Raw genomic sequence first — 72,089 nt, forward strand, 5'->3', positions numbered from 1 at the left:
CCCGGAAGCAGAGCGATAGGGGGGAAAGCGTACAGACGAAGCCTCGGCCAGGTCTGTACCATAGCGTCCAGTCCCAGAGGAGCTGGATGAACTAGAGAGAACCAGAGGGGACATTGTGACGTCTCCTGAGTTGCAAAAAGGTCTACTTGAGCCCTGCCAAACACTCTCCATATCTGATCTACCACCCGTGGGTGAAGTCTCCATTCCCCGGGCCTCGGCCCCTGCCTCGACAGTATGTCTGCTCCCATATTTAACTTCCCAGGAATATATACTGCTCTTAATGAGAGGAGTTTGTTCTGGGACCACACCAGGATCTGGTGCGCCAGCTTGTACAAAGGGCGCGAACGCAGACCGCCCTGATGGTTGATGTAAGAGACCACTGATGTGTTGTCGGTGCGCACCAACACATGGTGACCTCTCAGGTCTGGGAGGAAGTGCTTCAGTGCACGATAAAATGCTAGCATTTCTAGACAATTGATATGCCACGTTGGATGGCGATCGCTCCACAGACCATGGGCAGGGTGGCCACTCATGACCGCACCCCAGCCAGTGAGGGACGCGTCCGTCGCTAGTGTCACACGGCGACAAGGAGCTCCCAGCACCGGGCCCTGATTCAAGAACCAAGGTTTCTTCCACATGTCTAAGACCTTGATAGTGCGAAGTGGATTGCCCCTCGGGGAAAATCCCTTGGTCTTGAGCCACCACTGTAGGGGTCTCATGTACAGCAGGCCAAGAGGTATCACGTTGGACGCAGCTGCCATCAGACCCAACAATCTCTGAAATTGTTTGACAGTGAGTGACTGGCCTTCTCTGACTCTCTTGACTGAGATGAGGATCGACTCGATACGAGCAGGGGACAATCGTGCCTGCATCGCGGTCGAATCCCATACTACGCCTAGATAGGTGGTTCTCTGAACCGGAGAAAGTACACTCTTCTTGGCGTTCAGTCTTAAACCCAGCTCCCTCATATGTGCAAGAACGACATCTCGATGTCGAACCGCAATCTGCTCTGACTGAGCTAAAATCAACCAATCGTCGATATAATTGAGAATGCGGATGCCCTGCATGCGCAGGGGGGCCAGAGCCGCATCTACACACTTTGTGAACGTGCGGGGTGAGAGTGCGAGGCAAAGGGAAGTACTCGATATTGGTAGGCTTCGCCCCCGAAAGCGAACCTCAGAAACTTCCTGTGTTGAGGAAGGATGGAGATATGAAAATATGCGTCTTTGAGATCTATCGTGACAAACCAGTCCTTGGACCTGATCTGAGCTACAACATGCTTGATTGTGAGCATTCTGAACTTCAGTCTCATAACTGAACGATTTAAGACCCTCAAGTCTATAATCGGACGCAGCCCCCCATCCTTCTTTGGAACTATGAAATACCGGCTGTAAAATCTGGACTCCCTGTCCTGAGGAGGGACCACCTCGATGGCCCCCTTCTCTAATAGGGTTTTCACTTCCTGTTCCATAACCAGACCCTGCCTGGGGCCCACTATCGTGTGAACGACCCCGTTGAATATAGGCGGCACGGAGCCGAACTGAATGCGGTAGCCTTTTTCTACTATATGCAGGACCCAACGAGATACATTTGGCAGTAGTTTCCACGCTGCTAAATAATCTACTAAGGGAATCAGTCTCTCAAGACTGACCTCTGGTGTAAGAGACCCCCGCAGGGGCGGCGAGCGTCCCAGCCCCGCTACGCGCACGGGCGGAGGATACTGAGAACGATGCTCGCCCGGGGCCGCTGCGCCCTGGAGCACTGGCAGGGTTGGCAGAACGACCCCTAGAGTGCACTGAAGTGGGACGGGCACCGTGGACTGCGGTGTATACTGTTCTACCCCAGCGGAGGCTGCCCTCTGAAACCCCGGGCCATTGGCGTCAGGGTTTCTTGGCCGAGGACTTCTTAGCTTCGATAACCGCCCTTAAATCTAATTTGGGCTTAGAAGACCTCGGCCTAGAGCGTCGCTGAGACTCTCGTTCCCGACGCGGAGGAGCACGAGAGGCGACGCTCTGTTTCTGGGCCTCGCGGTGTGAGGAGCTAGGGTGCGGCTGGGGCATCTCCTTCCCAGATGCCCCGAGGGAGCGACGAGGGAGGAACTTATGGAACGCCGCCGCCTGTTTGCGGGCCTCCTGGAACCTGTCGACGACAGAATTAACTGCGTCGCCGAACAGGCCAGTCGGCTGGATCGGGGCGTCCATGAGGCAGACCCTGTCCCGTTCTTTCATATCGGACAGGGTCAACCATAAGTGCCTCTCCGCGGCCACCATAGCTGCCATGGACCGCCCAATCGCTCGGGCGGTCTCCTTGGTGGCGCGGAGGGAGAGATCAGCGGTCCTTCTTAACTCAGAAATATCATGGGACTTGATCTCCTCTCCCTCGTCTAGCTCCTTAAGCAGGTCGGACTGGTACGCCTGTAACACCGCCATGGTGTGCAGACACGCACCAGCCTGACCTGCAGCCGCATACCCTTTGCCCACCAAAGCCGAAGTTGTTCTTAGTGGCTTTGAGGGCAATGCCAGGGCCTTCAGAGACGATGCCGCGCCAGGGGACAGATAGCTCGCAAGCATCTGTTCCATCCGGGGCATCGCTCTATAACCGTGCTCTCCCATCCCCACTACATTTCCGTAGTAATCAGACGAGGGGATGTAGAGGCGGGCCGAGAATGGACGTTTCCACGACCTGGCGATCTCATCATGCAGGTCGGGAAAGAATGGAAGGCCCCGGCTGGGAGGTGGCTGACTCGCGCGCAGGAAGCGTTCATCCAGCTTGCTTCTCTGCGGTTCGGTAGATTTTTCGCCGGGCCAATCGATACTTAATTTGGCCACCGCGCGAGTAACCACCTCTAAGAGCTCCTCATACTGTAGCGAGTGGGGTGGCGAATCCCTATCGAGCGACTCCACATCGACCTCCTCGGAGGAAGAGAGGCGGAGCGTCGATCCCTCACCCTGAGTGGAAGGAACCGCTGTGCGTGCTTCCGACTCTAGGGATTGGGTGCCGGATCTGGCAGAAGTGGAAGGAGATAGGGACTGGCCCGTCTCCATTCCCTCTACCAGATCGACTTGCGAACCCCACGAGTGCAGCCGCCGTTCTGCCTCGGCAGAAGCGGAACCAGCACCGCGGGGAACGCTGGCGAAGGCCCCCTCCTCGAAGAGGGCCCTCCGGGAACGAAGCAGCCGCACCGACATTCGCTCACAGTGCGGGCAGTCGGCCCCCTCAAGAGCCGACTCAGCGTGCTTCGAACCCAGGCAAACCACGCACAGGTTGTGTGTATCCCCACCCGTTATATATCTCGGGCAGGGAGGAACACACAGCCTATAACGCGATTTGGAATCGCCATCTGAGTGCTTTACTTTCGCCTTGCTTTTTGGCATGTCTAGGAGCTCTTTTAACTGGACAGACAACAGTAAATAAGACTCACAAGACGGACAAATGACATTCACACACAGAGCGCTTGCTGAAAGACGCGAAGCTGACGCCAGCTGCGTGGCACGTGCTTTTATAGCTTCCTGGTCGCTTACGTCACCACGTCGGTGACGTCACGCCCTTCCATTGGACTGATTACACACGATATTCAGAGTCGCGTACGTAAAACTATTTTTTTATTACACCTGTGTCTTCCTAGTACAGTAAAAAGTCTCTACAAGTTAACGATATCTCACAAATCCTTCAGATTGGCCAGACTCTGACTTTCTATTGATTGTAATTCTTATTTATTCAACAACCTTCCATGATTGTTCTTTATTGTCATGGTGCAATTCCTTGGCTGGTGCCCCATAAAATAGTATGACCAAAACTAAATGTTTATATTTATATTTAAGCCCAAAGCCATTACACTGGCGGTGCTACATATTTCTAAAATCACTTCATTTAGTGGTGCCCCGTGTTAGGCTTTCTAACATCTGATATCACTACAATAGGAAAAGTAAAAGGTAACTGGATAAAAGCTTTAACTCATCCATTATGAAGTCATGTCAAATGATGCTCTGGAATATGATCTGGCTCACTGAAGGGCTAGCTCACCCAAAAATTCTAATTCTCTCATCATTTACTCATTTACCCTCATGTTGTCCTGGATGTAAATGACTTTTTTTTTTCAGATAAACACATGCAAAGATTTAATGCAATTAATGAATGTTACACAACGATAAGCTGCACAGTGCAAATAGCCAAAACCTGGATATTTTAGGCAGTATTAAAATTCTGGCTGGGACGTGTCCCGTATGAACGGCGCATATGGTCACCCTAACTTGAGCACTGAATGCCAACAAAACAGACATTTGATCCCGTTTCACTTTGGATGAAGCTCGTTGATGGGCACGTTCTAGCTCTAGTCGATGCGTGTGTTTTTTTCCGGGAGGAATGACCATATAAAGAGTTCCACCATCGTCTACTTCATTAAGAGCCACAATGAAAAAAAAAGCTCTCTCAAAGGGTTAGTTCATCGAAAAATGAAAACAGGACACAGTTTAAGATATTTTAGATTTAGTCCGAGAGCTCTCAGTCCCTCCATTGAAACTGTGTGCACGGTATACTGTCCATGTCCAGAAAGGTAAGAAAAACATCTTCAAAGTAGTCCATGTGACATCAGAGGGTCAGTTAGAACTTTCTGAAGCAGCGAAAATACATTTTGGTTCAAAAATAGCAAAAACTAAGACTTTATTCATCATTGTCTTCTCTTCCGGGTCTGTTGTGAGATTTTAAAACACTGCAGTTTAGTGATATCCGGTTCGAGAAGGAAACAATCTTTTGTTCGTTATCTGGCTCGGCTCGGTGTTCATCTTCAGTTCTCTCTTCACAGCAGTTCAGTCAGTGTACTGTTTGAGTAAATGAATTACTCCGGGATATTGGTTTGTTTTAACTCAGAGGGAGTGTCAGCCACATTAAAAAAGTTAACAGCTTAAGTCATTTGTGGATTAATGCGTATTGGAAACGTGAAACATTTTAAATGATTCAGTTCGATTTGGTGAACTGGTTCAAGAAGATCCGGTTACATCGAATGATTTATTCGCGAACCAGATATCACTACACTTTTGTGTTTTGAACTCAATGAGAAGACAATGATGAATAAAGTCGTAGTTTTTGCAATTTTTGGACCAAAATGTATTTTCGATGCTACAAAATATTCTAACTGACCCTCTGATGTCACATGGACTACTTTGATGATGTTTTTCTTACCTTTCTGGACATGGACAGTATACTGTACACACAGTTTCAATGGAGGGACTGACAGCTCTCGGCCTACATCTAAAATATCTTAAACTGTGTTTAGGTATGTTGGTGCCGTGCCAGTGGTCGTCTTGTAGGCAAGCATCAGTAATTTGAATTTGAAGTGTAACCTGATGAGGGGAGAAGTAACGTGAGCTTTTTTTGGCTCATTAAAGACAACCCTCGCTGCTGCATTCTGGATCAATTGTATGTATGTAGCATGAATATGTAGTTATAGCAATGTTGTTTTTAAAATATCAAATCAGGTAATTTTTGAGGATTAGTGTTCAATTAACTTACCGTTATTTTAAACTTATTTCAGGCTAACGTTAAATTGTATAAACACGGGTTGCGGTTGCCTTTTTACGTTACATATTGTTCTTTTTTTCACTGATCTCATGTTAACTAATGTCATATTGATGACTTTCAGATAGTACAGAGATAGGCTGGTGACAAGTTGATTTTCAGCTTGCACTGCACTATACTGTTAGCAGTAGTAATTAGCATTTTAAGTAAATGTAAAATGAAGCTTATTGTTTACAATTCTTACAATTACATATATTAATATAATTATGTACTTATTCATATACACAGTTATCCATCCATCCATCTTCTTCCGCTTATCCGGGGCCGGGTCGCGGGGGCAGCAGTCTAAGCAGAGAACCCCAGACTTCCCTCTCCCTAGACACTTCCTCCACTTCTTTTGGGGGGACACCGAGGCGTTCCCAGGCCAGCCGGGAGACATAGTCTCTCCAGCGTGTCCTAGGTCTTCCCCGGGGTCTCCTCCCAGTGGGACGCGCCCGGAACACCTTCCCGGGAAGGCGTCCAGGAGGCATCCGGAACAGATGCCCGAGCCACCTCAACTGACCCCTCTCTATGTGGAGGAGCAGCGGCTCTACTCTGAGCTCCTCCCGGGTGACTGAGCTTCTCACCCTATCTCTAAGGGATCGCCCAGCCACCCTGCGGAGAAAGCTCATTTCGGCCGCCTGTATCCGGGATCTTGTCCTTTCGGTCATGACCCAAAGCTCATGACCATAGGTGAGAGTAGGAACGTAGATTGACCGGTAAATCGAGAGCTTCGCCTTGCGGCTCAGCTCTTTCTTCACCACGACAGACCGGTACATCGACCGCATTACTGCAGAAGCTGCACCGATCCGTCTGTCAATCTCCCGTTCCATCCTTCCCTCACTCATGAACAAGACCCCAAGATACTTAAACTCCTCCACTTGAGGCAGGAACTCTCCACCAACCTGAAGTGGGCAAGCCACCCTTTTCCGACTGAGGACCATGGTCTCGGATTTGGAGGTGCTGATTCTCATCCCAGCCGCTTCACACTCGGCTGCAAACCGTCCCAGTGCATGCTGAAGGTCCTGGCTTGATGAGGCCAACACGACAACATCATCCGCAAAGAGCAGAGACGAAATCGTGTTGTCACCAAACCTGACCAGCCAGGGGCCGGAAAACAGTTATTTTAAATTGTAATTATATATTACGAGATGACTTTTTCTTTGTATTTTTATTGAAATAAATGCAATTAACTATTTACAGCAATTCATGAATACATTTTTAATAAATTTAATAGCATTCCAAGCATTTTGTATGTGTCCTTTCTTTCATGTTGTCCTTGCATAGTCTCCACCGTGGTTTGCTGTGCTGCATGGGGATGCTCCACTCGGTCAGAGAAAGGTGTTTAAATGTATGGCTTCCCCGCTGACATGGAGAGGAAAAAATAATGGTTGGATCAAGTCAGCAGCAGCAATCTAAATATAAATAAAAATTACAACAACAACAAAAAATTGTTAGGTAATTATACTTACATTTATTTAAACCCAGGGAGCTGAGACATTGCAGGGAGTCATCAGTGTTACCTATAACTGTGCATTTAATATGTGGGTAGACAAAAAAAAAAAAAAAAAGTTGTGTGTGGAAACTAAACTCAAGTCACTCTGCAGGCACATTTTGAGGAAAACCAATTTGTCATGACCAAAAAATTAAACAGTAGGCTGAGACCAGGTGCTATTCCGACAACCTTTGTGGTCAAAAAGAGGAGTGCCCCTGCTCCATGATGCACCCCTAGACCTGTAAACATACAGCAAATCGCTGCTGATTACAGCTATATTATTTCAGGTGATACATATATAATAAGTACAAACTCGTACTAGTTGAAGTAATATTTCTAATTTTGAAGTGATGTGATATTTTCAATATTTAAAATGAGCAATTCCATGTATTCTGCCTTCTATCCGTTTCAAGGGTTGTGGAAAAAATGAATGAGGACACTTAGAGAAGGGAAAGTGACAGTGAAGAAATAGAGGACATGGCTAGAGAGGAGAGACAGGGACAGCTAACACTACTCAGTCAGACAGCAGCAAGTCAGTCAGCAGCCAGTCAGCATTCCAGTGAACCATCAGCCAGTTACCTGGGACTATTAAAAAAATTAAAGAGACAAGAAAAAAAATATCAAACAATGCAAAGGCAGCACTAAGAAAAATAAAGAATGAAAATGCAGCTTTAAAAAAAAAAAGGTCCCCTCAGCACTCCTTACCTGCATCATCACTGATGCTCCATCACAGAACAGTCCAGTGGCAACACTAATCCTCTACCTACCAGCACCCACAGAATGTTACAGTATGTTACTTTTATACACTAACAAGTTTAAGTATATAATACAGTAGTATTATAATATAGATAGGTTATATAATATAGACAGGTAATAGACAATGAATCACAATGACTAAAAACACTCCACCCATGTTTTTGCAAACTCAATTCACTCTAAATTTATATCAATAGGGTGCATTTTATTATTAAGGAATTTAATTATTTAATACGTGTAATAAGGAACAAACTTTATAACCTCATTTTACCACTTCCAGTTACCGCTGTCACACGCGGTCAAACGTTAATATTGAATAGGCTATGTAATGTTAGCTAACTTTCCCCACCCAGAAAAAAAAATGTTTAGACTCCTTTTCTCTAATTCCAAACACGATGGATGAAACTGAATTAAGAGAACAGATTTTACAATTAATAGGGTGTTCGTTACTAACTTTATTCAGCTACAATCCTAGCCTAATCTGTTAGTTATCTGATAACATCCCTTAAATCTACTCATTTAATGAGTTATAATCTACTATAAGGTTTTAACTTACAGTTCATTGTTATTAAGATGTACTAATAATTTACAATCGTATTATTTAAACGTCTTACCTTTTAAAAGTGCGTCGCAAACGGTTTGTTCTGCTGCATCTCTACGGCGCGGCATCAGTTTGCTGCTACTTCCGGGAACTATTGAGAGGCTCCACGAGCCGCCATTGCTGTAAAAAAAGCTTTCCATTGGAGTCAATGGAGTTGTCGCAACTCTCTCTCTATAGCAAGAGCAGCTTCAAAATCCTCGGTACTCATCTTACTGGACCTTTCTGCTGCTTTTGACACTGTTAATCACCAGATTCTCCTGTCCACCCTCAGAAAGATGGGCATCTCTGGAACAGCACTCCTGTGGGTTAAGTCCTACCTCTCTGACAGATCCTTCAGTGTGTCTTGGAGGGGTGATGTTTCAAAGTCACACCACCTTGCTACTGGGGTTCCTCAAGGCTCAGTACTTGGACCACTTCTCTTCTCCATCTACATGACATCATTAGGATCTGTCATTCAGAAGCATGGCTTTTCTTATCACTGCTACGCTGATGACACCCAACTCTACCTCTCATTCCAACCAGATGACCCGACGGTAGCTGCTCGCATTTCAGCCTGTCTGAGTGACATCTCTAGCTGGATGAATGACCATCACCTTCAGCTTAACCTTACGAAGACAGAACTCCTGGTGATTCCAGCTAACCCATTGCTTCATCACAACTTCTCTATAAAGCTGGGCTCATCAACCATTACTCCTTCGAGGACAGCTAGAAACCTAGGAGTTGTGATGGATCATCAGTTAAGCTTCACAGACCACATTGCTACAACTACCCGGTCCTGCAGGTTTGCCTTATACAACATTAGGAAGATTAGACCCTTCCTGTCAGAGCAAGCAACCCAACTTCTTGTCCAAGCTCTTGTTCTCTCCAGACTGGACTATTGTAATGCTCTCCTGGCGGGCCTTCCTGCATGTACTGTCAAGCCTCTGCAATTGATTCAGAATGCAGCAGCGAGGGTTGTCTTCAATGAGCCAAAGAAAACTCACGTTACTCCGCTCCTCATCAGGTTACACTGGCTACCAGTAGCTGCTCGCATCAAATTCAAGGTACTGATGCTAGCCTACAAGACGACCACTGGCACGGCACCAACTTACCTAAACTCATTGGTTAAATCTTATGTGCCCTCCAGAAGTTTGCGCTCTGCAAGTGATCGACGCCTTGTGGTACCATCCCAAAGAAGTTCAAAATCACTCTCAAGGACCTTTTCCTGGACTGTCCCCAGCTGGTGGAATGACCTCCCAATCTCAATTCGTACAGCTGAGTCTTTACTCATTTTCAAGAAACAGCTAAAGACTCATCTTTTTCGCCTGCACTTAACCAACTAACACTAGCACTTTTCCTTTTCTTGTCTTTTTAATTAAAAAAAAAAAAAAAAAAAAAAAAAAAAAAAACCCTACCTATGCGTTCTATACTAGACTAACTGAGACTTGTCATGGCACTTGTATACTGTTGTTGTTCTCTTGTTGACCTGACTGCTTCTGTTGTTCTCATTTGTAAGTCGCTTTGGATAAAAGCGTCTGCTAAATGATTAAATGTAAATGTTAAATGTATATGGCTCTGGACAGATCCTAATGATGTCATGTAGATGGAGAAGAAAAGTGGTCCAAGTACTGAGCCTTGAGGAACCCCAGTAGCAAGGTTTTGTGACTTAGAAACATCACCCCTCCAAGACACACTTAAGGATCTGTCAGAGAGGTAGGACTTAACCCACAGGAGTGCGGTTCCAGAAATGCCCATCTTTCTGAGGGTGGACAGGAGAATCTGGTGATTAACAGTGTCAAAAGCAGCAGACAGGTCCAGTAAGATGAGTACTGAGGATTTTGAAGCTGCTCTTGCCAGTCGCAGGGCTTCAGTAACTGAGAGCAGAGCAGTCTCAGTTGAGTGGCCACTTTTGAAGCCAGATTGGTTGCTGTCCAGGAGGTTGTTCTGTACAAGGAACATAGAAAGCTGGTTGAACACAGCTCGCTTAAGTGTCTTTGCAATGAATGGAAGAAGGGATACCGGTCTGTAGTTTTCAAGAAGCGCTGGATTTAGAGATAGTTTCTTGAGCAGTTGGCTTACCAGAGCCTGCTTGAATGCTGAGGGAAATGTTCCAGAGTGAAGAGAGGAGTTGATAAAGTGAGTAAGTGAAGGTATGACTGAAGAAGAGATCGCTTGAAGGAGGTCAGTGGGGATCGGATCAAGTGGACAAGTAGTAGGATGATTGGACAGGAGAAGTTTGGAAACGTCCATCTCTGAGAGTGGGGAGAAGGAGGAGAAAGAGTGTGCGTCGGTCATTGTGAAGTTGTCCTCAGTCTGCGGTGTGGAGAATTGATCACTGATGGTTCTTGTCTTATTTGTGGAGAAAACTGCAATGTCGTCCACTGTAAGAGTCAATGGAGGAGGTGGTGGAGGCGGATTAAGAAGAGAAGAGAAAGTCTTGAAGAGTGCACGAGCATCACAACAGCTGTTAATTCTGTTGTGGTAGTAGGATGTTTCAGCAGTGAAGACATTTGCAGAGAAGGAAGAGAGGAGAGACTGATACACACTGAGGTCAGTAGAGTTTCTTGATTTCTGCCATTTCCTCTCTGCAGCCATGAGTTTAGAGCGATGTTCACAGAGAACCTCGGACAGCCAGGGGGCAGATAGGGCGGTGCGTGCTGGTCTTGACAACAGTGGGCAAAAGTAACATCCAAGCAAGATGTTAAAGTGGAGCAAAGAGTGTCCGTAGCGCTGTTCATGTCCAAAGCTGAAAACTGAGAGAGTGCAGGAAGCGAGGATGAAACCACAGAAGATAGGCGAGATGGAGAGAGTGAGCGTAGGTTCTGTCGAAAGGTTACCTGCGTTGGAATGTGTGCCGCTTCAGGAGTAAGTGCTAGGTTAGCAGTAATGAGGAAGTGGTCTGAGATGTGCAGTGGAGCAACTGAAGAGTTGTCCACAGAGCAACAGCGCGTGTAGATGAGGTCCAGTTGGTTGCCTGATTTATGAGTCACTGTAGTAGGCACTTGCTTGAGTTTAAATGAGGCGAGCAGAGTTTTGAAGTCAGCAGCCTGGGGTTTATGTAGGTGGATGTTGAAGTCACCAAGCAGTACCAGAGGAGTGCCATCTTTAGGAAAGTGTGATAGCAGCACATCCAACTCTTTCAAGAAGTTTCCCAATTGACCTGGGGGACGGTAAATGACCACAAAGTGGATTTTACTAACCCTTTAAACTTGTATGAACCTGGTAGTGAGATTTTTGGCACAGAAGTTCTCTGTCATACATCCAAAAAGTTTTTTTGAAACTTTGTCCATGTTTAGCATGAGAATCCAAATATTTATCAGTGTAAACAACTCTCAATGCATGAAACAGAATTGTACCCTCTTTAATAAAAATTGGCAGTAGGTAGCGACAAGTCATAACAAATAAATAACTAAAACAGTCATTTAAATATATCTTTTATATATAGACGAAACAAAACTTGTTCTTGTGTTGCTTGAAAGATGTACTACTTTCCGGCGTGGCTTTGTACCTATTTTCATTAAAGTAGTGAAAAGACTACATTTGTCGAAAATTTAAGTTAGTTACTATTAAGTTACTTACTAACTAGTTCACATTTATCACATTTGTAATGGTGCCCATGTTCAGGGAAAATCGCAATCTTGCTTGTGTGATAATGCTTTACTATATTGTAAATATAACATTAACAAACTCACTATTGAAGCAATTTTGTCCACATAACTTGAATATTCAGGGCAATTTGGTCATTTTTATGCTATTTTTGCCCTAAGCTCCCATGTATGTGCGTCAAGTCAAAATCCACAGACTAATTCCATTTAGAGGAATAAAAACATGACAAATTAAATGGTTTAATAAAAGTAAAAGTTTTTAGCCTCAGTTAAAAACTCCTCAAAATTCATTGCCACCATTAAAGCCCTCAAAATTAATTGCCACCATCTGTCCCATTATGGCCGCCACACTAAAGCCTTGTCACATTACGCCACTCCAGAGTCAAATCACATCAGGGCTGCTCTGCAAAAGTTTCTTCATTTTATGACCTCTATACCAATGAACTGCAAGCAAGAGCCTTCTAGAGTTGGGGTACTCATACTCGAATCCGGTCTCAAGTAGAACTTTTTTAAAGGACTCTGACTTGTCACGGACTCCGATGCATTTTTATTGGACTCAGACTCAAGTCCAGGGACAGTTGACAGAAATGTCACTGTCTCGATGCATTATCATAAAAGTGATATTCAGTATTTTCATGTGTTTTTAAGACTTGACCAGTGCTTGAAATCCGAAGGGTTTCTGTACTCACACACCGAAAATATATATAAAAAATATTTTTTATGGGTCCAAAATCAACTTGGGTGTGCATTATTTTCAAATAAATCAATGGCCCATCATCAATTACTCCTTACATAATGTAATTTATTGTAATTTAAAGTTATTTAATTAATATTAACATTTATAAAAAAAATAAAACAGGTGTGAGCTGGCTGTGACTTATAGAAAGTATATTTAGGGCTTTTATACACAGTGTGTAGCATGGTACAAACAAGGTTTATCCCTCACAGCCTCATTTTTCATCCTGCTCTGTCATGGCCTCATGATCCTTGGTCGCCAGCTCCAACCTGGTTCCCTGATCATCCATCTTCACAGTGGGGATAACGGTCCAGGCCTGTCTCTGTTTCACAGCCAATGGCCTTGGCCACTGTTCCATGGTCCAGGCCATGATCCTGTTCCACTTCATGTCCCTTCCCCTCGTTCACCACCCTCCTGGAATTTTTGGTTCATCTCGGGCTTCAAGATCCACCCATTAGAAGGGAGGATCTGTCAGATGTGTTTTTGGTTTTATGTACACGTCTTTTATCTTGTTGTAGCCATGTTTCTTGTTCCCGTTTCCCTTGCCCTCATGTGACCTGCTATTTGTGTCTTTGCTGTTTACATCATTAGGCTTATTTAACTTCATGCAGCAATGCAAAGATTGGCTGCCGCCTGACAAAAGCAATGGATTATGGTGAGAAAATGTCTCGACTTTTTTTTATTGGCGCTGCCGTCGCCACCTTAGGATCACATGTGCCATCAAAGACTAGCCGCCTATTTCAGGTGCTGCATTTGCTCAAAATTGGTTGTGAGAGTCTTGATGATGACACACTTTATTCTCATTGGTCAGATTCTGTGATGACATACACGACATGTGTTGTGTGCTTGTTCTAACAATTCAATTTTTATAACAGCAAAAGCTTATTTAGTGTAGTTGCAATGCTGTCATGTAAAGCCTAAAATACTGATAAAAACATATATACCCACACTTTTTTTGGCATTAAAATAATATGTTTATGTTGAACTTTATTCATGAACTGATGGCACTGTATTAGGAAGTATATAAAAAGTGTTTCTGCTGCTCATTAAAAGGTTTCATAAACACCTGTGTATTTGACAAATACTGAATTTATTTCACTTTACTAGTGATGGGAAGTTCGGATCATTTTACCGACTCTGACTTTTGAGTCTCGTTCAGCAAAATGAACGAATCTTTTTTCGAGTCATTTCGTTCATTTTGTTCATTTTAGCAAAATGTAATGAAAATGTTATGTGTTACTTCCCCAACACATCTAGTACTTACGCAAACGTTGATCACACTAAAAACAATACACAACTAAAATGCTATAAGATACAGAAAAAAAAATCCTTCTTTACCTGGGTCTTCAGTCTGTGATTAGCTCACCTCACCTCTTATCTGACAAGAGTCCTCGGGTTTAAGTCATTCCTTAATCATGTGACAGCCCCATACGCAAAACTAACGCAGTCTTGAGCCGGAAAGAGAATTGATTAGTTCATCTCATGAGTCTTTCGGGTCTCGGGTCGAGTTTGACTGGTTCCTTAATCACGTGACAGACCCATACACCAAACGAACGCAGTCTTGAGCCGGAAAGAGAATTGATTAGTTCATCTCATGAGTCTTTCGGGTCTCGGGTCGAGTTTGACTCGTTCCTTAATCACGTGACAGACCCATACGCTATTTCTGACATTTTCTGTCACTGTGTTTTTGTTACTGTTTGTTGAGGATCTGTGGTTTGTTATTATTTTATAAATAAATAAAACCCTGTTATAAATTAAATATTGATTAATTTGTCTTTTTGACTGTCTATCGGTAAATAAACACTGGGCTATATAATAATATAATAATTCAAGCTTACAATAAAAAGTATTTATACTAGTTTGTTCATTTTTACTCCAATTTTGAGTTTGCTGGTATAATAATTGCTTTTCCTAGGCAAACTTGACATATTGGTGTAATATATGTATAAGAAGATTGCTCAAAAAAGGACATAATGACATATACATTAAAAGCAAATAAAATTTTGAATTTGAATTATTAATGTTAGTTTAAAACATTAAGGTTATGATAACTTCAGCTTTAACAGTTTTAACCCAGCTCAGAGTGAGGAGGATACTTCAGATCCTGGTGCGACTGCCAGTGCAGGGGCCATGTTTTGGGAAGACTTTGACGAGAGGGTAGCAAGCTTGAGGCCTTCTGCTACCTCTTCTAAGACCTCAGATGCTATAAAGGTGCAGGCCTACCTTGCAGAGCCACTCTTACCCCGCACATCAGACCCTCTGGCCTGGTGGAGGAGATGTTCACCAGTATACAAAAGCCTTTCTGAAGTCACAAAGACAAGACTTTGCATTGTGGCCACATCTGTGCCATCTGAAAGATTTTTTTCTAAAACTGGGCAGATTATCTCAGAAAGAAGAAACAGACTCAGCCCATCCAAGGTCAGGGAGCTTGTTTTTTTTTAATGCAAACAAGCAAGTCCTAAAAATATAGCCACAGTGTGTTATTTATTTTAAAGCTTATTTATTTTTATTTATTTAGAAAAAGACTAGCTTGTTGTGCAATATTGTTGTTGTTGTTGTGATTTTAAAGGTAATTTGTTATTGTTATAAGGCTCCGTAGCTTTAGTATCTCTTAATTTTCATTTATTTTTATTTAAATGGTTTAAAATTATTTGGGGAATAGTTATCCTCTATGATATAAAGTTTTTATTTTGGCACAAAAGTGTTATTTATTTTAAAATGTATTCATTTTAAATTATTATATAAAAAAAGCAAAGCTTGTTGTGCAATATTTAGTTTTTCTTTTTTTTCTTTCTTTTTTTATATTGTACTTTTAAAGTTCATTTGTTTAAGGTTATTAGACCCTGTGGCTTTATTATCTTTTAATTTTATTTTTAATTATTTACTTTTTTATTATTTTGGAATAGTTGTCCTCTTTGTTACAAAGCTTTTCTGGCACAAAAATAAACAATAAACAACAATTCAAAAGTATGCACACAGTGTTTTTTAATGTTTATAAAGTGTCATATGTTACAAAAGTATGGTTTTTACAGACAATCTGATTTAATAATTACTCTAGCCAATGTTGTCACATCACGGGACAAAAGAACAAACAACCCGAAGAACCGAAAGATGAACTAATCACTTCTCTCTCCGGCTAAATACTGCATTCTTTTACTGTCTATGGTTTTAGCGTATGGGGCTGTCACGTGATTAAGGAATGACTCGACCCGACCCGAAGACTCATGAGATGAACTAATCAATTCTCTTTCCGGCTCATATTGCATTGGTTTTAGCGTATGGGGCTGTCACGTGATTAAGGAACGAGTCAAAAACCCGATAGACCCGAACTATGAACTAATCAATTCTCTTTCCGGCTCAAGACTGCATTGACTGACAGGTGAATCACTACTACTAGAACAGAACCTATAGAATAATGTGCATGCGCGACTGAACGAATCACTCCCCGAGACGACTCGTTCTTCCTGAGTCACATTAAAGATTCGTTCAAAATGAACGAATCGTTCAAGAACGACACATCACTACACTTTACCTGTGATAAGAGTATGCAAACACTATCTGTAAGTGTTCATCATGATGTCTCCACTTTTAATTCCTCCCCAACTGCAAGCTGCTACTCTTGCCAGTCGGTAGCAGGCTAGTACAGTTCATCTCGAACAAGCCTATTTTCTTTGTTTGGATTTGTTTAGCATATATAGCCCTCATGTTTCTATTTTCTTTGTCTAGCTTTGTTCTGTGTATCCTACTGTTAGGTCAGTTTGTTAATGGTCATGCCAAGTCAAATCTCTGTTCATCTTGTATTTTTTCATGGATATCAAGAAAATGCACATCACAATCCACATGACTCCAGTCCATCAGTTAATGTCTTGTGAAACAAAAAGCTGTGCGTCTGTCCATCATTAAGGTAGATTAATTTTACACAGTCATTTCAGGCCAAAATACAAATCCATAATGTATAATAACGCTTACTCCAATTGAAAATGTTCTGTTCTTTTAAAAAAACCCTGTTGTTTAATCACGTGAATCAAGCTTCACTGACATATTTGTTTAAATTCGATTTGGACAGTTTTCACATAAAAAATGAAACCTAAATTTACACCATCACATTGCTTTAGTTTAAGTTCTTGTCCAAAATGGCACACTTCATGTGCACTTGCGGTCCTGCAGACCTTCAGTGGCTGCTGCATGTGTGGGTCCGTTCAGTCCACGAGAGCATAGGATGTCCCATTCTTCATTTTAGTTTTTAGAAGTAGGGAAGCAAGTGCCTCCTTTATGCACCCTTGATGCTCATTTCTGCCAAGCCCAAATTGAGGCAAGCTCCGCAGTAGACTTCTACCCGACAGTCAAAGCAGCATGACATCATGAAAGTGTGCACTCAAAAGAAGACCACGAGGGTTTAGGGTGTGATTTGTAGCAGGGTCTAAGATTCCTGAGTCCATGTCGGCTTCCTGGTATGAGCTTCATGCTCCACAGCAACCCCATTGGGTCTGTGCCTTCATAAGTGCCTCCCAAACTTTCATCTTTGATTTTTAATGTATTTAAATGAAGTTTTGTATGCTCATCAAGACTACATTTATTTAATCAAAAATACAGAAAACTATAATTCTGTCACATGTTATTGCAATTTTAAATATCTATTTGAAATTTTCTATTTTAAAATACTTTAAAATATAAATTAGAATGTATTCCTGTGAAGCAAAGCTGAGTTATCAGCATCAATTCTCCAGTCTTCAGCGTCCAATGATCCTTCAGAAATCATTCTAATATGCTGATTTATGATCATTGTTGGCGTCACATCCATATGCTAGAGTGCCCATGACAGCCACAAGAGGGCACTCCTTCCGTCTCATTGTTGGATTGTTTTCCGACAGGTTTCCATCACCCATTGCACTGATGATCATTTCATTATCTTCAACTGTTTGTCATTTACCTATAAGCTCACCCTGATATATACCATGATCATTTAGTCTTTTGTTGCTGGAGTCTTGCACCTGTTACTTTGTGTTACACATATATACGAACATACATATATATATATATATATATATATATATACACACACACACACACACACACACATATATATATATATATATAAACTGACGATGAGAAAATAATAATAATAATTGGTTCAAATAAAATAAAGGCAAGTAATTACATGGTTTTATTGAACAACACTTTTAAAAAACAATGCAATATGCTTATACATAATATAAATGTAACCAACATTAGTGCATTATGTAGAACTAATGTTGTTATACATTTACAGGTGTTATGGGGTATAAGGGTAGTACCTCTGACCAGCAAACAGTCACACTTCTGGTTGTTCATCTGCTTTGGTCCCCACTTGCACTCAGCTCTCACCTATCGGTCCAAGTAGCTGTTTGCATGCAATAGCGGTCACACCCAGTACACTGCTTCGATTGGCGGGCTAAACTAGGTGAGGGTAACCGATGGGCGTCAAACCTCCAGGGAACTAGGGCTTGTCTTCCCATGCATGCAAAGACTGGACCCGGCGGACTGTGCAGAAGAATCCACTAGATTGGTTCAACGATCAGAAAGGCAGTTCCAGCAAAGTGCTGGGGAGCACAATTAGGGCACAGTGAGTCATTAAGGACACTGCTGGCCGACCACTGCATCCTTACCCATCTCCAGCCATCTTGTCTTTGTCTTACCACTGGACTTAGGTGGACGTGCACAATGACCATGCACTGACGACCATGCACAACTCTCCCTCACTATAATCCAATTCATGCGCAAGTCATGACTTCACACTATCATTCCCTCAAGTTCTGTGGTGATGGGTGCATGGCGAAGTGACAGGTGTAGTCACACTGGCAGTCATAGTCACAATCCTGCACACATGGCGACTCAGGCTATAGGGTCGATTTCCTTCAATGAAACAGCATTGGAATTTGGCAGCCACCTGAGCAATGGAGCAGCCGTCTTCAAGATAGCACTGCTCCCCCCTTTATGAAAGGACTTCCAGTGCCAAGTAAACGTAAAGCAGATTATGAATTTACTTAAGACTCACAAATACCAAAACAATACATCTACACCAGACGCGATTTGACAAAAGCGAATAGAAGCCAGTGATGTTCTCTGCATTGGATGCGGCACGACACAACCCGGAAAATCCACGACCGTAAACAAAAGCCGCATTCTATTCCTGACACGAACATTTTCAAATATTCATCATGAAAAAAAAAATTCCTCAAAAATACTGGGGGAAAAAATGTATGCTTACAATTATTTAATAATCAGAAATGGTTACTGAGCAGCAAATCAGCATATCAGAATGATTTCTGAAAGATCATGTGACACATGACACTGAAGACTGGAGTAATGATGTGGAAAATTCAGTTTTAAATCTCAGGAATACATTAGCCTATGTGTTAAACCATTCAAATAGATAATGTAAATTGACAAAATTTCACAATATTACGGCTTTTAAAAACAAATAAATGTAGCCTTGGTGAGCATAAGAGACTTTACAAAAAAATGTAAACTTAAGGGGGGGGAGGGAGCATGATTGAAAATATTTTCCTCTACAAAAGGGGGGCCCGGCAGGAAAAAGTTTGGGAACCACTGGCCTAATACGATTCATACAGGACTTTCCTTATGTTGCACATTTGTACTCTTTGAGAAAAACAATAGCACAATCAAAAAAACACTTTAAGGTCTATGTCCAATCCCTCACTTTCACTAGTTATGTAAGGTTAAAATATTTTGCCTGTATTTTCGCAATATAATATGATATCGTCTGGATAGTGTAAAACATTGTAATATGAATTTTAGCTCATATCACCTACTCCTAGCTCGCCATTAAAACTTGTTTGGTCAACAAGCTGGCTGCACCTCCCAAAGGAATCAGCAATCGCCTGATGACAATCCGACTGCCACTCCAAAGGTTCCAATGAGACTGAATGTCTTGAAGCTGAAGTGTGCCCAGGTTAAGCAGTCAGTGGCAGAAGAGTAGGATAGCAAGCTGGAACCTTTGAATTTTAATTTGCACAATGTGGACTCCAATAAAGTGTTAGGTCCTACCCATAGACTGTATAAAAACATGGACGTAGTGTCCGTGACGTCACCCGTAGACTCCTGAAGTGTGGTTTCTGAAGCCTAAAGTGTGCAGAGCGGGCCGTCGCCATCTTGGCAGCGCGTCTCCGCGTGACTCTCCCGGACAATCGAAAATGGGCAAAAAGGCGGGAGCTACTTGCGGAAGCCACGCCCTTAATTATGCAGAACTTTAAGTCTTAATATAATTTAAACGGATGAGTTATAAAAAAATTACCCCCCTCACAGTTGTCATGAAGGGCAAAATTAGCTATTTAGACCAAAATCATTTTTTGCACCAGGCTGTTAACGTTTTTTTTATGCTGTAAAGTTGGGCATTTTAACATGGGGAGTCTATGGGACTGAATCCCTTTTGCAGCCAGCCTCAAGCGGCCAGTCGATGAATTGCAGTTTTAGTCACTTCCTTATTGGCCTCAGGAGAGAGAGCGGGAGGTTGGGGCTCGGTTCCCACCACACGGAAGCACCAGGATGCGTTTGTCTACAGTACCACTTCTTCAGGAGTTTCTACCCTCCTCAGTGCAGATGGGAACACACTGAAAACAGGCAAGGAAATGCTTTAGCACTGGGCCGAACACTTCAATATTGTTCTTAACCGCCTGTCCTCAATCAATGATGCAGCGATTACCCGTCTTCCACAAGCTGCAATATTTCACTCACTTGCCGACCCCCCTACTGCAGCTGAGGTGGAAGAAGCAGTTAAATGTCTCTCTACTGCCAAAGTACCAGGGGCTGACTCCATTCCAGCTGAAATCTACACCTCTGGTGGTCCACAGTTGAACAGGAAGCTTTCGGAGTTATTCCAATCCATGCAGAACCAAGAAAAAGTCCCACAGGAGCTCAAGGATGCTTCCATCATTGATCTTTATAAGTGTATCAAGGGAACTGACAAGACTGTGACAGACACTGCTGCATCGCCCTGCTATCATTCACAGGGAAGATTCTAGCCAGGCTACTACTGAACCACTTAAAATCAACATCTGGAGCATGGCATGCTACCTGAGAGTCAGTGTGGGTTCCAGCAGGGCCATGGGACAATAGGTAAGATATTTTCTGCACATCAACTGCAAGAGAAGTGCCAGAAGCAGAACGGTGGCCTTTAAACAACTTCTGTGGACCTGACAAAAGTACCTGATACTGTCTCCAGTGAAGGACTTTGGAAGATCACATCTAAGTTTGGCTGCCCTGGCAAGTTCATTGCAATTGTTAGGCAATTCCATGACAGCATGCAGGCAACGACATGGGGGTAAGTGATTAATTCTTCTTCTTTGGTGTTTATTGGCGGTTGGCAAACCAACTTAAAGGTGCATTACCGCCACCGACTGGACTGGAGTGTGGACAGGATACATGCTTATAGGATTCACATAATGCGACATATAAATGGGAATTCGTGAGGAAACAAAACAAAACAACACATAAATGAGAAACAAAAGCCTAAATTCTTTTACTTAATTTCGTTTCTTTAATAAACTTAATAATACTATCATATATAGCTTTTTCCTTTAGTATACCTATTATAGAAAAATCTTTATGCTCAGCTTTAATTAGTGACTGAATAAAATGACGTCTTTCATTGTTGTATTTCCTGCAGTGAAGTATTACATGTTCAACTGTCTCTTGCTGACTACAGTGATTACATTCCCCTGTAGGGTGCTTACCAATTTTAAACAATGTGCTATTCAATCCTGTGTGACCTATTCTCAGACGGGTTATAATATTCTCTTCAATTCTGTTCCTGCTCTCTCTCCTCCCAGCACCAACTTGTTGTTGAATATTATATAAGTGTCTTCCTGTTTCAATACCATCCCAGTGTACCTGCCATATCGATTGTACATATTTCCTAATGAACACTTTAGCTTCTGCTTTACTTAATGGAACTTGTAAATCTATCTGCTTTAACTTTAAAGATTGTTTAGCCAAAATATCTACCTTCTCATTACCCACTACACCAACATGAGCAGGAACCCAAATAAATTGAATTGATATACCCATAAGCTTTATGTTATACAATTTATGGAATATTTCATTGATTATATCCATCCTAAAAGACGATCTGCCAGATTTTATGCTTTCCAGTGCTGAGTAGCTATCAGATGCAATAACTATGTTATTCATTCGCTTTTCTTCTGTCCACTGCAGGGCCATTAAAATTGCCAATAGTTCTGTAGCATAAACTGATAAATGGTTAGAAACTCTTTTCTTAATGTAAGAATCATTCATTGGAATATACACGGCTGCACCTGCATATCCTGTCTTCGGGTCTTTTGATCCATCCGTGAACAAAAACACTGAATCTTGGAAATGCCTCTCAAAATAATTCCGCACTATATACCACACTGGAGTTTGCTTGGATTGATCCTTTATTTCCTGTTCTATACTGAAGTCAACAGTTGGCAAGGGGAATAACCAAGGAGGGATGGAGGATATTGAGACCGTGTTGCTATACTGTAATTGATTTAATCCTATATTCCTCGCCTTTGCATTACCTATCCACCCAAAACTCATAAAATTAGTTTCATTATGTTCCCAACAATCTGTCAGTACACTTTTTACAGGATGTGAAACACTTTGTCCCTGGATATTGACCCAATATGCCAACATTAACTTCATTCGTCTTATACCTAACGGTATTTCTCCCATCTCCACCTGCATAGCTGATATCGGTGATGATTTAAATGATCCACTGCAGATTCTTAGGGCTTGTGCTTGCAATACATCTAATTGTTTGAGGGTTGTTTCTGCTGTTGACATATAGGCAATGCATCCATAATCAAACACAGATCTCATGAGTGCCCAGTATATACTTAGTAGGGATGCCCTACTAGCTCCCCACTCCCATCCTGATAAACACCGAAGAATATTAATAATATTTTTGCACTTATTCTTAATTTTATCCAAATGAATTTTCCATGTAAGTTTTTTATCGAACCAAACTCCAAGAACCCTTATAAATTTTACTTGCTCCAGAGGATTCCCATATAATTTCAAAGAGAGGGGTATGCTTTTGAGCCGCCTTGAAAAACAAATGACCTGTGTTTTTGATACAGATAATTTAAACCCCATTTATTAGCCCACTTTTCAACTTCCTCTATCGCATTTTGCATTTTTTTATGAACATATTTTATATTGCGACCTCTTATCCACAAAGCCCCATCATCTGCATATAAAGATTTTCCAATGTTATGTTCAACTTGTGAAAAGATGCCATTAATCATTATGTTGAATAATAATGGGCTGCATACACTACCTTGTGGTGTTCCATTCTCTACTGTATACATTCTAGAATATTCTTCACCTACTTTAACTTGTATTTTTCTGTCAAATAAAAAGTTCTGAACCCAGTTATATGCTCTACCACCAATTCCTTAACTTAATTAATAATCCTTCTTTCCAGAGCATATCATATGCCTTTTCCACATCAAAGAAGATAGCTACCACTACTTCTTTGTTTGCCTGTGCTTTTCTAATGTGTGATTCTAGACATAATATAGAGTCCATTGTATTCTGTCCCTTACGGAATCCACTCTGATAAGGGGACAGCAGATTTTTACTCTCTAAAAAATATGTTATTCTTTCTGTGATTATTCTTTCCATTGTTTTACATAATTGAGAGTTTGAGTTTGAGTGCAATAGGCCTATAACTAGAAGGATCTGATGGGTTTTTCCCAGGTTTAAGAATAGGTACTATAATTGCTTGTTTCCATATTGAAGGGAGTTGTCCAGTTTCCCATACTAGGTTAAATAATTTTAATACTTTTTCCAGCGTATTATCTGTCATGTTTGCCAGCATTTTGTAACACACTCCGTCTCTTCCAGGAGTAGTCTGCCGAGCAGTTTTGATTGCTCTTTTTAATTCAAACATGTTTATAGGTAAGTCTAATAAACTATCTGACATTTCATCTTCCTTCACCAAATTAAGATAATTCTTTAATGTGCTACTCCTACACTGCTTTGCTTCTTTTGAAAGATTATCTGAACTATGAATTTTCTTAAATGTTTCGACCAAAAGTTCAGCCTTATCTAAATTGGTGACAGCCATTTTATCTGTACCTATAATCACTGGTAACTCATAATTCCTTCTAACCCCCCCCCATTTTCCTGATCATATTCCATACATCTGACAGATGTACTGTTCTTCCAATACTATCACAGTACTGCTTCCAAAAAATATGTTTTTGTGTTTTTATTGTTTTCCTTACTACTGCCTGGGCTCTTTTATACTGAATCATAGCATCCATAGAATGCTGCTTTTTAAGTTTCTTAAATGCTTTATTCCTTACTTTTATAGCTGCTTTACAACCATCATTCCACCAAGGTACATTCTTTACCTGTCTTTTTCCTGTCGTTTTAGGTATAGTTTGTCCAGCCGACTGAATTATTTCATTAACTAGTTTACTGTTGAATATATTTACATGCATCTGGGATTCTTCTTGCAGAGTCATACATCTTTTTTCACAAATTACTCTAAATACTTCCCAATCTGCCTTTTCCAACTTCCATCTAGGACTTCTCTTTTCTTTTTCATAGCATATTTCTGTACCAACCGTAATCACTACCGGATAATGATCACTCCCTATTGTAGTATCATTGTAGTGATCCCTGCCATTACAGAAGACACAAATGTTAGGTCAAGTGCAGTCTCTGTATTTTTTATACTGTCATATCGTGTTCCCTCTCCATTATTAATGCACACCAAGTTATTATCATCAATGAATTCTTCAATTAGCTGTCCATTCACATCAGTATTATTACTTCCCCATAATGTATTATAGGAATTAAAATCACCACACCACACTACCTTGTCATGCAAAGAACTTACAACAGCTTCTAATATAATTTGACTTAATTTTTCACATGGATTATAATAATTAATAATATCTATACTCCCTCTTTTAGTCCATACCTTAATTATTATTGATTCATATTCTTTATTTATTTGTTCTACCTTATATTTCATCCCATTTTGTATAAATGTTGCTATTCCTCCTCCTCTGCCATATTCTCGATCTCTTCTAATTATATTATAACCATTTATTATAAAATCCAACTGTGGTTTTAACCATGTTTCCTGAATACATATTACATTAGGTTTCTCTGTTAACATATCGATGTATTTCTTAAGCTCATGGCCATTTGCAATTAGACTCCTTGCATTCCACTGTAGTATGGTCAATAACATTACGAAGATCCAGCACATGCCTGAGAAGACTGTGTCTCTTCAGTAAGGGAGACTCTTATGGTCTCCCATTGCAGTCCTTTGACATCTAGATATTTCTCTGCAGATTTAACAATTATTTTAATCCTTTCATTTCTGCTTTTTGTCTGTGCAGAACAATTTATTATTTCTGCCATGAACATTACAAAATCATTCTTTCCCACTATCAAAGTATCTTCCTTCAATTTATTACATCCTTGACATTTCTTTCCTGAGTCGGCCATATCGTTGTTGCGCTTGGCCTGCTCTGCCAGTTTGGCCCTCTGATTCATTTCTTTTCTGCTAATTTCCGATTGCTTGATCACTGTCACATTCTTTGAAACCTTCTTTGCAGCTTCTGCATAACTAATTCCTTGAACAACCTTGATTCGTTGCACTTCGGCCTGCCTCTTACTAACCTCACATCCTCTGTAAGCAGTACTGTGTTCCCCTCCACAGTTACAACACTTCAGCTTTGTACCCTCCTGGCATTTTCCATACTCATGTTCTCCACTACATTTTCCACATCTCTGCTTTCCCTTACACACTGCCGCTACATGCCCATATCTTTGGCATTTAAAGCATCTGATTGGAGGGGGAATATATAACCTTACATCGTAGCACATAAAGCCAATGTACACTTTTTCTGGAAGTTTTTCCTGATCAAAATTGATCATAGCCGAAAGACTATCCTGCATATTGCCATTTCTGTTCACTTTTAGACGTCTGACTTAATTTACTCGAGCATTTGTTATGTTTCTTTTCACATCATCAACCGATACGTTAACCGGAATCCCTATAATGACTCCTTTTGTGAATTTCTTGTAAGTCTTGAAACATTCCACTTTCTTTCTATTGACTATGTTCATTTTGATTGCTTTCCCTTGCTGTTTCTCATCCTTACACACAATCATCAGGGCTCCATTTCTTAGTACTTTGGCACTCTTTATTTCACCAATTTCCTTATTTAGCGATTTTGTTAGTTGTATTGGATTCATACCTCCAAACGAGTCCCCGTCATCCACAAGTTTTGCAAAAAATTACATGCTCCTCCCTCCGCTTCTCCACCGTATTTGATCCTCTGTCTGAGTCACTTTCATCAGTTTTATTTTTCCTTTTCTTTTTCCGTTTATTCCTAACCGACTCCCAGCTTTCACATATCCCCCCACCTACTTCCATCTCTCCTGGTTCATTTCCTGATCCGTCACTTCCTTCCACACACTCCTGTCCATTCACAGTCCAGCTGTTGCCAACCACCCTGGGAGTCGACATCCTCCGAACGATCATGCATCTAAGTGATTAATGACAAAATTTTCGAGTGGAGTATCTCTTTAAGTTGATTATCTGAATGAGGGCCACCCGTGCTTAATTAGTTGATTATCTGAACATTCCCCTCCCGAATGGTGTTAATAAAAGAAGAATAAGATTTCTCATTATTGGCTTCAGATAATTCCCAGTGCACAAAGACTGACCAGATTGCGGTTTGCGCTTTAGCTTACAGTGTTTACCTTCTTTTATACATTTTTAACATTCTTTGTACTTGTAATTATTAGAGAATCACAAATACCCCAAAAACAAATAAAAATATGCATGTTTATTTTACATTTTTATTTTTTTTGTAAAGTCATTTTTTATATATTTCTACATTTTGTAATCATAGAAATATATTTCATATAAGCTATGAATGTGCTTTTAATGTATTTAAATTTAATAGTGTGATATCATATTGGCTTTATATAGACCCTGCTGTAAGATATCTGCATTGGCCATCAAAATTCATATCAGTGTATGACTAATTTTACACATTTGACCTGATCAATATCATTGAAATAACTCACAATTTAGCTTTTTCTTTAAAAAAAAAAAAAAGTATGGCGAACAAGCTGAGCTTAACCTTAACCTACACTAAACCAGAACTATTCATTTAAACAAATAACAGGTTTCCTTTAAAGGCTTTTTTCCCCTTCTTCAAGTCATCACAATTTCGTCCGCTTATGCGGATATCCGCCCAATCTGGCAACCCCTTGTGTTGGAGTAATGTATGGGAGTCAACACTGGATGGAAATATAGAGACACTGTACAAGGACATAAAAACACATGGATTGAAATAACATTATCATGGTATGCAACCGATCGTTATGTTGTCCTTTAATAATGTGCAGATTACTGCGATGATATAGACGCGTTTTCTTAGGCGTTTTCTTATAGGTGGTGGAGCTTCTGTTGCAGTTTTTGGGACATTTCTTCCCTGCAAAATGTCATGCTAAATTACGGTTTTTACACTGTATTACACAAAACACAAAATATTGAAACAGAAAACGTATACTCTAAAAGACTTATATAAACGACCTTTGCTACTGTAAGCACACAAACAAGAGTGTCAAAGGTAACATTTCGTCATCAGCATTAGCCCATGAGCTACACTTAAGGTTCTTCATCATTACAGGAATTTATACGACAATCTGATAGCTAGATCATCTATCTTCCATCTATATTTCGTATTATTAATCATAATTTTCTAAAGGTAAGATTTGAAATATTTGCAGAAAAGTACAGTTCGCAGTTTTCTCTTCCTTCGTCTGGGTCTCATAAACACCACCGAGCACAACTTCAGCTAAACTCATGTCTCATGCCAAGTGGTTGTTGTTTCATTCATAATTTTTCTCTGGTAACATGTTGTGAAGTTTCTGTAAAGTGAAGATAATGCTGCAACTTAAATCTTTTTGGTTGTTGTCGTTGTTTTTCCAGACATTTCTGTCCCGACGCGGTTTGGATCGGTCTAATATCTGATACGGAACCTTTCCCAGAAGAAACATCTTACCGGACTCATTTATATCATGTTGGCACCTATAAGGTACAGACATTTTTTTCACACATGTCCCTTACAATTTTTTTTTTTTTTTTTTTTGCAAAGACAGACAGTGGTGGCCAATCCCGTTAGCGCATATGCAGCGAGGGCAAAATATATACGTTACCATGTTGTAGTTCATTTCACAAACGCTATCGTATCATCGTTTATCAGCCCTCAATTTTTTATTTATTTAATTTTTTTAATTTATTTATTATAATTTATTCTCCTTACCATTGTCCCAAAGCCCATTTTTTTTGTCTTTCTTGGAAAATTCTATGACAATGAATGTCAATGTTGACTGAATGTTAACTTACTTAAAAAAGAACGGGGAGCTGAACAAAAGCATCATAAATATGGTCGACATGATTCTTGCCTTGTATTCCAAGTCGTCGGAAGCTTTAACAGTTGTTTGAAGATCAATCATAAAAATTCTCGAAATAAACGTTGTTATTGACTGAAAATTCCAAATCCTCGTCAGCTCTTCTGAGGAAGAGAGCGAAGCCCGATTCATAACCGTTTGTGATTCGGATCTTTTCAATGAATCAATTCAGAACTAATTGGTTAATCATTTGGTTTATTTACCAATAGATACTAACCCAAAACTCTGCCACTACTTTTTTTATTTATTATAATTTATTTAAACATACTAATTGCTGATACACAACCTTGCTGTTTAATAGAATACAAGACATTGGTTTTACAGTTTTCAATCTCATTTCATTTGTATAGGACTGTGAGCACTGAGAGGGGGACTTGTCCTCTGCTAACTGTTCAGCCCAACCGAGCACAGGTGGACGAGAAATTTCAGATTGTCATAATGAATTTACTGCCAAATCAAAAGGTGACGCTACACTCTCTACATCAATCAGAGGACAAGGACTTCTGGGAGGCTTTCGGACACTACATCAGTGATGAATACGGGACAGTGACAGGTGCACAGTCTAATCCATGACATTTAGAGTTATTAAAGCTATTACGGTAATATACGTAGTACCTGCCAACAACATACAATACCATTCAAAAGTTTTGGATCAGTAAGATTTTACAGTAATATTTTCTACAATACGCTCAAGTAACAAAAAAACAGCATGCAGTCAATATTGTATTGCATTTCTGGTGTGATATGTATGTATATATATATATATATATATATATATATATATATATATATATATATATATATATATATATAAACATACATATATATATATATAAACATACACATAAGTAACATTTGTCAATATTGAAAACATTTGTGCTGCTCAAATGTTTTGCGCAAGCCCTGATACATTTCAGGATCCTTAGAAGAATAGGAAGTTCAAAAGAGCAGCTTTTATTCGAAATATACATTTTTGTAATCGTATAAAAGTCTTTATTGTCATCTTGGATCCAATTAGTTAAACCTGAACTACATTAAATGATAATGAATAACCTACTTTGACCAACATAAAAAAATTGAAATTTAGTGGCCAAAGATGAAAGTTTGGGAGGCACCTATGAAGGCACAGAGCAGATGGGGTTGCTGTGGAGCATGAGGCCCGTGCCAGGAAGTCGACCTGGACTCAGGTAACTGAGGCTGGCAAAATCTGATGTTTTTAAGTTTAAATTCCCTTTTTAAACAAATGAATACAAAAAGTGAGAAGTACTGTAAGTCTTGGATGAGTCATCAATTTCTTCAGCATTGTCCTCCACTAATCTTTGATACCTGTCTCTTGTATTCAAGGCTGCGTAAGACGAATATACTCACACCAATAGTAATTCACATCTCAGTATACAGTGGGCATCTATCTCAAGACTTCAGCCAGCAAACACCCCTGGCAAGCAGTGTCACTGAGCGCTGGTACGTTGCTCCAGGTGTGCAGAGGGTGAACATCAGGGAGAATGGAGTACGAGGAACTTTATTTCTTCCTCCAGGTAAACACACCCAAACAATGATGTAATGATACATTAAAAAACAGTTCATATATATATATATATATATATATATATATATATATATATATATATATATATATGTGTGTGTTTATATATATATATATATATATATATATATATATATATGTATGTTTATATATATATATATATATATATATATATATATATATATATATATATATATATATATATATATATATATACATACATATCACACCAGAAATGCAATACAATATTGACTGCATGCTGTTTTTTTATCTGTTTTACTTGATGTATGTCACAATAAAAAAGGACATCTTTCTATTTAATTGAAATCAAAACCACTTGACACATGTGTCTGTGATTGTATGCTTTCACCCAGCGGGGTATTATTGAGTACATACAGACAATTGTCTTGGAGACTTTTAGGTCCTGTAAACTGCTTGTAAATAGCTTGCCATGTGCTTTTTTAGGTCCTGGGCCGTACCCAGGAGTGCTGGACCTGTGGGGAGGAGGTGGTGGTTTGGTTGAGTATCGTTCTGGCTTGCTTGCATCTCATGGCTTTGCATCCATGGCACTCGAGTACCTCGCTGCAGAAGAGCTGAGAACAGCTGATGTTGATGTGTCGTACTTTGAGGTAATGTAATTCAAAACGTTTGACAGTCTCCTAAAAGTGTAGCAACTCTGACATGATCTGTCACCGACCTGTCATTTCATTTGTCACCCATGCATTTTGGTGCACTTCCAGTTTCCCTCTTCCCAGGTCTTTCTGTCTTCATATTTTTGTGTGTGCATATATATATATATATATATATATATATATATATATATATATATATATACTGTTCCTGTAGAAAGCATACCAGATCCTGCAGAATCATCCGAAGGTACAGAGAGACCGTTTGGCAATGCTCGGGCTGTCTTTTGGAAGTGCCGTCACACTCAGTATGGCAGCCTACTCTAAAGTCATCAAGGTTTGCTTCACCTACACACATGGACAGTTATCTACATTTAAAAGCAGCTTTTTAGCTTGTAATGTCATATTACTGTGTTGTAGCCCCAGTGCTGTGTGTGTATCAGCGGAAGTCATGTGTTTCCCATTGATAAATCCCTCTTTGAAGTCTTTGAGGAAATGAAAAAGTGAGTGAATATTAAACATTATTAACATTATTATCCGACTGAGCCTTATCCAAAGCTTTGGTGGTTCTTGAACTTTGGAGTTTGAAGAATGTTTAGAGAAAATGTGACCTTTTTTATTAAAGATAATATTAGTTTAGTTATCCAGAGCATTTGAGGGAAATTTCCCCACACATTTAATTGCTAGAATATTTAAACGAGAAGATTGGAGACATTTACAGTCCTAATCATGATCCTAATCATAAACGGTAACAACAAATGTTTTATTTTTTCAGGTATATGGGTAGGGTATATATGAATAAAGAGAACCAGGTAATACACAAAGGCATTATCTTACCAATTCCCTCAGACCCAGCTCTCAAAGTGGATGTGAGTACAGTTTACAGATTATATAGATTTGTTCATAGGTGGTCTTTTTCTTTGTTGTTGTTTTTAATGTTAGCTCTGTTTTTTCACACACACACACACACACACACACAAAGGTTGGGAGAATAAAGTGCCCTCTTCTGTTGGTGAACGCTGGTGACGATCAGAACTGGGCTTCTGTTGAATCTGCTGAAGATGTGAGTCACGTATGTTTCACTTTGGCTAAACTGACCATATAACATTTATGATTTCATAAGATATCTGAAAAGAACAGCCCTTGTAAAACATTAGACAATAAGACAGTATTAAAGGAATAGTTACCAAAAATGAAAATTCTGTTATCAATTCATGCACATCAGTTCATTTTCCCCCCTCTTTGTATCAGTATTATTGATTACTAAAATTATGAAAAGCTGAAATAAAATAGAATTAGAAACACTTTTTTACACTTAAATGTAGAGCTGAAATAGTTGAAGCACTAAAACCATTTATTATTATTACTATAATTTTTTTAAATACAATATTTTTAAATAAACACTTACTGAAACAAACTAAATTTTAAATTAAAATTGATCAGATTAAAATAAAACCGTAATAGAATGTTAGCAACAGTAACAAAGAGTTTGGGTGACCATTGACTTCCAGTGAATGGACAGACATAAATGACTGAGATATTTCTCAAAATATGATATATTATTGTGATTATATATTCACAGAATATTAATTTCTGAACTGCAACTTTAGACATGTGCTATCAATCTTGGCCACTAGGTGCCACGATCACTATAAACATGAAGTCTTAGGAATTCTTGGAAACTTAGATCCTTGATATGGGTCTTTTACACTCAGATGGAGATGATGATGGAGAAAGCAGGAAATCGACACCTGTTGACGGTCCTGACGTATCCTGACGCAGGTCATCTGATAGAACCTCCGTACTCACCTCACTTCAGAGCGTCTAACTTCATCCTGCAGGAAATGAAGGAGAAGAGTAAGCATGCATGAGCTACTGTTTATTTTCCTTAATGCTTTTTTTGTGTAAGATCAAAGTATTAAGACCTTCTTAAATGTTTGATCATATGTGCAATATATTCCTTGAGCATTCACTGAATGTGTTGTTGTTGCTGCAGTTGTCATGCTGTGGGGTGGACAGACGAAACCGCACGCATATGCTCAAGAGGACGCATGGGAGAAGATTTTAACATTTCTGCGCCAGCACCTCTACTTCAGTTCAAACTTTGCAGTAAAAGCCAAACTGTAGTTCTATCATCTAGAGCAATTCAACTTTATTTCAAACAATGTTGATAATGATCGCCAGCACGTATTACTTTTCACCTTGGTATCTGTAAAAAAATAAACGTTGAGCAAGTATTATATTTTTTAATACTTTTGTAGTATAAGTTACACATAAATGCATTATTAAGGCTTGTAATGATGTTATAGGTTATGATGACAATAACTAAAGGCATTACAAGAACAGTTTAGGATGTGCTGAGCAATATTTCTTGATGCATTAAAGACAATACTTGGGCAGTATTTTTTTTTTATTCTTCTGTTTGTACCCAAAATCCATTTCTAAGAACGTGTTAGAAAGGCAAAGTTGAAATGAGATCAATCCATTCTCTAATTTAACTGTTTTAAAAAGTAATTTCTAAAGCGAATATCATGATTGTTATATAATTTTGATAATATTTTGAACAGAAGGACTGATGCAAAAGCCACCAGATTACAGATTTTAAAAATAATGACATCAATATTTAGTTTGTTTTAATATTTGTTAGTATAAAAATGTAATATAGAAATGTACTACTTAACTTTGAATGTAATATTCAATGCCATGTTTTTAAATTCACAAATCAGTTGTGGATGAATAAATATGCTATTTTAAAAATCCTGTCTTTTTCATTTAAAAGTGAAAGAGTGTTTTATTTTTTATTTATTTATATTGTATATTGCTTAGGTATTAAGTAATTACAATTAGGCTTATGGTTTTTTTTCTGTTGCATTTGGCTTTGGTGGGACTACACTGATGCTTGGGGGAGAGAGAAAATGTTAGTTTTAGTGTCTAAAATGCAGAACAACTAATTCCAATAATGGAGATAATATTTTAACACAGTTTTATTCTGTTAACATTAGGTTTCAAAGGAAAATGCTAATAAAAATTAAGAACTGTTTTACATTATTCATAATGCCACATAGAATCATCGATTTAAGGTTTTTGTTTTTCGAAAGAATAAGAATATGTGGAAAGTATGAATGTTGTAACGTAATTACCGTGTTTGTTCAATTAAAACGTTGTTTGTCAGCGCGCCTGCGATACGATGCCCAAAAAATGCCCATAAAAACACGCTTATTCTAAAATGTGCAGCCCCAAAATACTGTCTCGGTTGGCAGGTTACAAAGATTTGAGACTGCTCCAGAGTGTTTGGCGTGATATAGTGTTTGCAGCAGCATTACAAGCGTAAATCAGCGTTGACTAACATCATGGGCGGGAGCTTCGTTGCTCCCACGCTCCACACACACACACACAGTTACTCAGCTCTGGGAAACACTGCTGGAGAACGAGAGCAACGATGTGGATTCTCCAGATCACAGCTCTTACGATATGTAAGTTTGTTTATTAGTATTCTTCCATTCATAACGTAAATGTAAAAGACATTGGGTTTCATTTGATACAGTTTATGTATAAAGTTTAATAGTGAGCCAGAAATAATATTGTTTTACACAGATCAATGTTTTGGTGTCTGTAAGGTAGAATTCGAAAGAACTAGAGAATAAAAGTTGTTTAAGTGTTCCTGTCACGATTCAAAACAGTTTTAGTTCTAGTTTGAAACTTTTTGAAAATTTATTTTACTTTATTCTGAAGTATACGTATGTGAAGAAATATACAGGTATATAGTGTTTGTTAAATGTTTGTGGTCCAAAGTCAGCATCCAGTATAAATGTAGTATGTTTTGGTGTTACGAAGTGTCAAGTTTGGTGTCTAGAGGTTTGTGTGCATCCCATCTGGTTTCCTGCATGCCACATTCAGCTCTCCATCAGGTCATTAAAAGTTCTCATGTGAAATTCATTTCAATAATTAGAAACAGACTCCAAAGACTGTAACCAGAAGCCAAAATGATTAACCATGTACATAGTTCACCAGTGTTTCAGTGATTATAATAAAAATTAAATAGAAATAATGTATGAGTTACATAACTAAGGGGCTAGTTGTCACAAGAGTTGTATCACAGAATCTATAAGATTTTGAATCAAAATCACAGGTCAGTGTTTGTTTATTGCGTGATGTTAGTGGTTGCATGTAAAATCGAAAAATAAAAAATGTAATGGAAAAATTACCCTGAGAAACATTTACTGGATCTATAAGTAAGGCATCTGGCTCCGGTCTTCTCTATAAAGGAACTTTTATTGTACTTTTTAATATCTCTGGTTATCATTTGAGATTCATGACACTAGTAATGCCGCTCATGTTCAAACATATTAGGATGCAATCTAATCGGTACAATCAATGTGATTCCCATAGCTATTGCTTTGCACACCCTGGCACAATTACCTGATCACAATGACAAGTGTGCGGAGGGGAGCTGTTACCCTGCTACTGGTGATTTGCTGATAGGAAGAGCACATCGGCTTACAGCCTCCTCCACCTGTGGACTGGATGGACCTGAGAAATTCTGCATTGTCAGCCATTTGCAGGTAATGCATAGTTAGACAAATACAGTCATGCACTATTACAGACATGCACCTGAGAATTACCATCAAATATCCAAAGATATGTTATATTGGTTTAAACAAACACTGTATGCATAATTATTTGTTATGCACTTTTTTAATCTCATATACAACCTAAAAACATCTGATTTGGTCATGATCTTTCTATGTTGCTGGGTGGGTTTCTTTCCATGCTTATATTCTGTGTCTGATGAACAATCAGATCTCTGTGTGGAGAGTATGTGGTGGGAGGATGAAGGCACATGCCCGATGTTCCAGACCCCCTTAGGCCACTGTTTTGCTCATTACATTCTCTGTATTTTGAGTTCTATATTGTGAGAGATGAATTGAGCAATGGTAAGAAGCTCAGACTCAAGTCTGACTGTAAATGCCAATGTGTGTATCAATCCTTAACGATGTTCCAAATCCTTGACTTTCTTTCTGATCAAATGACTTTCTTTCTTTGTGGAAAAGGAGAAGTTTTTCAGAATGTCCTAGTGATCATTTTTTTTGCAATAATAATAAATGAAGTTGGAAGCTATTTAGAAACCCGTCATAAAAGTACGCAAATTTGCTCGGATCTTGGTAGATTGCGTTGATCATTGCAATCAGACCATTTCCATGTTGACCAACGCAATCTACCAAGATCTGCGCAAATAAGCATACTTTTATGACGGGTTTCTAAATAGCTTCCAACTTCATTTATTATTATTGCAAGGAAAATTATAGGAAGTCATTTGATCAGAAAGAGAGTCAAGGATTTGGAACATCATTAAGGATTGATAGCATCTTGTTCGATCATGTGTGCATTGTCAGCGGATAAACCGCAAAACTCTTGAGAGTGGGAAAAACAGGTGCATGTTCAGAACATCTGGATTCCTGCTGTCCGCATGAATGTGTTTTTCTTTTCGCTAAACCCCGAAAGACACTATATGTCTCACTCGCTCCACTAACATCTGCATCTCGATCTCTGTCCATCGTCAGGATGAGGCAGACTGTTTTGAATGCAATTCTCGGCGGATGTACAATGAGTTCACCAACCCCAACAGCCACACCATTGAGAATGTGGTGACAACCTTCGCTCCCAACCGCCTCAAAACCTGGTGGCAGTCCGAGAATGGTAAGTTCTCACACAGCAGTAAGAACAATCACAAATAATATCTCAGTTGTTTCTCCAGATTTCTTGGTGATCAAATATGTCTCCTGTAGAGTGTCAGAGGAAATCTCAACAAAGCACAGATTTACAAAGTTAAAAATCAAAAGTCGAATCTCATATGCACTGAAATATTTAAAAAATTTAAAAGACTGAAATTTCTGAAGTTTACTATGTACATATTTGTAGCTTGACTATATGCCAACAATTGTCTAATTTGTGTGTTTTATTAGTAATATTAGTAACCCCAGAGAAAAAAATGTATTTTTAAAGGTACAGGTTGTAGGACCTTGCCACTAGAGGGCGCACTACCAAAACAATAACAAACGCGTGGTTTGATGACGCTATGAAGGAGCGTGGAATGATGGGATTTGTTGTCTTCTACCCAACCGCTGACGGCCATTCAATCACAATAATTGGGCATACAAGGCAAACGCGAGTTCAACAATTTGTGCGAGTAGATTACATACAAAGTCAATGCATAGACATGATCAGACTATGGATCACACGCGATGCCCCGCGTTTGGCGTGTATACCCCATGATACCAATCTTGTTGATCATTATAATAGCATACGTTTTCTGTAAAGAAATCAAAATAACTCACCTGTTGAGTAAAACACAAGCGAGATCAGCATCTCTTTCTAGTAGTTTGTTGCGAAGCTACTTCCGCATTTGTCCAGGACACTGTTGTCATGTGGTTTCTACGTCAGTAAAGGCGGTAACAAAGGGTAACTAACGTCATCGACAGGTGACTGCACTGCCCCGTGTCACTGTTTAGAATGGGAATTTTCTCATGATTTACAAGTAGTTGAAAACATTAGAGATATTGTTATTAATCAGCTGGACAAAATATATAACACTGGCCTAGTGGTTTTTGGATATTTGACTGCAAATATCTTACAAATTGTACCTTTAAAGGGATAGTTCAGATCCCCCCCCCCACCCCCCGAAAAAAAGTGTTTCCAGACATGTTTGTCTTTCTTTCCTCTGTGGAACATAAAGGAAGATATTTTGAGATATGTCTTTTTTCCACTTTGTGGAAGTTGGTGGTCACCAGAATTACTTTGTTACCAACATTCTTCCAAAATATCACCAAAATGTATTTCAGTGTGTTCTGAACATGAAAGAAAGCCACAGAGGTTTCGAAAGACATAAGGGTGAATAAATGATGACAGGATTTTTATTTTGAATGGAACATAAATGAGACTCAAGTCACTCAAATAATTTGAAATAAAGAAATGCACCTTCAAGTCTCACAAAAACACACAATTTTCTTATCATTGCTCCCAGAAAAATATACACTGGAAGAACATACAGTACAATGTATAACTGCAGAAACTTGGACAGACAAAGAGAGAACAGGAGGGAGATCAAGTAAAAGAAATAGTTCAGCTGAGAAGAAGAGCTGACAGGAAGTAGTGGGAATGAGAAAATAAGAGTTGGGATGAATCCTGCCGCTGGGCGTGGGAAACAGCTGGCCTGCTCTCTCCCTAGCTACGAGTTTCCACAACAGTCACGCTACCAGACAGAGTGTAAGTGTGTGGCAGGGCATCACTGATTCAGAGAATTTAGGACTTTGGATGCTTTATTTGGCATTGTGCTGCTCTCTTGTTGCACCATTGCTCCCACTAAATATAAAGAAAATGTGGACATTTTCTATAATGTTTCAATAATGTTTTTAATAAAAGGGATTTAAAGATTATGCTTCTTTACATTTTCAGCTTCCTGTAGTGTGTAATGTTACTTTATGTACAATGATGGCTTGTTAATTTATGGAATGCATAAAATCTTACATTTCACATTTTTCATAACCGTTTTTCCGTCTGACTACTAGAATTAAACAGCCCGTTTTACAGTTGCTAATGTACCTTTAAGATTTGGGTTGTACGGAGACCCTAAATGTACATGGTGATGGAAAACGTATGTTTCAATGCTTTTGCATTCTCTTGCATAACTTTTGTGTTCCCTCAAGAAACTTTGCATTCTCTTGCAGAAACTTTTCCATTGCCTTAAGAACCTTTGTGTGTGCTCACAAAAATGTTGTGATGGAAATAATATTAGGTGTGAGGAAAACTATATTTAAATACTTTTGCAATCAAACACAACACTTCTCAGAGGTCTACAATACATTTTGAAGAGAATGCACAAGTTTTGAGAGTGAATGCAAAAGCTCTGCATCTATATGCACGTAAAATCAATTATAATATTTACTCATTTTCCATTAAGTCTAATATTGTTTAAGCTGCCCAATCATTCTCTTTGCAAACTTAATTTAAATTGTGGATGAAAAATCTATCCAACTATGTTGCCATCAACCACTGTGTTGACTATGTTAAAGTTCAGCATTCCTGAGCATGATTCATTGAGCATGTTTTCCATTTCCCTGTACTTACATTATCCTCTTCTGGGGTTTTGGAATACTGGTATCTATCCTACTTTGTACCTCCTTTGTATTACTTCATGGATGCCTGGATGTTTCTCAACACCCAACCGGAGTCGTCGATGTGCAAATATGGGTTGTTGTATTGCCATAAATCTATTGATTGGAGAACAAGTCGTTTTTGCAGCTTAGCTTAAAAAATGAGCTGTATCTGAAATTGCATAGTCTTAAGTAGCTAGTACATCTGATGAGACAATAAACACCACACCCGTTAACAAAGTACTAGACATTTACATACATACTCATACTCATTTTATGTGCTGTTTTTTTATACTATATGTTACGGAAGCAGGCATATTTGGACACAGGGATCTTTTTAGACTCAAGAGGAAGTTTTGACTTCTAAAACTTACAGTATGTTTACACAACACCGTGAAGTCTTTTGTTTCAAAAGATCAAGGAAAATTCTTTTTTCATGAAACAACCCTCTGACTTTTTGATATATATATAGTATATATAGTTATATATTATATAATAATAACATACTGTGCTTTTCTTAAATATATAAAAATTAAGAGCACTAAAAAAAAAAAAAAATCAGTACATACTTCACCAGTCAAATTAGATGAGAGGAACTGTTGCATAAAATATTATTTAGAACGGGTTCAGTTTATCCTAACCTCATTTATTTATTTCTCCACTCATTTATCCATTCCTTTATATTAGGAGTTGAAAATGTGACCATTCAGCTGGATTTGGAAGCCGAATTCCACTTCACACACCTCATCATGACCTTTAAGGTGAGAAAGACACGGTCATGCACGCATAAACACACTGAACTAGAACAGTCTTGAGGAATGTAGAACATATGTGCAGATATGTTTGAAGTTCTTCTCCTTAAGTCCAGAACTGTGTTACTGATTGTAACCTGATCATAGAAGCCATTGGCGGCATCTATGACCTCCTTGCTAAGTTCCTATGATGCTTTTGAGAAACTTAGTATCCGATTTTAAGTAAACATATTGTTTTTTTCCACAGACCTTTCGGCCGGCAGCCATGCTGATTGAGCGTTCTGCAGATTATGGGCGAAGCTGGCAGGTGTACCGTTACTATGCTTTCCAATGTGCTGAATCCTATCCTCACATCCCTCAGGGGCCAATCAAAAAAGTGGATGATGTAATTTGTGTCAGCCGCTATTCAGGCGTTGAGCCATCAACAGAAGGAGAGGTGTGTAGCGCTCATGCATAAACAAATATACACATACTTACACATACTATGCAAAATTAAACTCCTGAGCCACTGTTCTTGTATACTTGCACACAGGTCATTTTTAGGGCACTTGATCCTGCGTTTAATATTCCTGACCCTTACAGCCCACGCATTCAGAGTAAGTAAATCAGGGCAGCAACCCTCTTGTGATTTGAAAAGATTTATTCTGAATTTTCACACAATTGTTTTTATTTTGACACCTCAGTCTTAAAATAAGAATGAATACAATAACCCCCATAGACATTTAGTGCACCAAGGTAAGAAAATAAATATAAAAATAAAAATCACTCACTTTTCAGGAAAAAATGATTTAGCATTTAAAGCGTATTAAGATGTTAAGCATTTAAAAAAAGATATAGTAATAGCATTATGTTTGATTTTTAATAAAAGGAAAATTTTGATAGAATCTTTTTTTATTTTCAAGCCATTAAAATGTAATGGTAATGAATGGGATGATTTAAATTAATTTATATATTTATTTACTTTATTAATTCTGTTAAATTGATTAAATAATGTGGTTTTTATCCACTTCAAATGTTGTCTACTATATAAATCATGAGGGAAATTTAACCTGTACAATGACTAATTGTGTCAAATAGCTGAGAAGTGAATTTGAAAATATATATATATTATTTATTTTTTTTATTTGAGTGTGTGTGTGTATATATATTTATTTTTTGTCTGACTACTTTTTGTATGTGCGTTACCTACATGTAGACTTACTGAAGATTACAAACTTGCGCATACGGATGGAAAAGTTGCACACTTTAGGTGATGATCTGTTTGATGACCGAGAGGGGGTGAAAGAGAAATACTATTACGCTCTGTACGATATGGTCGTCCGTGGAAACTGTTTCTGCTATGGCCACTCCTCCAAGTGTGCACCGGTCGGCAATGAGGCAGGGGTCGAGGGCATGGTGAGCAAACAAAACAACAGCAATCACAATCCATATTCACTCGCACTACTCACCTGTGTCTCTGTGTGTGTGCGTGCAGGTTCATGGTCATTGCATGTGTAATCACCACACTACTGGACTGAACTGTGAGGAGTGTGAGGACTTTTACCAGGATCTGCCCTGGAGACCAGCAGTGGGTCGAGAGACAAATGCATGCAAGAGTATGACAGCCCACAGTTTTAATACAACACATAACAACATTATTTCCCACTGACATTTCTGCATTCTGAAATGAAATGAAATGCTTTAAATTTAGTTCACTCATCTTTTGTTTTTTCTCTCAGGATGTGAGTGTAACCATCACTCGCATTCCTGTCATTTCGACATGGCGGTGTATCTGTCATCGGGGAATAGGAGTGGAGGAGTGTGTGATGACTGTCAGCACAACACAGAGGGCCAATGGTGTGAGAACTGCAAACCCTTTTACTACAGGCACCCTGGCAGAAACATCAGAGACTCCAGGATCTGTGAGCGTAAGTGTGTTTAACACTTTAAAGTGGATAGATTTTGTTGTTACATTGCAGAAGGGAAGCTCTAAAGCTTATTATGGTATGCATTGCTTGAAGCCATGTTATGAGATAAATGTTTAGTTCAACTCCAAAATAAAAAGATAATTTACTGACCTGAGTGCCATCAAAATGTTCATGTCTTTCTTTTTTCATTCGCAAAGAAACGTGTGGTTTTGAGGAAAACATTCCAGGATTTTTCTCCATGGACTTCAATGGTGACCAACTTGGTCAAAAGGTCCAAATTGTGGTTTCAGTGCAGACGAGAAACAAGGGAAGGGTCAAATCTAGCCAAACGATTGGTCATTTTCTAAAAAACATTTAATTTATATACTTTTTAAACCACAAATGCTCATCGTGCACAAGTTTGACCTCATGCATTACATAATAACCTTGGTAAGGTCACGTGTGAGGTACAAAGCGAACATGCAAAAAAAAAGTCAAACGCTCTCTGCAAAAAAAATGATTTTACGTTTTTCACCCTACCCTTCCTTTTTGAACTTAAGTACACAAATTAAGAACTAACTGTGCGTGACCTTTCCAACATGATGATGGACGTACATCGCAGAGCTAGCGCAAGATGAGCATTTGTGGTTAAAAAGTATAGACATTTGTATTTTTTTATGGAATGACAGAAATAAGATCCTTATTCTTGGGCTAGAGCCCTATGAAGCTGCATTGAAACCTCAATTTGAACCTTCAACCCGTTGGTCACCATTGAAGTCCACTATATGGAGAAAAATCCTGGAATGTTTTCCTCAAAAAACGTCATTTCTTTGCAACTGAAGAAAGAAAGACAGTCAGGATTTTGATTTAGATTTTTTCTGGAAGCGAACTAATCCTATAAGAACAATTCAATTTGAAACAATTAAAAGTTAATTGGCTCTTCAACTGAGAAATTGAATTCATTTGATCTTATTTCATAATTGTGTCATTTGTTTGTATTTAGCCTGTGATTGTGATCCACTTGGTTCTCTGAACGGAGGCTTATGTGACAGCGCTACGGATGTTCAAAGAGATATGATAGCCGGACAGTGTCGCTGCAAAGCTAACGTGGAGGGACAACGTTGTGACCACTGTAAAAAGGGACATTATGGCCTCAGTGAAGACCCAGTAGGCTGTCGGCGTGCGTGAACACACACATATTCACACACCAGCAGCTTTTCTCATGGTTTATTTCAAGGCTTTGACCCCTGGCTTCCTCTGTCATCATGTTTGTTTTATTCTCTCTTTTGTGTGTGTTTTTGTAAACCCAGCATGCAGCTGTAATCCTCTGGGCACACTCCCAGCAGGAAGTTCCTGTCACATACAGACAGGAAGCTGTTACTGCAAACGTCTTGTGACTGGACGAAATTGTGACCAGTGTCTGGTAAAAGAGCGTTATTACAAGTTTATGTAATCTGTGTATTCGTGCTTGGGCATAACACAGTTTTCCCTTTCAGCCGCAGCACTGGGGTCTCAGTAATGATATGGATGGCTGCAGACCATGTGACTGTGACGTAGGTGGGACTTTGAATAATAAGTAAGTACGCACATAAAAATAATTGATTATCATAACAAGCCTATGTCAATTGATTTCAATTTTTTTATTATACTGTAAATGAATTCATCCAGGCCTACATAAATATTCTTCCTAATATTTCTGTTCTCTCTGTAGTTGTTCTCGGGAGACAGGACAGTGTGCCTGTAAGAAGCATATGTTTGGTAGACGATGTGACCAAGTGCATTCTGGGTACTACTTTGCGGCACTGGACCACTATATTTACGAAGCTGAGGATGCTTCCTTTGGACCCGTAAGTGTAACATTCGCCTTCCTTCATGTAATAGAAGCAGAATTAGTTTTTCAACATTTTAAAACAAAAGAAATTCAGTATTTTTAACTGTGACATGAGTGTTTTGAATGTGACAACTAGTGAACATTTATTTGAATGAGTAAATTCAGAGTGTTTATTGACTGTATGCAGGAAGTAATAGTGCTTGAGAAACCGTTACCTTTGGATCGTAAAGCAACCTGGACGGGTAAAGGATTTGCAGATGTACCAGAGGGTGAAACACTGAGGTTCAACATTTACAATTTACCACGATCTATGGAGTACAACATAATGATCCGCTTTGAACCACTGGTAATAAACATACATACCATGTTCAGTTTAAAGCGTATCAGCATACACAAATAAACACATGTGTTTGATGCATTTATTGTAGTTGCCAGATGAATGGGAGCAGGTTGTAGTACAGATAGAGTGGCCCAGAGGCACTTACCCAGCAGCACACTGCACTTCTACATACAATGATGAGCAGACCGTCTCACTGCACCCTGGATCCAGGTAAGGGTGCATTAGTGTGTGTGCAGAGTTTAGTTTACCATGTATTTGACTCCTGAACATGTGCTTGTGTGTTTCAGACATACGGTTCTGCCTGGTCCAGTGTGTTTGGAGAAGGGTCAAAATTACACAGTGAAAATTAGCTTCCCACAGTACTCATCATACAGCCATCACTCTTCTCCTCACACACTTGTTGATTCAGTAAGTTTATTTAATGTTTATATTAATGCAATTTATAGCCGTTTTAGGTTAAAAAAAAATATATTATATAATTTACAAATTATGTACAAATCAAGATGTCAGATTTAGCTATAAAAATGTATCCAAATGTAAAAAAATATGCAAATTATGCATTTTATGTAATGGTGATGGCTTTCCATTTACCTTTAGTGGCTTTAATGATATTGATAATGATAATGATCACTAAACCAATCCTTTTAAAGACAACCTTTTGGTCATCGGGACTATTTATATTCCAAAAAAAAAAGAAAAAAGAAAATTCTAAAACTGATATAAGACATTATCGTACCTTTATGAAGCTGTTTGAATGCAAATTTGGCAAATTGTACACTGTTTTGAGAACTTTAACACGCTGAAAAAAATTTGAAGTACAGTAGAAAGACTGAAATTGTAGTTTCTTGCAAAAAATACTCAAATTCTCTTTGTTTTATTTAAAATTTTTGAAAAATCTATAGTGCATGAATATAACATAAACCATCTCACATCTGCAATTACAAACATCCCCACTAATGCAAATCAATTTTTCCTCTAAGCTCTACATTTACAACACAGTGGTTTATTACAATATTCATTCATATTGACTTAAACCTTGACCTTGGACTTCTGTAGATAGTGCTTTTGCCAGAGGTGCAAGACCTGGCTCTGTTTTCTGGCGGACCACAGCAGCGGGAGGACTATGAGATGTTCCAGAAATACAGATGTATGGAGCGCAGCCAGGGTGTTATTAAAATCCCCCTAACAGATATTTGCAGAGATTACATCTTCAGTGTGTCAGCACTGCTACACAATGGAGCTCTGGGTGAGAAAGACAAAATGCAGCTAGCTAATACTAGAGATTTTCCAAATAAGTACCGGTTTATGCTTTTTTGAGTTTATATTTCCCACAATCTTTTGCTGCTGTTTTAGGGAAGCCCACTTTAAAGCAATCATTATTTTGCTATTTAGTTTGGAGATGCTAGTGGTGCAGAAAATGCATACTTCCGCTTTAAAAGTACTGTACATTATTTTTAAACTTACAGCACTGTTTTCATAGTTTTGCTGAATAAATGTTATTTGTCTCTCAATTATTTATCACTGGCAGAGTGCAAGTGTGACCCCCAAGGTTCTCTGAGCACAGTGTGTGACAATGTCGGTGGGCAGTGTCAGTGTCGACCCAACATTTTAGGAAGGAACTGCGACACCTGTGCCCCGACCACCTATCTGTTTGGACCCTCAGGATGTAGATGTAAGTGAAAACTACACATATGCACACATACACAAACCAGTGAACACCAACATAGCCATTAGCATAGAATAACATCAACAATGTTTTTCTGATTACTTCCTCGTTAGCATGTGGCTGTAACCCACTGGGCTCTCAGAACCTCTTCTGCCACCCCACCACGGGCCAGTGTTTATGTGTGCCAGGGGCATATGGGCGGCAATGTGACAACTGTAAGCCCAACCACTGGGGCTTCCCTCAATGCCAGCCCTGCTTCTGTAACGGGAACAGTGAACAGTGCCACCCAGTTACGGGCGAGTGTCTGAACTGCAGGGGTCACACCACAGGCCACAACTGTGAGAGGTAAGAGAGGATAAAATATTGTTTAACAGGTCTGATACTGTACATGATTTGGTAGTATAATTCCACACCAAGAATGGTGACTATAAAGATAAGCGTTCATATCAGCGAACGTTATCGTCTGTTTATATGTCTGATATGTGCATGCTCGTCTGCCACTTTAAATTCTCCAGCTCCTTATACTGTAGGAGCAGGATGGGTTCTGATTGGCCGTTATTGTTTTAATCATTCATCAGCAGGATAAAAATCATTCTGAAATGATATCGTTTCCCTTTGCCGTTATCGTTATTGTTACTTATTTTAACTTATGTTATTATACACTTATTTTTCTTACACAAATTTGATCACTTTCACTTCAGAAGGCCTTGTGAAGCTCTATGGAGCACTTTTTATATTAGATAGGTGCACTTTTTTGGGCTTTAAAATCTCAACCCCATTATAGAGCTTGGAAGAGCCAGCACATTTTTTTTTTTTATAACTCAAGATTGTATTTGTCTGAAAGAAAAAAAGTCATATATACCTAGGATGACTTGAGGGGGAGTAAATATATTAGGTAATTTTCATTTTTGGGTGAACTTTCCCTTTAACAGTGGGTGAATCTCTTTTTTGGACCTTTTTGTGGTTAGGATTAAGTTTTTATCTTTTTTTATTATGAAATTATGCAAAAAGTGGTGAGTTAGCACAACTTTTATGGCTTTGACACTGAATTGTGGTACCAAAAATAAACCATATCATGTGAAATGGTTGTTTAGCAAGGCTCACTCAATCATAATGCTTAGTCCTTAAGTCATTAAATATTCATGCACTTTGTGCAGTTTTAAATATCGTTTAATCTCCTTGTCTGAGCAAAACAGTGAAAAAATGTCAGTGATGAAGAGATACTTTTCTTTTTTTAGAAAGCAGATGTATCATTTTAACAGATAGACAAGCAGTTATTAAAGCAAGGTGCAGGCTCATTGTTTGCTGTAGAATTATTCATAATTGCATGGAGTTTCTATAGGCCATGTGGCACAGCTCAGTATCTGGGCTCTATATATATACTATATATATATATATAGTGCAGCTCTGGGCTCAGTAAGCTCTTTTGAGAAGCCAGTTATTTAAAATACATCCAAGTTGTGCATTTAAAGTGGTAAATATTTAAAAATATTGTTGTACTTGTCTTAAGTATAGGTTAGTCATAATTGTTTGTATTGAAAGTTTATTTCGCTGAAAAAAAATTCCATTATTAGTTCATAAAAGGTGATTTATTTCAAAGATTAATGATTTGTGTGATGTGTATTTGTGTTTATACCAGGATGTATAATTTTTTAAAGGCATTTTATGACATTGGGGTTGCTAGTGCGATTCCTCTGCTGTTTAAGCCACATTAAATGATTCTTAAAACCCTCTGTTCCAGGTGTGAAAGTGGTTATCACCGTAACACACTGCTGGGCTCCAGTGAGCCGTGCCGCCCTTGTATGTGTCCTAACGGACCTGGAAGTGGAATGCAGTTCGCTGAAAGCTGTTACCAAAATCCAAACTCTCTCCAAATGGTGTGTGTCTGCACCTCTGGCTACAAAGGTGAATACAGCAGTCTGAGAAATGAACAGAACAAGCTATTATTTAAAACTCAGGTAAAACAAATCTCACTCCTGTTCCATCCTATAGGACCCAAGTGTGAGGAATGTGCCTCTGGATTCTATGGTAACCCTCAGGTCCCAGGAGGGAGGTGCCATCCATGTCAGTGTAACAGAAATATTAACATGCAGGACCCTGAATCATGTGACGCCCGCACTGGTGCCTGTCTCAAATGTCTGTTTCACACCGATGGCAATGCATGCCAGTACTGCAGTCTTGGTTATTATGGAGATGCCCGTACTCAGAACTGCAGGAGTGAGTATACAGTCTAAAAAAGTTTGGGTTCTTGTTTAAAAATCCATCCATTTTCAGTTAGTATGTGAAATAGTTGTTCTATGTGAGAGGAAAGAAGTTCTGTCATGACAACTCTAGGAGTGATTTACATGGTAATATGCATGACAATGTTAATGTATTTGGTCTTGGCGGAATATATCTAAGAGAGAGAGAGCCGAGACTTGCTTCTGCCAATACATCCACAACATGCTGCCGTGAGCATGTAAGAAATATTGCTGCTGCACATATAAAATAGCATGTAAGAAATATTGCTGCTGCACATATAAAATAGCATACATGGATCACTGCATAGCAGATTTATACAGGTGGAGCTGGGGAAGGTGGAAGGTTTCTGAAGTGCATTGCTCCTGCTACAACGAACACTAGCCAAGTATTTGAATGTTGAACAGCTAGCTCATTGGCTACCTATACAGGAGAGAACTAGTCAGCTGTGACATATGTGGATAATGATGTCATTATGTCATATTGAGTTAGATCTATAAGACTGCGCTATCTACAGTGTCATGATAGAACTTTGAAGAATGTTTCAGCTGTCTTTGTGCATGCAATGAAAGTCAAAGGGGTTCAAAAGAACAACTATCAAAATATCTTTGTTTGTGGTCCACCAAAGAAACATTGGCAGAATCTTTATTTTTGAGTGAACTATGAAAGAGCAACTTCTGAGCGACATAGGTTTACCTTTTCAATCATCTTTAAGTTATTGTAAGGCCTTTTTTGTTTGGTTTTGTCTTCAGGATGCATGTGCCATCTCGTGGGAAGTTCTAGGCAAGGATGTGTTGACGGCTTGTGTGAGTGTGACAGGGTTACTGGCCAGTGCCCATGTCTGCCCGGCGTGGTGGGACAGCACTGTGACCGCTGTGCCCCCAACACATGGAACATCAACAGTGGCAAAGGATGCCAGCCTTGCCAGTGCCACCCCGAACATTCGTACACGTCCTCCTGTGATCTAGTACGAACACACATACGCCTTCATTTAATTCATAAATCAACTGAATCACAAACAATATGTTTTCATGTGTTCACGCTCGTCTCAGCTGACCGGTCAGTGTTCCTGTAAACCTGGTTTTGGAGGCAGGACGTGTGAGGAGTGCAGGGAACTGTTCTGGGGGAACCCTGAGCTCCAGTGCCATGGTGAGTCTGCACTGCGTCATTAAAACTGATCCGTGCTGTGCTTTCAGTGCAGTTAAGTAGCACATTTACACCCTCAATTTAGTGCCGCACATGTACTTTACCAATAGCAGAGTTTTAATGAACACATTTCTATGCAAATTTTGGCAAAGTGTATAAAAATTAATGGATGAAAACATCAAGTTAGCATGAAAATATGTTGATGTTTTGGTTCTATTTATGGGAGAAAGTATTCCTTACTCTTGTGTTACTCAAATACAACATAGTCCCCAAAGTCATAATGGATTTCTCCAATACACAGTTCAGAAGTGACCAGACAATGTTTGCGTGGTACGCTGACAAGGTTTCCCTTGTGAGACTGGGCTGCTACAAACAAATACATGCAGAATGTTTCAACTGGTTGGGAAGTATATGCATGTGTGTTTATTTGTGTCAGTGTGATTTATTCTCTTCTCTGTAATATTCTACAGAGAAGTTCAAGAGACCCAGAGTTTATTGTGTGGATGAGTATTCTTGTTGATCTATAACCAAACAAACAATATCTCCTTTTGTGTTTTTTATCTTTCTGGTTTAATTAAGTGAGCACTAATGCAAGACATCTCGGGATTCAAGTGGATTTTAATGGTTTGGGGATAATGGCTGCGTTTACATGCGCAATCTTGGATCTGATTGAATAAACACCTTTAACGGTTTTCTTTTGTCAGAAAAAGACCATAAACCTGATATAGAGTTAAAATGTTGTGTTTATGTTTCAAAGTCAAGTGCAAATAAAAAGAGGCGTAGGAAATTCCAATGGAGATAACAAAAAGCTCTTAAGACCAAAACAAAAAGGGCTAAAATACACATAATATTCCAAAGGAATGTTATGAACCAAACACTGTTTATAACAACGACAAAAAATAAATAATAATTCATCATTAAAATCATTTGTTTTGTGTTCATACTAGTGCTATTTTAGTATCATACATATACTGTGTTAATATATTGAATAAGATTAGATTTTTATATTTTCTGTTTCAATTTGAATTTAGTTAATTTTATTAGGTGTTTTTGACATTTTTATTATTTTTTATATAGTTTATTTTGTTTTAGTTAGACTTGTCGGCCTTGGCAGCTAATTGAAATAAAAGAAATATAAAAATGTTTATAGATTTTATTTCAGGTATTTTTTTAAGTAATTCAAGTATTTTTTTGTTCCTAATAACCCGGATCCATAATGTACAAATTATTTATCTGTTTGTATTGGGTACACAGAAAAGGATTAGGGCCAAACAGTCATAAAAAAAATTAATAAAACCATCACAAGATTAAAGCCATTATAATGCGGGATTAAACTTTTTACATTTCGAAAAAAAATTCAAAATAAAATGTTGAGACTAAACTCTTAAAATTTTGAGAATAAAATTGTTTTCAGAGAAAAATGGGTCAATTTGGACAAAAAAATGAAATAAAATTCAAAATAAAATGAGTTTATTCTCAACATTTTGTTTTGTCTTTTTTCCCTCGAAATGGAACCAGTTTTTTTTCTCGAAAGACAATTACTTTAATCTCAAAATTTTATGAGTTTACTCTCAACATTTTATTTCAACACTTCTCTCGAAATTTAAGTTTAATCTTGCATTATAATGTCTTTATTCTCGAAAATTAAATGAGTTTTTCCTAACATTTTATTTCGATACTTTTCTCTGAATTGGTTTTATTTTATTTATGTTTGCTTGGGCCTAATCCTCTTCCGTACTTTTCCCACTGCCATAATGAGAATATTTTTGATACCTAACAATATTAAACGGTATAAAATTTTATATAAATAATTGAAAATAATGGTGCTTTTCATATTTTTCTTTTAGTCTTGGGGTTAAATATGATCTAGACACGGTCTTTAGGAGATTGACCCAAACACACATATTTCCCAGTTTCTTCACACAGTATATAATGCGTGGTAATAAACAGATGTGTTCTCACACATTCCAGCGCACACATGCATACAATAATTCACTGTTCCTTCCAGCACTCACATCCAAGATTTTAAATCCTTGGCATTGTTTAATTTTTTCAATCATTTGTGCATGTTTGTGTTCCAGCATGCGACTGTGATCCACGAGGCATTGCTACTCAGCAGTGTAATAAGATGAGCGGCGAGTGTGTGTGCGTAGAGGGTGTAGCCGGGCGGAGGTGTGACTCATGTGGACGTGGCTACATTGGGACTTTTCCTGACTGCGAGGCCTGTCATCTGTGTTTCCGCGAATGGGATGTTAATGTGGGAGAGCTGACCAATCACACGCAGAGACTGGTAGATACAGTGGAGGAAATTAAAGAGACTGGCGTGGCTACACCCTACAAAGAAATCATATCGAGTCTGGATGATGAAACCAGACAGCTCAGACAGATTCTGGAAGATGACAAGGTTCAGCAAACGCTCACACACGTGCAGAGGAAGCTGCAGCAAGCCAAGTGTGTACTACACATTCACACTCATATCACAATTTTTTTTATTCGGTTAACTTTTTTAAACTGTTCACTTTCTGATATTTCAGTTTCTTTCTTCTGATCTTAGTGAGACAGCATCTCTCCTGAGAAAATCAATGAACCGATCTGTAACAGATCTGGAAGAGGTATCTGCTGACCATCAGCAGGCCGTGGAGAACCTAAAAAGCCTGACTGAGGAGGCCCAAAACCTACAAGAGATCTCCTCTGACAAACAGCAGCAGGTTCTGAATATCAAACATTCCGACCCCAGAGGTGAGCAGAGCACACAAACATACAGGTTTGAATTTAAGACACTCGTGGTGTTATCTGAAGTGTGTGCTGATCATCTCCTGAAGGTGCGGTGGACAGCATCAGAGAGTATTACAGGGAATCCGGCGAGGCACAGTTTCGTGTCAATCGAGCTGTCTCTGATCCAAAAAGCACAGTTAAAGAGTCTGCCCAGATACGGAAAGCTACAGAGGCCAAATTAGACAGCACAGAGAACGAATTTAACCTGAAACATCAGCTGCATTTACAGAGGCTGGACAAAATTGGATCTGACCTCGACGCCGCAGACCTTTCACGACTAAGCCATCAGGTAATTAAACTACATTAAAATCAACTTATTAATATGTTATCTAAATGGCTAATCGGTAAGTTGGTCTTAAAGGGATAGCTCATCAAAAAATGAAAATTCTGCCATTAATTGCTTCCCTTAATCTCGTTACAAACCCATAAGACCTTCGTTCATCTTCGGGACACAAGTTAAGATATTTTTTGATGAAATCCGAGAGCTTTCTGATCCTGCATAGACGCAATAAAGACCCAGAAAGGTAGAAAAGGACATTGTTAACATAGTCCATGTGACATCAGTGGTTCAACCATAAGTTGTGGTACTACTGATGTCACATGGACTATTTTAAAAATGTCCTTACTACCTTTCTGGGTCTTGATTGTGTCTATGCAGGATCAGAAAGCTCTCGGATTTCATCAAAAATATCTTAATTTGTGTTTCCGAAGATGAACGCAGGTCTTATGGGTTTGTAACGAGATGAGGGGAAGCAATTAATGGCCGAATTTTCATTTTTGGGTGAACATTCCTATGAAGCCGCATTTTTTGGGTAGGGTTTCATATTGCACACATTGTGTTTCGTAGTAGCTATTTTAAGCTTGGCACAAGACACTGAAAAAAAATGAAAGAAATTACACAATGATCAAACACAACCTCTAATAATGGGAACATTTTAGTATTAGTTATAAACGTTTATTGTGTCCCTTAAACGTTGCCGCTTCAGAAACCATGCAAAACAAATACGACAATAATCCATACGACCTCTGTTGATGTATCGATGAAGAGATACGACAAATTTTTAAAACTTTTTAAACTATTAACAGTCGTATGAGTTCACACTTGACATAAACATCGGCACATTTTGAAGATTGAAGTTTGGCAAGTTTCATTTTAAGTTTTAGTCATTTTAGTACTCATTTGGGTTAGTTGCCAATTTTTCTTATTCTACAGTTTTTCATTAATTCATGTTTTACGCTGATATAGACTCATTATTGGTGCAACATTTTTGGGCAACTTTAAAGGAATCAGCCTGCGTTACAATTTTGGTGCTCGTGCTTTTAAGTTCTCAGAAACATATCCTATATTAGTCAAATATTAGTCAAAATCCAAACAATGTCCTGCTTGCTATTTTAATGTATCAGACCTATGTTTTGATGAGTTATAATAGCAGATGTGTGGGTGTGTGTGGAGGTGTGCGGAGGGGCGTCAGGTCTAGATGGTTGCGGTAACTGTGGCGGTTTGGGATGTGTGAGCGAGGATGGCACGTCCCAGTGTGGTGGGGAAGGATGTGAGACCATTGTGACACGATCCCAAAAGGCCTTGAACGAAGCCAAAAACTCAGACCAAGAGGTCCTGCATGCTTTAAGAGAAGTAGACAAGCTCAACAAGATGGTAAGTATCTGCAACAGTTTTAACTATTATTACTCTATTTTATTTATTATGTATATATACACATTACTATTTAAAAGTTTTGGGTCAGTATGATTTTTTGTTGTTGTTGTTGTTGCAAGAAATCAATACTTTTATTTAGCAGTCACATATTAAATTGATCAAAAGCGACAGTAAAGCCTTTTACACTGGAAATTGTAAAAATGTGAAATAAATGTTAAAATACTTGCAGTTTTCACAGAAATAATACCACAACTGTTTTCAACATTAAAGTATGAGCATGCATAAGGGCATGCATATGTGTTTTTTTTTTTTAGGTGTCAGATGCTCGAGGACGTGCTGATGAGGCCAAGCTCAATGCTCACGATGTATTACTGAGAGCCAATCAGAGCAAAGCGCGAGTGGAACAGACCAATGAGGAGCTCAGAGACCTCATTCAGCAAATACGAGACTTCCTCACAAGTATGAATTGTCACGTATTTAGTAAACACTCACACTTTGGCCGTGCTGGGAATAGCATACTAACAGACTTTCTTCAAACACTCAGTATGTATTGTGTGCAAGCTATGCAGATCTGCATGAATTGATAATAGTTTTGTTAAAAAGTATAAAAGCTTTAGATTATACCCCCATATGTCTTTTGCTCCAAACCCTTGATAACATATATATATGTCAGAAAATACAGTAAAAATCTAAATATTGATGTTAGAAACTTGAATCTGTTTGTTTGTGTAGACGAAACGGATCTGAAGCGTATAGAGGAAGTAGCAGATGAGGTGATGAAACTGAGTTTGCCAGTGTTGCCCGGTGCACTAAAGAACGTGACCACAGAGATCCACCAACATTTGTCCAGACTGACCCAGGTGGATGATATCCTGACCCAGACGGCAGAGAACGCACACACTGCACAGAGACTCCTGCAAGCAGCACAGGCTGCCAAGTCAGTGATCACATACACACTTTCAAAATATACCTTTTGTCCACTAACAATGTCCGACAGTGGATGCAAAAGCAAGTTTCTCAACCTTTTTGACTCCAAGGCCCCTCTCTGTCCAGGACAAAGGCCTTCGACAGCCCTGCTATCTATGTTGATTTCATAAAATAGAGATATAATGTTAGTGGTATGCTGTACATCTCTATTTTAGTGTGTTTTACCTTTTTCCTTAAGTTAATTAATCATCTGAATTCAAATCATTTTAAGACTACTATCATCGCTTGACTGGTAATGACACACTAATAAACACTAACCGATTAATCTTAGATTATCATAATTTAAAAAATGATTACTGGGTATGGGACAAGGGAAAAGGCATTTGGAAAGAAGCTAAAAAAACATGATGGTATGGTTAAAAAAAAATATATATATATATATAAAAAAATACATAGAGAACAGTGTAAATCTGTGAAATGTACTGTAATAAAATCCATGCATCATAACGACATCCTTGACTAGAGAAGTGTGTGTTGTGTGTGTGTGTATCACAGGGAGAGAGCTACAGCTCTGAAACAGGCCACTGATGAGGTGAAGGAAACTCTGGAGGACACTGAACGCGCTCAGACTGCAGCTGGCCAAAAACTGCAAGAGGTGAAGAGCGACATGAACCAAACAAAACAACAAATCGCTGATGTGAGTATTTATACCTTTAAAATCACTATGCATCCTTTAAACAAAATCAGTGTTTTTTGAACTTCAAAAAACCTCACCTGTGTGTTCACAGGTGCAATCAAAAACTGAAGCGACTGAGTTCAAACTGAGTAGCAGCACAAGAAAGATTCTGGATCTCGAGAGAGAGGTCGACGAACTCCAGCACAAAACTCGGGAAACATCCAGCAGCGCAGATGAAACTGACAGACAAAAGGAGTACATCACGGCAGAAATTGACCACACTGAAAAGGTAACTGGCTTTAAGCGGCCATTTATTCAAAAATCCATTCAAATGAAGTTTACTCATCCAAATACTTGAATACTATGGTGAACATGTTTTTAATGTGTGTATTAGAACACATTTTGATATTGTTTTGGGGGACGTACAATTAAAAATGTTGGAGTGATGCAACCGTCCTGATATTCTGATGAAGAACAAAGAAGGAATGTCTCGAAAATAAGATTTTATCAAGTTGTTAAGCATAATCATTTATTATTAAAAATTACTCAAAACTATACTATAGATTTAAATATATTTAAGGTGTAAGGAAAATATTACTTGATGGATACACCAAAGGTATTAAATTGATACTTTTCTTGAATGCATATGCTTATACTCTCTTATACGCTTTTGACCCTTTGTGTATTTTAGGACATTGACTTACTCGTGCAACCTAAGTACCAGCTGGCCAGTGGTGAGATAGATCAAAAGGCAGCAGGTGTGGTGGATGCACGTCAGAAGGCCGAGGAACTACGTCAGGAGGCAGACGCTCTATTAAAAGATGCCACGAGCAAACTGCAGAGACTAAGAGGTACAACTGCTCCCAGGTTTGAAGATTTGATTATAGATTTACCTAGGATTCCTCACTTTTCTTCTTCTTTAACTCTTCCAGAGCTAGAGAGATCATTTGAGGTCAATCAGGACATTCTGGTGGAGAAAGCTCAGGAGATGGATGCACTGGAGAACGAGGCCAGGGATGTACTGCAAGAACTCAGTCAGAAAATCACCATCTACAGCACCTGCGCTTAACTACTATGACCAAGAACTAATTAATACCGTTATAAACTCAGATTGTAATCAGTTGTGTATTATCAAAAAAACGTTGCCATTGAAAAAAGCAATGCAAGATTTTACTATGACCTTTCATTGCATAGCTAAATAAAGTTGAATTGAATAAATATTTTTGCCTTTTCTACAAAACTATGAAAAGCTCATCCAGTGTATTCTGTGCGATATGAAGAATATTGCAATGTGCAATATTTTCTCAACAAACATTCCTCTTGGCAGAATAAGAGAAAGCCCCATATCCCTTGTGAATAGCAAATCAGTTTGGATTTGCTTGATAAAACTAATGGTGACATATGCCAAAATAAAAATGACATGTGATAACGAAGCTATAACCACTGTGGCTTATTGTTTTTATTACTTTCATAAAACTTTGGAAACAGTAAAATGATGAAAACAACTATTGTACAATGTTTATTCAGTATTAAAATGCTATAATTGATAATACAATGATCATTTAATAAAGCTTGAGTCAACTGAATATATAAATTAAGACTTCTCTAACTGTCCATACAAAAGTTTTTATCGATTTTGATGGTGACCCTGCTGAAAAAAAAAACAGCATATGCTGGTTAGGTATGTTTTGATGCTGGTTTATGCTGGTCCTTTGCTGGTTTATGGTGTCTATGGCATCTAAGCATACCTAACCACCATATGCTTTTTTTTTCAGCAGGAGATGTTGCTGTTATGTATGATTTTGCTGGAGACCAAAAAAAAAAAAAAGCATGCAAAACAACACATGCAATGAGAGACTAACTCAAAAAGTAAAGTCCTTCTACAAGAACGTTGTAGCGAACTACAAGTAATGTTAGCCTATAGCAACATATTAGCTTAAAATGTACTAGCAAATTTTTACTGTTTATTTATTTATTTTCCCAATAATTCAACCATTCTACAACATTTTAAGTAGATGTTCTAGAGACGCCCGAGACGGTTCGCAGCACGACGCCCGCGGTGACGATCATCGTGTCAGGACCACTGCCCACGTATCGACGAGGACACGAAAAGTTCAGTAGACAGTAGCTTTAAATGAATGGAAGTAAAAGAACAGAAACTGCTACAGTATTTGTTAATAACCGGAATCTTTTCTGGGCTGTCCTAGGCTGTTTCGCGCTGATGGCCTGCACCCCAGCAGAGTCGGAGCGGAGCTGTTCTTTGACAACATGTCCAGGACACTTCGCTCCATGTGACTAGAAAGACAAATCTCAAATAACTATTATGATGACTTTTGTTTCACCCGCTTAAATGATAAAAGTACTTGCGCTGTACAATCTATTAAGACTGTCTGTTCCCCGAATAGTGAGGTCAAAATATAAATTTAATGTAGGATCTAGAAAAAATCTTATCGTGATAAAACCAGAAACATGTAAAGTAAATGAACAAAAACAATCTTTAAAGTTTGGGCTCATAAATATTAGATCACTCACACCCAAAGCAGTTATTGTAAATGAAATGATCACAGATAATAGTTTTGATGTACTCTGCTTGACTGAAACCTGGCTAAAACCAAATGATTATATTGGTTTAAATGAGTCCACTCCACCAAACTACTGTTATAAGCATGAGCCTCGTCAGACTGGTCGTGGAGGAGGTGTTGCAACAATATATAGTGATATTCTCAATGTTACCCAGAAAACAGGATACAAGTTTAACTCATTCGAAATACTTCTGATTAATGTTACACTATCAGATATGCAAAAGAAATCTAATGTATCTCTTGCTCTGGCTACTGTGTATAGACCACCAGGGCCGTATACAGAATTCCTAAAAGAATTCGCAGATTTCCTCTCAGACCTTCTAGTTACAGTTGATAAGGCGCTAATCATGGGAAATTTTAATATTCACGTTGATAATGCAAATGATACATTAGGACTTGCGTTTACTGGCCTAATAAACTCCTTTGGAGTCAAGCAAAATGTCACCGGGTCCACTCATCATTTTAATCATACACTAAATTTAATTATATCACATGGAATAGATCTTACTGCTATAGATTGTACCCCAAAGTGATGATATTACAGACCATTTCCTTGTATCGTGCATGCTGCGTATAACTGATATTAACTATATGTCTCAGCGATACGGTCTGGGCAGAACTATTGTTCCAGCCACCAAAGAAAGATTCGCAAATAACCTGCCTGATCTATCTCAACTGCTATTTGTACCCAAAAAAACACATGAATTAGACAAAATGACTGACAACATGGGCACTATTTTCTCTAATACATTAGAAGCTGTTGCCACCGTCAAATTGAAAAAGGTTAGAGAAAAACGTACTGTGCCATGGTATAACAGTAATACTCACTCTCTCAAGAAAGTAACTCGTAGTCTTGAACACAAATGGAGAAAAACTAACTTGGAAGTTTTTAGAATTGCATGGAAAAACAGTATGTCCAGCTATAGACAGGCTCTAAAAACTGCTAGGGCAGAGCATATCCACAAACTCATTGAAAATAACCAAAACAATCCAAGGTTTTTATTTAGCACAGTGGCTAGATTAACAAATTACCATACGCCACCTGTTTCAAATATTCCACCAACGTTAAATAGTAATGACTTTATTAATTTCTTCACTGATAAAATAGATAACATTAGAAATACAATAGCGAATGTAGATTCTACAGCGTCTAACACTTCAGTTTCATCCATCGCACCCAAAGATAAACTGCAGTGCTTTACAACTATAGGACAGGAAGAGCTAAATAAACTTATCACTGTATCTAAACCAACAACATGTTTATTAGATCCTGTACCCACTAAATTATTAAAAGAGCTGTTACCTGTAGCCGAAGAACTGCTTCTCAATATCATTAACTCGTCGTTATCTTTAGGTCACGTCCCAAAACCATTTAAGCTGGCGGTTATTAAGCCTCTTATTAAGAAACCAAAACTAGATCCTAGTGTACTGGCAAATTATAGGCCTATTTCAAATCTTCCATTTATGTCTAAAATTTTAGAAAAAGTTGTGTCTGCCCAATTGAGCACCTTCCTGCAAAAATGATCTGTATGAAGAATTTTTTTCAGGTTTTAGGCCCCACCATAGCACAGAAACTGCACTTGTTAAAATTACAAATGACCTGCTTCTTGCGTCAGATCAAGGCTGCATCTCATTTCTAGTCTTACTTGATCTTAGTGCTGCGTTCGACACCATAGATCATGACATACTCATAGATCGATTACAAAACTATACAGGTATTCAAGGTCAGGCTCTAAGATGGTTTAGATCCTACCTGTTCGATCGCTACCATTTTGTTTATTTAAATGGGGAGTCATCTCATTTCTCATCAGTAAAATATGGAGTGCCACAAGGATCCGTCCTAGGTCCCCTTCTATTTTCAATATACATGTTGCCCCTTGGTAATATTATTAGAAAATACAGAATTAGCTTCCACTGTTATGCTGATGATACTCAGCTATATATCTCAACGAGACCAGATGAAACTTCCCAATTATCTAAGCTAACAGAGTGTGTTAAAAATGTAAAAGATTGGATGACAAATAATTTTCTCCTATTAAATTCGGATAAGACAGAGATATTAATTATTGGACCAAAAAACACTACACAGAATCTTGTAGATTACAATCTGCAACTAGACTAGATATCAACTGTTACTTCTTCTACAGTCAAAAATCTGGGTGTTATATTAGACAGCAACTTGTCTTTTGAAAATCATATTTCCCATGTTACAAAAACTGCATTCTTCCATCTTAGAAACATTGCCAAGCTACGAAACATGTTATCTGTTTCTGATGCAGAAAAGCTAGTTCATGCTTTCATGACCTCTAGACTGGACTATTGTAATGCACTTCTAGGTGGTTGTCCTGCTTCGTCAATAAACAAGCTACAGGTAGTCCAAAATGCAGCGGCTAGAGTCCTTACCAGGTCAAGAAAATATGATCATATTACCCCAATTTTACAGTCTCTGCACTGGCTACCTATTAAGTTCCGAATCAGTTACAAATTATCATTACTTACCTATAAGGCCCTAAATGGTTTAGCTCCTGCGTACCTAACTAGCCTTCTACCACGCTACAATCCATCACGCACCCTAAGGTCACAAAACGCTGGATTTTCGGTAGTTCCTAGGATAGCAAAGTCCACTAAAGGAGGTAGAGCTTTTTCACATTTGGCTCCCAAACTCTGGAATAGACTTCCTGATAATGTTCGGGGTTCAGACACACTCTCTCTGTTTAAATCTAGATTAAAAACGCATCTCTTTCGCCAAGCATTCGAATAATGCATCTCTTAAATTGTGAGTGTAGTTGCATCTGATCAAATGTGCATTCTTATTCTTTAGCTTGGGTTAAACTGATTAATTTTACTTTGTTGGATCAGCAGCTATGCTAATGATGTCTCTATTTGTTTCTCTGTTTTGCTCTGTAACTAGGATTTACACAAGCTCCAGTCTGGATCCAGAACACCTGAGAAGAGATGATGTCCGCTCAGAGGAGCTCAGATGATGCTTAACCCTGAAACAACAACAGAACTAACAAATATTGCTACAAATGGGACTTCATCATATAATAATTATTAATATTAATAATGTTCATCGTCTGGCTGACTACGTCTTGTATTATTTTTTCTAAAAATCCTGTCATACGTACACACTGACAGTCACCACTTATAAGCTATTACTAAATTTTGTAGAAACATAATTTTCTGTAAAGTTGCTTTGTAACGATTTGTATTGTAAAAAGCGCTATACAAATAAACTTGAATTGAATTGAATGTTCTAGCAATATTCACCCTTTTGAGTTGTTTTTCCTCAATAAATACGTCAAACGGAAAGATAATCAACACATTTTGGTCTGAGGCTCAGACTGTATCAGTTCCCTCAAGTACTGAATCGTTTGGGGTAAGTTCTATGTCTAACAGTCTTTTCGGATTTAAAAGCTCGGCCTGTATTTGTTATTCAATTGAGTCTGACGACAACGACATTTTAATTGCAGCTTTTGTTCCCTGTAGTTTCATACCGGAGTTCATCTCTGTTTCCTTCATCAACCACAAGAGGGCGACATTAACGTGTATTTTTTTCTGAAGCAAACGCGTTATCAGTGACCTTTAAAAATAATGAAAGGCATTCAACGCTTCACTTCAGGCCTCGCAAAGGATTATGTTTCAGGTAACTAATGTCAAACAGCACAGGCAGTGTAATATAAATATTGAACTGAATAACTACATTTGAACAAGAAATAGTTAGAAGAAATAAATAAATGTTCCATCCACTGAGAAATTCATCTGGTGGTTGAGTAAATAAAGAATCAACAAAGTCCAATTTCAATAAAAATGAAGCCGTTTATTTTTAGGTTTAGACCATTTTTAAGACCAGACCAGTCTCCTACCACATGGACACTGTATAAAATAAAATCACTTTCCCCATGCTTAAAGGTAAAAGGCGTCTAAAACTATTTACACACCACATTTTAGTTCAGGTTGATGGGTAAATTCAGATTTAGTGGCTTATACAATCTTCAGTCAAAATCACAGACAGGCACACACTCAAACAGACAGTGGTAATGATGCTGAAATCAGTTTGCATGGTGGGAATCATTCAATTATACATTAAACAAAGCAAATAAAAAAAAATGTATATAAAAATAGTAATTCTAACTTCAATGAGGAACAGTTCAGAATATGTTACATAAGCAGTTTTCCTTTTTTTGTTTGAAATTTGTTTCCTTCTCATGTTCTAGTTTCTATAACCCCCAAGGCATTTCTATTACACAACAAACAAAAAGACAGTGTTTCCATCTTCTGTGGTCAGTACAGAGAACCACTGCTCAGACTAAAGAATAATAATACAATTAAATAAAAAAAAGCCCCACACAGAATCTCATAAACCTGGGCACTGTGTTTAAAGTGCTAGTGAAAAGAACTTCAGGCCATTTCAATAGTACAAATAATGCTAGAAAACAGTAAACGGATACAACTCACAAAGCGTCTCTAAAACATGTGCGTATTTGTTTGTATTTTAACATTTAAAATTAAAAAAATAAGCATACATTTTACTGCATAAAGAATCGAGCATTTTTTTAAGACTGTTACCTTTTTTGCATTCTCATTACTGCAATACAAATCGTATTACAAAAAACAAGACAAAAATATTGTTTTCAGATAGAATCAAATACATCACAGTAATAAGACTCTAGTGAGAATAATGAAGAATATTAAGAATAATAATAATGAGAATTCCTCAAAAATAAACCACCCATGAAAAAATCATGACAATAATGTCACAGTAAAAAAATATGTATAATAATAATAAATCTATGGTCTCTAATTAGTCTTCATGTTCTTTACGCAAAATATTTTGTTCGTATGATTACGGGATGAAATATTACCCAGATGTGTTTTTGTGAGACTGTACACACGTTCGCCGCCTAAAAAAGCACGTAAAACGTTTAAAAAGGAGGTTAACCTTTACTTTTAAGACAGCTAACAAAGTTATTTGAAATAACACAATATAGTCACAGAGGTGGATCCGTTTCTGCTACAGTACATCATGAATACTCTTTCACAAACACACAAAAACACAACATACCAAAAAAAAGAAGAAACGAGAGAACGTGTTAAAGCCATCGTCTTGGGACAGTCACATTATGAAGGGAAGATCCCAGGAGAACATCACTGAACAGGCATGTTTTGCGTCCCTCATCTGGGCAGCAGCATTCGTTCTATTGCACACTGCAGATGCTCCCAGTTGCTCCAGCTATACAGCAGTAGACACACGCATACGAAAGTCCCAAACATGTGTAGACGACTCCGCATCAGTGGAGCGGAAAACTTAGCAGCAGTGGAGACGCACACCAAGATCACGGTGACGATGGCCAGCATGATGTTGATGCATTTTCCCAGCAGCACTTTGGCGTCGGCGCTTTCCAACTGCACAACCTGCTGATGCTGCTGCTGTAACTCCAACTTACTCACTCGCGTCTGACAAACTTCTAAAGCATCCTGCGGAGAGGAAGAGAAAGATACACAACTCCAGTTTTTCAATCTGATTGGCCAAGCAGCGGTTCAAAAAGATTGCGGATCTTTAATATAACGGCTCCTTGAGTGATTATGGAGCACTTTTGCATTGGTGAAGATCTACAGAAAACGTATGCTCCAGGTTCCGTCATTGTCAAAGTCTGAATATTTGGTGTCTAGATACAGTTAAGTGGAGTGAGATTTTACTGTGGGATGTTGTGGTTGTGGCTGGTTAGGATTAAAGCTCAAATTAACATGGAAAAGATAACGTCATTGTTTTATCACGATTAGAGTAACATTAGGCTGGTATTCCTTTAATTGAGCACTTTACATAAGTGTATGTGAGTGTTTTTGTGTAGGTCTGTACCTGTATATCTCGTGCTCGTTCATTAGCTTGATAGGCCATCTTCTCTTCAATGCTGGCTAGCTCCAGTTTAAGGTTTCCGGTCTCGTTTTGATGGAGCTCTGTGAGGTCGTTCAGCTGTTCTTCCAACCGCTCACACCTTATACAGATGAATAACAATTAGGGAGAGTGTGTGAGAAATACAGAGTGGAAATGAAGAGTTGAAAGGGCCGGCTTATGTTGAGTGGCATGCTGATGTCCCAACATGCCACAGATGCTCACAAGACACGTGGGACCCTATGATATTTGGTATTCATGCTGATAATTACTTGCATGATATGTTCAATAATGAAAGATGAAAGGTTGATATTATAAAATGTAAACAATTTTTTCGTCCTAATTAAATAGAACACTAAAAGGGCTTCAAGTGGATTTTAGAAACAACAATATAAATCCAAAGTTCTATTCTCTAGGCTGACGTAATGACATCATTATTCACATGGCGCAGCTGATTGGTTCTTTTTGTATCAGCAGCCAATGAGCTCGCTGCTCAACATTCAAATACTTGGCTTCTGCGTGCTGTAGCAGTTCAGAAACCCCCCACCTTCCCCAGCTCCACCTGTATAGATCTGCTACGGTTGATTCATGTTTGTTATATATGGGGGTTATTTAATTCATGTTATATGTGGGAATTATATTTCTTACATGCTCACAGCAGCATGTCTGTGGTTGTATTGGAAGTTGCAAGTCTTGGTACTTAGCAGATCTATTCCGCCAAGACAAAACACATTAACATTACCGTGTAGATTACCATACTAAACTCTCAGAGAGTTGTCATGACAGAATTACATTATGTAATGTGTGTGATTTAGTGTTTTTAAAAATGAATATTAAATTATGGTAAAGGTAATCTAAAACGGAAAAGAAAAAAAAAGATAAATGAGCTTGCTCATTGGTTGCTATTGATTGATCATTATCTAGAACACTAATGTGTTACCAAGACTATTTACCTGAATCGCTCCTCTTGTAGTGTTTGCATAATACTGTCAAATTCACATCTAAACTGGGTCTTCAGAGTGTCAATGTCTTCTGACAGTAGATTCTGAGCTTCTCTCAGGTCCCTGATCTCCTCCCAGGCTTCCACCAGCCGGCTGCTGTTTCCCGCTTGGCCCTCTTCTCTCCCAGACCCTGGCACACCTGATCCAGTCACATGACCATTACTCTCAATGGACATTGACGTCTCTGTGGAGCACTCGTCATCGCTCGGATATTTGGGTTTAGGGGTTATGGTGGCGCTGCCACTCAGATTTCGGGCCCCCACTTCCACCTGCAGCCCACTTCCCGTCTCCATGGTGCTCTTCAGGTGTGCAATGTTGTCCGCGCTACCAAATTTGTTGCGAATGAGGTTTGCAATCCCTTTGGACTTGCTGAAGAAGAACGGTGGCGACAGTGAAACTCCCGGACCGATAGTTTTGACTTTGTCCAAATGTGAGTGGTGCCCACTTCCTGTGACCACGCTGTCCTTGGGGTTGTCTCTGAGCAGCTCATTTTCTTTGAAGTGTGGTGGCGTGTGTTTGGTCCCATTTGAGATGTCACACTCCTTCAACTTGCGTTGATACTGCTCTAGCTTCTTCTGAAGCTGAGCGATATTGTGTGCCGTTTTCTGGTTCTTTTTCTCAAACACCTGTTTGATGCGGCTGCTCTGCTGCTTGTCGGCACTGTTAATGAGTTTGAGATACTCAGCCACGTTCTCATCCTGTAAATTTTGTTCAATTCTCAGCTGCTCTTTCACTTTCAGCACTTTCTGCTTCAGGGTGTTCAGACCAGCACGTGATCGTGGGGTGTCCCGTACCACCAGATTAGAATCCAGATCCAAACAAGTCTCTGAATCTCCTCTACGCATGACCATTGGCACGCTGAGGGTGTTCACATCACCACCTCTCTCTGCCTGAAAAAATGGAGAGAGAATAAAATGAATAACCTTAGAATGAATACAATGAAGTGTCACGCAAAGAGCTTGTGTTTAGTACCGGCCAAAATAATAACAATACATTTGAAAGACGTCTTAAGCTACATAATGGTTCAGAATTTCTCCAATGCATTTTCTTGATAGGTTAATCGCTCATTCATTAGTTATTCATTATTAAAAACTATTTCCGTTAGCTAACTTGTTTTGAATTTTCATCTCTCTCACACAGAGATTTCTTATGGACTTGTTGTTACTGTCAACATATTATCCATTATCATAACACAATGTTATAAAATCAGAGACATTATTTCCATTATTTTTAGTTACTAGAGAAGCACTAAAAGTTTTAACCAGCCTACTTGTCCAGTAAGTAAAATTCTCTTTCACTTTCCCATTCAAAAAATATCCACTTGTCCTGGACAAAGGGTTAATGTTAAACCATGCAAAATAATTACTAAGGAAGAAGAAAATGGTTACTTTGTACCTATAGTAGTAAATAAAGATTTGGGTCAACAATTGTTGGACTGAAATAAGCCGTGGACCAAATGGAGTGGAAGAAATTCCTCTCAGAATGAGGAAATGAATGAAGCCCTTCATAAGGTCACTTTACAATCCTGTGAAATGGGTTGGCAATAATAAGCCATCCCCAGGGTCCTGAAGAACATAAATTCATTCAGGCAAACTAAAGGGTAGTTAGTCCAAAAACTCTAGCATAATTTTTTGGGGCAATCCAGTGGTCCAGTGGACCTTCCATGTTCTGCATGAACACTGTACTTTGGTACCCAATCAAAAAATGTACTGTATGTCATTTTTTGACTGTACTAAAGCATAAAAAATATATACATTCGCAGATAATTAAGAAACATACTAAATTCGTATTCTTGTTTCTATGAAAAACAATGATACAGCCAGTTAATCTTCTTCTGAAATGTGTGTTCCGTGTCGGAATGTCTTTTTTTTTTTTTTTTGACTGTGTGATTCTGCCCACAACCAATTTTCCCCAATAGTATTTCGACACTCCAGGTTGCCAGTTGGTGTAAAACACAGCGTACTGGAGCCATGGAAGCGAGCAAACCAACTGGGTCAGAGATCCCAGTGTAAGGTGCCGTTAACACAAAATGCGTCTTTGCGTCGAATAAGTTTTTTACAATAGTGCAGCACTCCACTTTGAAACGTGATGCAATAACAGAAACAAAAACAGTTGCCATGCACACTTGCAACTGTAAACAAAAGCTCACAAAGCTTGCCCCGCCTCCGAAGCTAATTTTTTTTTTTTACTTGACACGGCCTCTGAAAAATGTGGCGTTCATGTGCAAGATGCTGCAAAAGATGCGAGACGCAAGCGCAATGGTCATACATGTCTGTCTAGCATATTTACCTAGAAAAACAATGTGCAAAAGTGGCACACTGGAATGGAAAAACGAATGGTGAACATCCCATAAAGCCTTAAGCAATATCAGTCCATAGAGATAAATCATTTAAGGTAGATTACAAATGTTCAAGGACCCTACTTAATGATGTTTTGGGCCTTTACTCAATCATGTCAAACCCACATTAATCTTCCATGCAACACAAAATGATATATTTACTGTATCAATGTCCCAGGTGCTAAAATGGATGCTGATTTAAACTGTCCCAAACCCAAAAAGACTATAAAAGTAGTGCATAAAGATCTCATAACTTTTAAAGCGTTTTGATAGTTTTAGAATTTAAATGATTAATTAATTTTCCATTCTGAAAACCCTTCTGTTGTTGGGCTAAATTTCTTCCCAGCAATTCTATACAAATCAGAGATGGTGCTTTAAATGAATTACTTGAAGCAGACAGTAGATTTTTGAGCTAAAGTGGAAACAAATTAATAGCTAACAAGATGAAAAATACAGAAATGACATGAGGATGAATAAATGGTGACACGAAGTAATTTTGGTTGAATTAGCCCTTTAAATTGCCCGGGATGAATCATCTCTTCTACAGGATTGTGAAGATGGTTCATTTTCATCAGGCCACGCTCGAGCCTTACTAAGAGCTACATTCAGCATCTCAACACGTACAAACAACACTAACAAGAGACAGATGGAGGCTGCAGTTTTCAAACGTATGAGCCATCGCTAGCTTTAGAAAAGCTCTTTTCAGAGCAGAATACTTATTACTATCAGCTCTTAGCGGTGAATTATCTGTGTACGCTTATATAAAACTTAAATCAAATGTCCAAATGTCAGATATTTGCAATGAAATTAAGTCTGTTACCATGGCAGCTAGCCATCAAGCGGTAACAGGCCGAAAGAGATCAGGGACAGGCTTTTATGACTCGACTGCAGTCAAGGAGAGGGAAGATAAGACAAGCATACGCAGACAACAGGGAGTGTATCCATGTCAACTCAAGCATTAGTGGCTTGAATTCATGAATCTGAAAAGAAATCATTCTAATACGTGCATCAATCAAAACATTTTTCAAAGCAAATATGTGCACTCAATCTGCCAAGGAAGAACAATTATGATGGTGTTAATATCAAAACAGTTCAATATCATCCACTTAATTGGACTGTCACAGGTTAAAAGAGCACGACTTTTCTTGTCAAACGGCATTTAATGATTAATGCTTGTAAAAGAGCTCTAATCATGTTTGCGCATGTGTCACTGAAGCAACTCTGAACCTCTTCTAACTTTGAGCAGACTGTATCAGTGTCTTCAGGGCAGAAACGGTGCTCTGGAGAAATAGGTCAGTCAGATCAAACATGCTCATCTAACCTTCTTTACTTTCTCCTTCCTGTGACACACACACCTGGCGTCTGATTCACGTCATCAGTTATTTGTGCAATCTGGAATTTGTCTTTTTTTTTTTTTTTTGCATGCAGATTTCTTTAATAATATTGGCATATAACTTTTTTCTTGGATGATAATCTTAAATACTTAAAGGATTAGTTCACTTCCAGAATAAAAATTGCCTGATAATTTCTTGCACTAGCTTGGTCTTGTGTGTTATGTAGTCATGTTGGAATGGTCAAGTGTGACCATAATAATATAATAATAGTAATAATTGTTTCAACTTAAAATATTTTGTTAACCAGCTGACTTCAAAAAAAATTTCTGACTCAAAAAAGTTACACACATTATTTGAAGTTGACTCAAATTCGTTTTTACAGTGTTAAGAAGAAAATCAGATGGAGCTTGGTATTACTTCTGCCTAGGTCACGCATGACCATTCAAATGTGACTGCATAAAGCTGTGGACAAGCATCGCAGAGCTAGAACAAAATGAGCATTTGTGGTTAAAAAGTAAAAAAAAACCTTATTCCTCAGCTTAGATCGTGAAGCTGTATTGAAAATGCAATTTGAACCTGCTTCATCCCACTGCTCCCCATTGAATTCTACTATATGGAGTCAAATCTCTCTCTGATCTTAACAAACCTGTTAGTTTACATATTACAAGTACATCATGTTTTTCTCTGTACACCTAACGCCTGACTGAGGTTTACACCCCTACTGAACTAAACTGAACACTGAATGTGTGTACTGAGATTGTATAATCCAACCCTTGATTATTACTGGAGAGAGAGAGAGAGACAGTGAAAGAGGGTTGAGATAAAAAGATTAGAGTTAGCATGTGGCCAGTGGAAGTGACCTCACAGCGGGCCTATCATGTGAAGAGCTCTCAGCCTCTGAGTACAGAACAGCTCTGTACACAGAAGACTTATAAAACCCTTGTGTGATGCTTGTTCACATGCTTTACATAATGCTGATGTCAACAGAAAGAACACTGTTGAAATGAAACTACATGAAGTTCAAATCAAAACGCCAATGGAATTTCCTTTCTGACACACTCAAACAAGCAGACCACAAAAAGCATTCATCATTTGCATTTAACATAGTTTGATTGCCAGATAAAATGAGAAAATGAGGAAGTGGAAAAAAAACAGAATATAAATGAGAAAGGGCTGAGATGGCGGTTTCTGACACAATGAATTTGTATTTTGACATCCCAAACGCAGCTGCATACACACTTCTCTAATTACACACACAACACAGACAGTAAGCCCGAAAAGGGAAACCAGTGTTTTGTAAACTCAAATATAATCAGAAATCTAACGTTCAAAGGCTGGGACAGTTGTAGTGGAACAAGTTTTTCTACTGGCAATCCCCTAAAGATAAACGATAAGATTGAACTGGTTAAACTGCATACACAGGTGGTGTGACTATGCATACTTTACAGGGTTTCCGACACAAATTTGCATCATCCTACATACTGAACGAAACAATAGTTCTTGTAACATCTTAATGTTTTGTCAAAATACAGTTCATTTTAATTGTAAAAACTGCTTATTATAAATAAAAAAACCTAAATACGAATTCACCTGAAATCACATACGCTCTTTAGAACGTACTTATTATTTACTTCGCAACGGCTGAAAAAGTATGTTTTATATAGTGAGATTGTCAATTGTATAGTGAGATAGTACAAATGGACCTCGTGTTGTCATTGTGTTGCCTTACTGCCATTTCAGACTCATCTACTATGGCCTTGTGGTATAATAAAGTGTCTATTGAATGCACACGTCAGTATCTCGCTGGAACTAATACGTCTTAATAGTAATTTAAGAATACTGTGAATTTTCTTTTCACATTAATTTTTCTTCTATATAGTTGGGAAGTAGGCAAATTTGGTTGCAGCCTTTGTTTTTGCGTCAAGTCAGAGGATAACGCAACAAATATATGTTGTATATTTATTGTCATTAGTCATTATTATTATTTAGCATTACCCAGTTGCGAGTTGTTGTTCCACTTATGGCGGCAAACAAGGATTGTATTCATATAGAAGCTTCTAGGCACAAAGTCCAAATCATAATTCCCACAAACAAAAAGCCCAAAGATGTGTTCACTCACTTTCTTCTGACTCCACCCCCCATCCCCACCCGCTTAGAGGTAATGTGATAAAACCAATAACAAAACTGCACACTAATAAACAGCCAAATCCTTTTTCCAAGCAAAGGCCAAGGGAACCAAGCATCAAACTGGTTTATATCTGTTTGCATTAAAAAGCGTCAATTTCAAAAAAGGTCCTGGTTGAAATGTCCATTTGTGTGGGTAACTGCATGTCTTGGTATTCAGGGCTTTCTTCTCCAACTGTGGAATGTGCTGCAGAAAACAGTTATGTTGTAATAATTGTAAACTGTAAAAGGAAGTCACAAAAAAAAAAAAAAACACTGAGTTTTTCTGAGCACTGTCAGAGGTGCTCATAGACTGAAAGTATTGAACACGGAGTTATTTGTGCCAATTTATAGCCCTTGAGCGTTTATACACACACTTGTATGTGTTAAAAACACCCATCTTTGCAAGTATGCTTGTCATCACAGTCATTTTGCTCTTAAGTGAAAGCAAACACATGTATAACAGTATATTGGATCTGGGCATCTCTTAAAGTGACAGCAGTCTAATATTCCTGCTGTGTGTCATTCATGTTAATCAAACAGCAAAAGAGAGAAAATCTCTCACTGCTCTTCTAAACCACTTTTGATAACTTTCATAATAAGAAATATATATTTTATCTACACAGAGAAGAAAAAGCAGTGTTTATGCAGAAGCCCTCCCCCATGAAGAGCAATAAACTATCAAACCGGTTAATGAGGTCAGTTCATCTCATATCAGGATCTGACACTGAAACCCAAAGTTTCTTCAATACTATAGAGAAACAAGTTCATTTAATTTGAAGAGATCATTTAAGCCTTTACCTGTAGAACTGCAGTCAAAGTAAAAACAGGCATGTGGTGCTCTAAATTAACTGTAAATACAAAAAAGTAAAGCACTCTGGGACACAAGAAATAACTGTGCCTTAAATTCTTTGTGTAAAGACGACAGGTCAGAAGCCGTCTGTTATCACACTGTTGTCTGCGAACACGTATCTGCATGAAGACACACATACAGTAGATACTCGGGTGTGTCCAGCATGTGTGTCCTGCAGAAACTTGCTCTGTCTGCTTGTCACGTGACTAACTTCATAGAAACTCCAAGCCAGAGGGCAAAGACATGTTTGCCTTCAAAACTGACTGTAGATCAGCCTGACTATGTTCAAACTTCTCTTAAACACACGTGCAAAGGTATTTCACATAATGGCCATTTATATAAGCACATGCACAGACATAAAAAATACGATGTCGTCATATCATAATTAACTTCCTGTACCTTATCCGTCCTCACTCAAGAACTGAAACTCTTCATACATGCACATTTACCAAGAAAATAAACCTTTCTTACATGGCATAATTAAACAGAGTGACAAAAGTCATAGTTAATGCTTTAATAGCGTTAAAAAAACTGTGTTTTATTTATTTTTCTATTTTCTATTTTGGACAGTTCTTTGAGCTCCGCTTATAATGTTATCATGATTTTTTTTACATAAAAAAAAAAAACATAATTTAGGAGTAATAGGCTATTTTCTGTCCTGTTGTTGACCCCCTCATCACAACAGTGTTTGAATAGGTGTGGCAGATTGTAGACTCAGAGTAAACACCCACTATGATTGGCTAATAATTGTGTACATCTTTCACAGGTGGACGCTGCTGTGATATAAGTTAAAAACCAATAAATACTCAAATGATCTGTTTAACAGACAATGCAATAGCGATCACGTAAAACATTAGCTTTCATATCCATATGCATTAATATAAGCTGTTTTAGATATGCATTAAAACATCTATAAGGATGTTTTTAAAGTACAGTGACCTCAAAAGAACAAGGTCATTTTGGTTTTTCAGTTCGAGGCCTTTTTAAAACACACTTGCCAAGTTCTCAGAAATGCATTCGTGTTGGTTTCGCATTACTTTGGAATAATTCGATAAATAAATGAAAACGTCCATCACTGTCAAAGAAAGGTTTCTAAATGCCGGGTTTCTAAATGTTGACTAAATGTCATGTGGTGTAACCGAGCATAAAAAGCATGAACATTTTCCTCACACGTTTAGGAATGCACATCTTAAATCATTTTGTTTTCCAAGTATTTTTAACAAATTTAATGAATTGCTAAATTTCATATATTCATACATATTATAAAAATATTTGAAAGGTCGCACCACGAGACATTTTCATCCTGAACTAACCACATTGTGCAAATGTGTGTGCTTGGTGTCTTTACATTATGAGTTAAATGATATTGTACAAGATTAATGGGACATTTTACACTCATAAATCAATTCACAAAATAAATATTTTGGCTTTCCAAAGGAAAGCCTTTCCCTGTATACTTCCATTGTAAGCTCATTGCTATTAAGCGCCC

The 72,089-nt window shown here is 38.5% G+C and overlaps 3 protein-coding genes and 1 long non-coding RNA gene across 8 annotated transcripts in view; 2 read left to right on the forward strand and 2 right to left on the reverse strand.

Moving 5' to 3' along the window:
• Positions 1-7,521: 7,521 nt before the first annotated feature.
• On the reverse strand, positions 7,522-8,574 carry LOC132106304 (uncharacterized). Its single transcript, XR_009424106.1, has 3 exons — positions 8,419-8,574; positions 7,754-7,811; positions 7,522-7,633 (listed from the first exon to the last, which is right to left on the reverse strand). It is a non-coding gene; the product is annotated as an uncharacterized LOC132106304 (long non-coding RNA).
• An 18,442-nt stretch (positions 8,575-27,016) lies between these two features.
• Positions 27,017-33,152, forward strand: LOC132105907 (acyl-coenzyme A thioesterase 1-like). Of its 4 annotated transcripts, none has more exons than XM_059511432.1 (12): positions 27,017-27,114; positions 27,742-27,847; positions 28,574-28,776; positions 29,311-29,410; positions 29,568-29,758; positions 30,232-30,395; positions 30,613-30,732; positions 30,816-30,898; positions 31,171-31,264; positions 31,378-31,458; positions 32,111-32,252; positions 32,392-33,152. In XM_059511432.1, exons 2-12 carry the CDS (start codon positions 27,831-27,833, stop codon positions 32,520-32,522), a joined length of 1,326 nt encoding a protein of 441 aa, XP_059367415.1. In that variant the 5' UTR covers positions 27,017-27,114; positions 27,742-27,830; the 3' UTR covers positions 32,523-33,152. The 4 variants fall into 4 exon arrangements, with proteins under 4 accessions (XP_059367415.1, XP_059367417.1, XP_059367416.1 ...); XM_059511434.1 differs by lacking the exon at positions 27,017-27,114 and adding an exon at positions 27,387-27,517; XM_059511433.1 differs by lacking the exon at positions 27,017-27,114 and adding an exon at positions 27,398-27,422.
• Positions 33,153-33,738: 586 nt separating this feature from the next.
• Positions 33,739-55,869, forward strand: LOC132105908 (laminin subunit beta-1-like). 2 transcript variants are annotated; one of them, XM_059511436.1, is made up of 33 exons: positions 33,739-33,868; positions 34,785-34,957; positions 35,957-36,092; positions 39,233-39,306; positions 39,545-39,733; positions 39,830-39,893; positions 40,493-40,692; positions 40,772-40,892; positions 41,016-41,204; positions 42,187-42,363; positions 42,494-42,606; positions 42,680-42,759; positions 42,895-43,030; positions 43,202-43,360; positions 43,443-43,564; positions 43,642-43,762; positions 44,411-44,600; positions 44,883-45,026; positions 45,134-45,365; positions 46,762-46,925; positions 47,013-47,237; positions 48,011-48,225; positions 48,311-48,407; positions 50,486-50,855; positions 50,959-51,143; positions 51,227-51,468; positions 52,633-52,833; positions 53,148-53,292; positions 53,566-53,770; positions 54,316-54,457; positions 54,549-54,725; positions 55,128-55,287; positions 55,369-55,869. In XM_059511436.1, exons 1-33 carry the CDS (start codon positions 33,835-33,837, stop codon positions 55,503-55,505), a joined length of 5,319 nt encoding a protein of 1,772 aa, XP_059367419.1. In that variant the 5' UTR covers positions 33,739-33,834; the 3' UTR covers positions 55,506-55,869. The 2 variants fall into 2 exon arrangements, with proteins under 2 accessions (XP_059367419.1, XP_059367421.1); XM_059511438.1 differs by having other exon boundaries at positions 34,785-34,942.
• A 6,115-nt stretch (positions 55,870-61,984) lies between these two features.
• Positions 61,985-72,089, reverse strand: part of LOC132105909 (transmembrane and coiled-coil domain protein 3-like) — a 13,302-nt gene continuing 3,197 nt past the window's right edge. The window contains exons 2-4 of the mRNA XM_059511439.1: positions 63,865-64,802; positions 62,879-63,014; positions 61,985-62,496 (exon numbers count right to left, since the gene is read on the reverse strand). Coding sequence (XP_059367422.1) covers positions 62,194-62,496; positions 62,879-63,014; positions 63,865-64,802 — 1,377 coding nt within the window. The 3' untranslated portion in view covers positions 61,985-62,193. The remainder of the gene's footprint in view (positions 62,497-62,878; positions 63,015-63,864; positions 64,803-72,089) is intronic.

The sequence above is a fragment of the Carassius carassius genome, chromosome 26 (genome assembly GCF_963082965.1).
Source record: "Carassius carassius chromosome 26, fCarCar2.1, whole genome shotgun sequence".
NCBI classification, from domain to species: Eukaryota; Metazoa; Chordata; class Actinopteri; order Cypriniformes; family Cyprinidae; genus Carassius; species Carassius carassius.

Bases quoted from the DNA above. Each gene is read 5' to 3' on its own strand.
- LOC132105908 (XM_059511436.1), top strand. From the start codon at position 33,835: ATGTGGATTCTCCAGATCACAGCTCTTACGATAT. The intron at 42,760-42,894 runs GTAAGTACGCAC...TTCTCTCTGTAG, and splicing joins GGTGGGACTTTGAATAATAA to TTGTTCTCGGGAGACAGGAC. The intron at 51,144-51,226 runs GTGAGCAGAGCA...CATCTCCTGAAG, and splicing joins CAAACATTCCGACCCCAGAG to GTGCGGTGGACAGCATCAGA.
- LOC132105907 (XM_059511432.1), top strand. The intron at 28,777-29,310 runs GTGCACAGTCTA...ATTGAAATTTAG, and splicing joins TGAATACGGGACAGTGACAG to TGGCCAAAGATGAAAGTTTG. The intron at 29,759-30,231 runs GTAAACACACCC...GTGCTTTTTTAG, and splicing joins AACTTTATTTCTTCCTCCAG to GTCCTGGGCCGTACCCAGGA.